At 33.5% G+C, this 54,896-nt stretch overlaps 3 protein-coding genes across 3 annotated transcripts; all 3 read right to left on the bottom strand.

Moving 5' to 3' along the window:
• Positions 1 to 18,229: 18,229 nt before the first annotated feature.
• LOC139522722 (E3 ubiquitin-protein ligase TRIM45-like) lies at positions 18,230 to 26,001 on the bottom strand. The gene is made up of 2 exons (XM_071316222.1): positions 25,917 to 26,001; positions 18,230 to 20,026 (listed from the first exon to the last, which is right to left on the bottom strand). Exon 2 carries the CDS (start codon positions 20,014 to 20,016, stop codon positions 18,340 to 18,342), a length of 1,677 nt encoding a protein of 558 aa, XP_071172323.1. The 5' UTR covers positions 20,017 to 20,026; positions 25,917 to 26,001; the 3' UTR covers positions 18,230 to 18,339.
• Positions 26,002 to 31,241: 5,240 nt separating this feature from the next.
• On the bottom strand, positions 31,242 to 32,516 carry LOC139522634 (uncharacterized). The gene has a single exon (XM_071316099.1). It carries the CDS (start codon positions 32,514 to 32,516, stop codon positions 31,242 to 31,244), a length of 1,275 nt encoding a protein of 424 aa, XP_071172200.1.
• Positions 32,517 to 37,960: 5,444 nt separating this feature from the next.
• Positions 37,961 to 39,640, bottom strand: LOC139522633 (E3 ubiquitin-protein ligase TRIM45-like). The gene has a single exon (XM_071316098.1). The coding sequence runs from the start codon at positions 39,638 to 39,640 to the stop codon at positions 37,961 to 37,963; it is 1,680 nt and encodes a 559-aa protein (XP_071172199.1).
• Between the last annotated feature and the right edge of the window lie 15,256 nt (positions 39,641 to 54,896).

Raw genomic sequence — 54,896 nt, 5'->3', positions numbered from 1 at the left:
TTTTCTTCTCTGGGGTTAGATTTTGTTTGTCATCTGTGGTAACTGTTATGTTCTGTTCCAAATTAGCACTTAATTGAATTGAAAGATCTGTACATCCATCTGTTTTGTCCACTTCTTGATTGTGTTGATGTGTAATATCTTCTATGTGTTCTTTTTGTGTTGTTTCTTGCATTATGTTGTCAGGTTCTGTTATTTGATTTTCCTTCTCTTGTTGGTCTTTTGTTTCTTTTTGTCTCATATTTTCAAAAAATGTTGGACAGTTTATTAATTTGTGACCTGACTTGTTGCAGCCTCTACACATCCATTCATTGGGACAGTCACTTGTAAAGTGGCCATGTTGGAGGCATTTACTGCAGATGAAATGAGTGTTTATGTCTATTTGACCAAAGTGTGAGACTCTAGCAAGATATTTTCCAAATTGCATAGTTTTTGGCAGTTGTTCCTCAAATTTCTCACAGAAAACCACTCTGTCTCCTGTTTCACAATCTGTCATTTGATTATCTACTCTTAATCTGTCTCTGTTTATGGATATAACTTTGATATTTCTCTTCTCTAATTCTCTTTGTATCTGTCCATCATCTGCAGATAATGGAACATTCTTTACTCTAACTTTTTTTAAATTGCTTTTATAGTTGGGGTTGTTTGGGTTATGTGGAAGGAGGGGGATGGTCTTTCCTCTGAGGACTACTCCTTCACTTAGGAGTTTAAGCCTGTCTTCTTCTGCGTCAAAGTATAACCTCCACATTCTTCCTATTCTCTGAATTCCTTTTATATGTTCTCTTTTTATTGACATTGACATTCCTCTGAATATTTCTAAGTGGGTGAGCCAAAGTTCTTTGGGTGGGTTTGAGGCTCCAAAAACGTCTGTTTCTTTGATAAATATAGGTTTGACACCGTTTGTATCATTTGTTTTTGTTCCGTTTGTATCTGTATTGATTGTAAGGTTACCAGCAGTTACTTTTGCATATGTTGGCGCCATATTGTTTACGTTTTCTGTCGAGTCAGATACATTTCGACTCGGTTTTAAGTGTTTATCATCGTAATATGGGTTGGTTTGCATTGATTGTCTGCTGCATATATCACTTTCCCATTCATTTTCCCAGTCTTTAGACATTTTGTTGGTTTTTTTTAGCATAAAAGTTCAATATTTATATGAGAGTTCTCACCACGAGAGACCTTGGTATCAGGGGCGATAATCTTTTTTCTCTTTTTGTGCACTTTAATCAATACTGTCATGTGATTTCAAATCTAAATCGTTCACGGTAGATAAAATTGTTATCAGTGAATATAAATCGTCTAAACATCAGTCCAACAATATCAGATCTGTAAATTTGCTTTGCAAATATTTTGTTCTTCCCTCGCCTGGTTTCGAACTCATACTACTGAGATATCTTGGCACCAAATCGACTTGCACTATACCCAACGCGCTAGACCACTCGACCAACTAGAGCCTAGAGCATATGTGGTCTACGTTTAATATAATTTTGCTGATAAAAGAGTAAAAATATAACTGTAACAGGTTGCTGAGGTTTACTTGTTGTACTTGTCGTAATGAAAAATTGACAAGTTGAATGGTGTTTTTTTTGTTGGTCGCATTGAAAAGAAATTTAACGTCTTTGAGTATATCTAATTAAGTTAACTCTACCAATGTTTGCTATTCACCATTACGAATTGGTTGATCTTTGTGATGTGTGAGGTGGCCTAATATCTATGTCATCGGTCCGCTAAGTACCGAATGTTCCTATTCCCAAACATGACTGGTATGTCGATTCTGAAATTGCGATGCTGTACGGCGAGTTTCGGTATTTATACATCCAATATTCATGTATTTAGTAGCGTTTCTTTAGAAGGGGTAGGTTGGATATTGTGATTTGTCTTATTGTTTGTGGTTTTAATTCTGCTTTTCTATCCCAAATTGATGTATTTAGTTTTGATGTTATATTTGTCATTCTCATCGGATTTTGTCTAATGCTTAGTCCGTTTCTGTGTGTGTTACATTTTATTCTCCGTTTATATGTAATGCGTTTCCCTCAGTTTTAGTTTGTAACCCATATTTGTTTTTTTCAACTGCTGCCTTTATTTTAAGAACATTTTACATATATAGATATAGGAAGACGTAGTATGAGTGCCAGTGAGACAACTCTCCATCCAAGTAAGCAGTTACTGTTTTAGAAACTGTCTATTTTATAACAACATATTCCTGACTAGGTACAGGACATTCTAAGTAAAAATGGTCGGTCGAACCGCTTTCGTTATCATCACAGACTGTGGTCTATTCATGCGTAAAACCAGGGATTCAGGGTTTGTTAAACAAATACATGTTATAGTTATTTCTATTTTAATGCATATCAAAATGAAAAATATGAATTAAAGCTTGGAAAGTGTACAGAACTACAATAAAATGCAATTTTACTACATTCGATGAATGATCTTACCGCATTAACGTTATGAAAAGTATAACGTCACACGAAAGAAAAGTTTTTAACTTAAGATTATTCCGTAAAAATCATGTTGTTACTTGTATGCTTTAGATTCGCATATTATCTAATCAAAATGAATTTTCGGAGGAAGATTCTATGTTATTATTGATTCTGATGTATTGATGAAAAATATGAATTTCAGAAGCTCATTGAGGAGACTAAGTCTTTGCAAAGGTTGATAATAAGGTTTAAACACATTTATTTCTAGAGGAATTTGATGTTTTGAAAGGGTCCCTGACTCACAAACTTTAGATCCTTCGGATTTTTGTTCAATTTGTTGATTTATTTTTGCAATACAACTAAATTAAACCTTTAAAAACAAACTCGACCTTATTTTAAACGGGATAGCACATCCTCATTTTTACGAAAATTTTGTTAATCATGCCCAGAAATTTAGAAATGATCCTTTTGAACTTATCGCCTCTTTAAATAAACTTATTCTAAAAGGTTTCCAGGTTTATCAGTAAATAAAAAGCAAACTAAATATTACTAGTATGTTATAAACATATACACATTCAAGGATCTACAATCTGTCGATACCTGTAACTGGCATTGCACAAGGTCATGTTTTTTTCTGACTGTTTATGACGTCTTTACACTAAATCAATTGGATGTTGGATGTGTACGGATTGATAGTTTAGTCTTAGATACATGATTTTTTAGTAGTTGTTAATGGCTTTGAACTAGCTGTCAGATAACTGCGAGTACTCTCAGATCTGTTCCTAGTGTCTTTTTGTTGTCGGGATGCACAAGTACCCGACCACGTCCACTTGTATGTTTGTCCATCTGATGAGTTAGGCCATTTTCAACTGATTTTTATAGTTCGTTCTTATGTTGTAATGTTATACCACTGTCCCTAGTAAGGGGAGGGTTGGGATCCCGCTAACATATATGAAGGTCGTACGGTGACCTATAGTTGTTATTGTCTGTGTCATTTGGGTCTCTTTTGGACAGTTGTCTCATTGGCAATCATACAACATCTTCTTTTTTATACAGACATTAGACGGTATTTGATGTTTTTGATTTACAGTCTTTCAGTTTCAATACTCCCAAACATTTATTGTTCCAGACAAGCTGGGTCTCTAGATTTTGAAATAGTCCAGATTTCTGAATTGAAAGATAATTGTTAGACCATATATTTGTAAGATTACGTGTTGTTCAATTGCATAGATATAAAGCAAAATTACAATATTTTATTACTAACTTTGACACGTAGTGTGTAGCTAGGATCTAATGCTTTAGTGAGTAAATGAATGAAATTTGATACAGCTGCGAATTTATATCACAACGGATCTTCACCAACGGTGTATCTGTTATATCCACCACATTCATCTTTACATAAATCTCCCAACTGCACTAAAGACACATTGGTGTCCTTGTGATGATTACTGCTCTTTAGTAGGGTTGTTGACACATTCGCTGTTTTCATAATATATATACTGAATCATAAGGTGTACAATTATACAAATGCTGAATTAATTGGCTGGAAAAAACCCGACCCATTCGACTCCGTTTTATGTTCTCATTTCGTATGAAAGCAGCCCGATATCGTACAATTGATAGCTGCGTCTACAATTTTCGTATACTTTGCACAAATGATGCTTTAAAAAATCATGAAATTAAATCATTTAAAAATGTAATTGACAGTTTATCTTAAAATACGAATAATTGATAATACATTATTTTTTCTTCGATAAACATGTACAACACTGAATTATTTTTTTATGTATATTTTATGCGTTTCCCTCAGTTTTAGTTTGTTACCCCGATTTTGTTTTTTGTCCATGGATTTATGAGTTTGATCAGCGGTATACTACTGTTGCCTTTATTTAGGAGCTATCTTCGTTTATATAGAAGAGGGACGAAAGATACCAAAGGGACAGTCAAACTCATAAATCTAAAACAAACTGACAACGCCATGGCTAAAAATGAAAAAGACAAACAGAAAAACAATAGTACACATGACACAACATAGAAAACTAAAGAATAAACAACCGGAACCCCACCAAAAACTAGGGGTGATCTCAGGTGCTCCGGAAGGGTAAGCAGATCCTGCTCCACATGTGGCACCCGTCGTGTTGCTTATGTGATTACCCATCCGGTAAATAGTCTAATTCGGTAGGTCACATTCATGAAAGGGAAGGGGATTGTAGTTACGACGTAAGGAACATATCCGATGTCATTTGTGAAACGGTTATTCCATAACGGTCAACCAACTCGTGATGGCGTCCGTAAAATTTACGAAGGGATGATTTCAACTTCACCATTTGGAACTCTTGGTTTAATAGCTTCCTTGTGAGCAGTAACCCTCTATCAAGAAAATCATGATAGGAAATGCAAGCACGGGAATATCGTATCAATTGGGAGATATATACCCCGTAAGCAGGTGCTGCTGGAATGTTGCTACTTAGAAATGGAAAGTTCACAATTGGAAAGGTGAAATCATCTCTTTTGTCGTAAAGTTTTGTTTTCAACCGACCCTCATTGTCAATTTCTAGATGTAAGTCAAGATATGAAGCCGACTTAACTGTATCTGTAGTATCCTTTATCTCCAATTCGATGGGATAGATGCGTTCCACATAGTCACCAAATTTTGAATTTTTTAGTGAAAGAACGTCATCTATATAGCGGAAAGTAGAGTTAAAGAATATTGCTAACTTCTTATCTTTCTTCCTAAGAAGTTGCATGAAGTCAGCCTCATAATAATAAAGAAACAAGTCGGCAAGTAGAGGGGCACAGTTTGTTCCCATTGGGATGCCGACAGTCTGTTGAAAAACACGTCCTCCGAACGTTACAAATATGTTGTCAATCAAGAAATCAAGCATCTTGATAATATCGGTTTCAGAGAATTTTTTGATTGAATCAGAGTGATTCTTTACAAAGTATGATTTATCCCTCCCTAAGACAAGATACTTGTATCTACGTTGACCATTCATTTTTATGAAGCAAAGTAATACCAACTTTTTCAATTTGTCTTTTAGTTTGGAATGTGGAATACTTGTGTAAAGAGTAGAAAAGTCAAATGTTTTAATACTGTTACAAGATGAAAGAGAGTTAGATTGTATGTACTCTAAAAGATCTTTGGAATTTTTAAGTATCCACATCTGATTCACGCCACCTCTAGAATAGGCAGTTTCACAATAACTTTGAAGCCCGTCTTTGATTGCTGATAAAATAGATGTTAATAATTTAGAAAGAGGTTTCGTGGAGCACTTGGAAGACCCAGCAATATACCGTTGTTTGTAAGGACACTTATGTAGTTTAGGTATCCAATACAGTGATAGAAGATCCAGTTCTTCATCTTTGGTTGAAATACCAAAGGAACAAAGAACAGACCTATGATTATCCAGGATTTCCTCTTTGGTAAGTGAAATCGACACTGTGTGATGTTTTGTTTATAAAATGTTGCTTTCAGTTTCAAAATGTGGATAGCATTAATTAAGTTTTTTCTTCTTCGAAAATCTGTTAATATAAGAATCGACCGCTGTGTTTTTGAGACTTATACATTAAAAAACTTTTTGAACTTCAGAATATGTTGAAATGAGCATCTACTGCAAAAAATTGTTAAGGGAATTTAAATTTTTTTCCTTGGCCAATTTAATTAGTTGCCAGACGCGCGTTTCGTCTACATAAGACTCATCAGTGACGCTCATATCAAAATAGTTATAAAGCAAGGGTCAAAGAGCATTGAGGATTCAAAATTCCAAAAAGGTGTGCCAAATACGGCTAAGGTAATATTTTCCTGGGACAAGAAAATCCTTAGTTTTTCAAGAAAGTTCAAAGTTTTTTAAACAGGACATTTATAAAAAAAAAAGACCACATAATTGATATTGATGTCAACACCGAAGTTTTAACTACTGGGCTGGCGATAACCTCGGGGACGAAACGTTCACCAGCAGTGGCATCGACCCAGTGGTGTAAATAGTTATCAAAAGAACCTGGATTATAATTTAGTACGCCATATGCGCGTTGTGTCTACATGAGACTCATCAGTGACGCTCATATCAAAAAAGTTATCAAGCCAAACAAATACAAAGTTGAAAAGCATTGAGGATCCAAAATTCCAAAAAGGTTGTGCCAAATACAGCTATGGTAATCTTTTCCTGGGACAAGAAAATCCTTAGTTATTCGAAAAATTCAATGTTTTGTAAACAGGAAATTTATAAAGTACCAGTATTATATTCAAGTTCGCCAGACGCGTATTTCGTCTACATAAGACTCATCAGTGACGCTCATATCAAAATAGTCAAAAAGCCAAACAAGTACAAAGTTGAATAGCATTGAGGATCTAGAATTCCAAAAAGTTGTGCCAAATACGGCTAAGGGAATCTACTCCTATGACAAAAAGTCCTTATTTTTATGAATGTTTGATCTGTTCATAGCATTACATTTAATTTCTTTTATGTGAAACATTATTTAATAAACTGCTATCACACACATATGTCTCGCTTCTTTGTAATTTCGATAAAGCAAGTGTTGAAATAAAAGTAGCAACACTTTAACAAGTTTTACAATTGCATAGCAAATATCATTGACCTACCACTTATGGTTCCAAATATAAACCAACCTGACTAATACAAGAAAACTTAAGCAAAAGTTTCAAAGTCAATAGACCATGACTGGGGGTGCAGGGCCAAATAATCCCAATGGAAATAAGATATGCTAATGCTTATACAACTGCATACCAACTATCATCAACTCACCATTAGTGGTTTTCCCTAAACTGACCTAATCACAAACCAATACATGAAAATTAAGCAAAATTTCAAAGTAAGTAGACCATAACTGAGGGGGCGGGGCCAAATAATCTCCATGGAAGTGAGATGTGTTAATACTAAAACAACTGAATACCAAATATATTTGACTTACTACTAGTGGTTCACCATAATTTGACTCCGTCAAGCGAGACAAAAAATGAAAAAAATCATACGATAAATCGGTAATCCACTTTTGCATGTATATGTTACAGTAAATAGGTGAAATTAGGAATTAAACGTAATTACTAAACATTTCAGTAAATACCTGTAATTACTAGCCAATTTAGTAAATACATGTATTTACTAGTTGTTTCAGTGATTACTGGTAATTACTGATTTTTTTTTGTCATTTTTACAGCTATTTACTAACTTGATGTTTTTGTTTTAAAATGAAAAACATAATTCAAGATACCAAATACGAAAGTAAAGGGTAGGGATTTTAAGGGAGCTTACTTAAGGATGTAGGAATATAAGGCACATCAAAAGTGCATACTCTTTAGTGTTTATGAATTGAATCTGGAAAATGGTTGTTTTCTAGGTCTTGTAACTCAGTCACGATATGCATTTATATATGCAAGACAATGATATCAATCCAAAATTGATTTTCATAATTTTGTTAACTAAAATCTCAATCATGCACTGTGGTTTAAAACTTTAAAACAACTTTCTCCAAATATCCTGGATTTCTACCAAACGTGGACAGAAGCTAAATGTTTATGATCATAAGATAATATCCGAAAGTAAAGTTTGGAAAAAAAATCCTTTTTTTCCCTATATTACTTATAAACATCATAAATGGCCTAGTTTTTTCCCAGTTAACATTACATACACTCCGCAGTTAAAGATTTTAAAACATTAGATTTTATAAACCATCTTGGATTTTTACCCAATTTTGACAGAAGCTTCTTATAGTACTTAAGTCAAAAGATACTATCTAGAGGAAAATTTTAATATTTTTTCCTCATTTTTGTTGAGCCTGCGATTAACAGCAAAAGTAGGCGAGACTATTTGTTCTGCAAAACTCTTACAATTGTAATAGCTTAATACATCGATAACCCATCTCCAGCTAGGGGTTGAATTGAAGGTCACATGAATACGTATTCAATGAGGTCCAAATATTCACTAACAAGTACACAACTCATCAACCTTGTTTCGCAGCTAATTTAACAAAATAGAACCAGATTGGCTGCTAACAGTGAATTATAATTTCACTATATCATTTTTATTAATGATTTAACAATAAAAAAATATATATATTTTTTTTTATATCTGGAAGCTAATGCACATAGCAGTTCATTCCAGTTCTTAACCTACATAACGTTATCTTATCTTTATAAGTTAATAAGTCTAAATATTCTTCAAACTCAAAGTTTTTTTTTAAAGTTAAAACATAATGCTTTGGGAGAATTTTCCATTTCTGATTTCCATGTCTGCTGAAATTGGTCAAAAATTCTCTGTTTAATGCTCATCTTTAACCATTTTGGATTAAAACTAAAGTTACTCTGATTTAACCAAATATTTGAAAGTCCATATTTATTCAAGATATTTTTAATACAAATCAACTATTCAATATTTTAAACGTACTAACTGATCTTAAAGTTAGTATTACCATATAACTTTTGATCGTCTGACCATAATACAACATTGTTTTAGCAGTCAGTAAATAGGTGTAATAATTCATTTTAAAATTAGTAATTACTGGTAATAACTGGGCCGTTTAAGGAATTACTTGTATTAACTAAGTGCATCGGGAATTACCTGTAATTCCTAAATTTTAGTAATTACATGTAATTCCTAATTTCACCTATCTACTGTAACATATACATGTGTTATTAAACAATTTTAAGCCTTAAATGTATGAAACGAATGCAAATAACATATTATCTCTCTTTATATTACTTTATGTGTTTACTTCGGGACTTTTTTTCGATTTCCAACATTAAAACTGCACATTACTTATGGGCCAAATGAATACCTTAAACTTGTAATTTTTCACCATAACATAGTAGGTGTGTTTGCATTACAAAGTAACAGATAAAGGCCGAAATAATTGTATATCTATTTTTTTTATATATATAAATGCCTCTATCCCTTGGGATATCTCGAGAGACACTTTATATTTTTTCGAACAATTAATCTAAAACCAATATATTAACCTATAAAATGCGGGCATTTGGTTGGATTCGATGATAGGAATTCATTTCTTTATAAACCAAACAGGAAAAATTGTCAAAAGTGTTTTTTTAAACTGAAACTTGCATATGAGGCCTTAAAATCTGCAACACGGAAAACTAAGCAAAGTGCTTGTTTGAAATATATGGTTTGGTTCTTTCAGTATATATAACTTGGTGCAAACAATTTCTCAAAATAAAATTCTGATTCTTGATATTATCTTATAGTCGTTTCTCTCTGCTTCAAAACCGCCACCGTGTCAAACATAACCAACACCAAGCATGTGGCGTTCTACACGGTGTAAAGTGAAAAGCATAACCAATTTTCTGTTAAAAAGATTTTTTTATGTGAGAGTGAATACCTTAGATTTCACTTGGCTGAATTACAGGTTTATGTTTTGAATATGCAATGTTTTTCGCACAGCGGTATACTAAGTTTTCACCTCGGCCAAAACATATACATAATGATATCATGTTTCAAATCAACCATGTTACCATTCCACTTAGACACACGATTCCTTGGTAACACTATATAGAAATATCTCTCCAGTATATTGATTACAAATCAAAAGTTACTTTTTATCTTTGTTGTAGTGCACATAAACTGGATCATCGAGACCTTCAGTAAGTAACGTCTTACTGACTTTCCCATCATGCTGAATCATAATCAGGCCATTGGTTTCTCTCCCCACAACAAACCCGTCCTCGTCAGTGTCAGCTGATATTCCCCTCGCATTAACAAGAGATTGGTCAGAGAATGTCCAGATATCTTCCCCCGTCATACTACAGCAGTATACTGCCTCTTTCCCGAAATCTGTACAATATATTCTGTCTTTTGTTGTAGTTATGTGGAAGATCCAGCCGGCGTCAGCAAACTTCCCTCCTATTGTACGTAATTTGTTCCCTGACACATCCAGCTCCACTATTCCTTCCTCGTCGACCTTGATATAAATTTTTCGATTTTGATATGAAATTCCCCAACATGGTGAATCAAAAGTAACCTTTGCGTGAACGTTGTTGTCTGTGTTGTTTATTATTTCCATAAAATCATCATATGAAACTGCAATTATATTACTGTCTATAACTGTCAAATCGTAAGGCTTGTCAGAGACTAATATGTCACGAATATGTCTTCCATCGTCGCTGTACTCCATTATGACTTTGTCTGCAGAGTATATGGCAATTAGTATATGGCTGTTTGGTAAAATCTGACATCCGTAGATTTTCATTTCATCTTCTGTCTCTTTTATTTTAAACTTCTTTCTGAGTCGTATCCCTGTACTATCAAACAATACACGGGCTAATATATGAGCTATTTGAGCTTGACCAACTTTTGCCTCTTTGAAAAGTAAACTGAAGTTTTTTTCCTCAACTTTATTTTTTCCAAAGTTATCAATACCCTCAAGCAAAAAAGTGATTCTTGGGTGGATTTCTATCTTTATCCTGCATTACACCCACCACAGATTTGACGGTGTGTATCTTAACATTGATTAATTCGGTGATCTGACGAGTTCCAAGAAATACTTGTACGTCGGATCCAAGACGTTTCATTTGTAAAGTTTGTTCTTGTAGCAACTTGATTTCATTATCTGTTTTATGAAAAGATCTCAGGACTTCCCTATACTTTGATTTACAGTTCGTGTAAAGTTCTGACAGCTCATCTAACAACTCTTTCTCAATTTTGTCCAAATTTTTGTTTAAACTTGTTCTCATTTCACTGATGGATTTTCGGATGCTCTGTTCTTGTACTTCAATCTTCTGCATGGCTTCATTTCGATTGTTGATGAAATTGGTCATGTTATCTTTGGCGACATTGACTGAATCAGTCATATCATCCAGGGCTGTCGATGTCTTTGCATATGTTGCTGCTTCATGAAGAGAAATAACGGCATCAGAACAATGTTTGTGTTTTGACGGAATGCATGCTAAGCAAATGGCTAAGTCATGTGTTATGCAGTATAGATCAAATATCTTGTCATGAATATCACAAATCATATTGACAGCAACATTTTCAGTTTTGTGTACCTCATTGGTTGATATCAATGTGTGGTCTGCAGTTACCATCATAGACCTGTGAGTCTGTTCGCAGTCAGCACATACACCGTCCCCAAATTGGTGCACCATTTCTGTCCAGAAGTACGTCTGTTGACACGATTACAGGGTCCACGAACCATACTGGATGACATTATGTAGTACCTTAAACAAATGTATTGGTATTAAAACAAGTCCAAGTGTAATGTTTTATAAAAGCTGCATGATTGATTTTTCATAAGGGATATTAAAATTCAATGTGAAATCACATCATTGAATATACATGAAGTTTTTACATTATTTCGTTTATTTAGACTTCTATGGACGGAGACAATTTATTAGAGAACCGACGACAATGACCAACCAGGTGGTGAAATTAGGTCATAGCTTGAAGTTTGAGATGTTTAGTATGCATGATGTTAAATATTTAATTGTATCGGTAAATCAGTGATGATGATCGAACAAATTATTTAGTATCGTTTTTCGTTTTTTTTCTGGCTACACTGTTGAAATAGATTTTTTTTATAAAAAGAACAACCTGCAAATGTAGTCCATATATAAAAGACTTGCGCAGGCGTAATCTATCAATCAAATTATGTAAATGCCATACGATGACATATTGTATCTTTACTTCCTTTAAAATAATGAAAGATACGTTGCATGTTCAGTAACACATGATAATATAATACTGCTATTTTGGGACAGCTTTTTGGAATTTTGGGTCCTCAATGATCTTCTATTTTATACTTGTTTGGCCTTTTAACTTTTTTAATCTGAACGTCACTGAGAATTATGTAGACGAAACACGCATTTTGCGTATCAAATTGTAAGCCTGGTACCTATTATGAATTATTAAGGTACAAAAAAATGTATTCTTGTTAATGCAATGAATGAGCAAAGATTTTTTATGACCCCCCCCCCCCCTCCCGATAACGACATACCAAACACGCAAAAAAACCAAAAGACCAACAAAGGTATTCAAAACACAAATAGAAAACTCAAAGACTTTGACAATACACCTCTGCCACAATCATGACAAAATAGTAGCAACCTTCATGATGTAGAACTATGTCATTACTAACGATTTAAAATAAAAGACCTATAGGACCATATATTTTAGAATGACACTTCAAAATATGATAATTAAAATTACGATATATTCCAATCAAGGGGAAGAAGTAAACAGTTGTTAATAGAAACAGTTGTTAGGTATCCATTTGTATATCTGTAATAAATGGTCATAAATAAGACAATAATGTGGGTAAACAAAAACCTTGAATTTCGTTCGACAATTTGAAACCAAAAATAAATACCTGCTATGTCATATATATATAAATATCTATACACGATACTCATGATATATACCCAAATAAGACATAAATTGTAAAGCGATAATTCAATAGAGATATTGTCAGGTGATTTAAAAATAGCGCAGTCGATACTTTTAAAAAAGAAAATGTTGAAATAGTAGTGATTTGTTTAACAATTTGTTGCTCCAAATACAAATAATTTTGAACATGAAACCTTAAATTCAGTTTGACAATATGAAACCACGATTAATGCTTGCTATTTGACGGATACTGTTATAGATAAATACGATACAGCACTTTGGAGAATAACCACTCACTTGGCATGCGTCAATTCAGTAGTCATTTCGTCATTTGTCATGTGATTAAAATTATTTTAAAGTATAACAAGGTGGCTACCTTAAAAAAATGTAAATACAGAACAAATAATGATATGTTGCTCGTTGTCGATACTTCTTCTTCTTCGTTTTCCAAATACTGCCTACATTCAACACTGATGAATATTCTGGCAAGTTGCGCATGAATAAAAACTGGCTAAAAAATAGGACAATATAATGGGGAAAAAAATCAAACAGATATTTGCTAACTCCGTGGACATCGATTCGTTGTTAACCTTTACAGGATCTGCTTACCTTTCCGGAACAGTGAATACCGAATAACTTGGGAAATGTCTATTCCATATACAGGTGAAGTTGCTGCTAAGTTGGGAGAAATTGATAATTTCAAAATTAAAATCGAATTTTGTCATAGATTCTAGTATTGAGATGACCGTGTTTGTCAATTTCGAGGTATAAGTCTGAAAATGAGGCGAAGGAAGCCATATCTATTGTTTTTATAATTTCAAGTTCTAGGAAAATATGTTAATAGAACCCAATCAGATAAGTTTGGATCGTTAACGGAAAGAACATCATCAATATATTTGAATGTGAAATTAAATTACCTGGCTTTTTTGATCTTCTTGTTTTGACAAGTGTCTGACTGCCGCTCATATGAAAATAAGAGGTCGTCAAGGAGAGATTCACAGTATGTTCCCATAGGAAGGCCGATAATTTGTTGAAATAGTCTACCTCCAAATTTAATAAAAGAGAGACGAAAGATACCAGAGGGACACTCAAACTCATAAATCAAAAATATCGGGGCCTTTTATAGCTGACTATGCGGTATGGGCTTTGCTCATTGTTGAAGGCCTTACAGTGACCAATAGTTGTTAATGTCTGTGTCATTTTGGTCTCTTGTGGACAGTTGTCTCATTGCAATTATACCACATCTTCTTTTTTTATATTGACAACGCCATGGCTAAAAGTGAAAAGACAAACAGACAAAAAATAGTACACATGACATAACATAAAAAACTAAAGAATAAACAACACGAACCCATCAAAAACTAGGGGTGAAACGGTTATCCCATAACAGTCAATCAACTCGATAAATTTGTTGTCAATACTAAACTGTAGCATGCTGATCACTTGTTCCTCTGTGTACCATGTTTTACCTTTTTGTTCACTAATATGAGGCAGGCATTACCTGTGAAAGGGGACGAAGTCTGATTTTTTTTTTTAATTCAAAAATATCTTAATTTTAAAACGGAAATTCCGTAACGTTTCCGATTTTGGTTCTGGTGTTAGGGATTTTAGTTGTGACGTTATTTAAGTTATGACGTTATATGCAATGTAAACAAAGAAACGCTATCATAAGGTAACGTTTTTTCATATCAAGGAATTATTAAAAATGAAATTGATATTGCGTTCCTTCCTATTTCATACTACACTGAAAAATATATATTTTACTCAAAATTTAATGCAAACGAGACCGGAAAAAGGAAGTACATTTTAGATTTCTGCGCAGATGCGGGAATTCAACACATGACATAAAAAAAATTGAACGATTTTGAGTTCATTAGTACAATGAAAATATCGGGAAAATTTTCCCGATTTTTTTTTTTTTTTTTTTTTATTGAATTTTCTACTGTTATTGGGGACTTCGTCCCCATATTAATAATATATGCCGTATGGTATATATATCCCAAAGTAATAAATTTATAGAGAATGTTACCATTTTCATGTTGAAAAACATTGTGGATTTAGAAAAAGATCAACATTTAAAATTATCTCGAAAATCTTCAAAGTTTTTTTAGAATCCACATAGGATTTTGTCTAATGCTTAGTCCGTTTCTGTGCGTGTTACATTTTAATGTTGTGTCCTTGTTCTCCTCTTATATTTAAAGCGTTTCCCTCAGTTTTAGTTTGTTACCCCGATTTTGTTTTTTGTCCATGGATTTATGAGGGGGAGGGGAGGGTTGAGATCTCACAAACATGTTTAACCCCGCCGCATTTTTGCGTCTGTCCCAAGTCAGGAGCCTCTGGCCTTTGTTAGTCTTGTATTATTTTAATTTTAGTTTCTTGTGTACAATTTGGAAATTAGTATGGCTTTCATTATCACTGGACTAGTATATATTTGTTTAGGGGCCAGCTGAAGGACGCCTCCGGGTGCGGGAATTTCTCGCTACATTGAAGACCTGTTGGTGACCCTCTACTGTTGTTTTTTATTTGGGCGGGTTGTTGTCTCTTTGACACATTCCCCATTTCCATTCTCCGTTTTATTTATGAGTTTTGAACAGCGGTATAACTACTGTTGCCTTTATTTAACATATGTTTTATACCATTACACGAGTAAAGAGGTTCACAGTCCCTCCGAAGACCCTCACTCACTGCAAATCTAATTGATAATTCTTTTTTTTTTTTGTTAACGCATTGGTGTAAATATAATGGAATTTGATTTTTTTTGTACTTGCGTGAATAATAATATAATATGAATCTAGAAATTCCTTGTGGCAAACGGGAGATAATGCAAATTAGAAACAAATTACAACAAATTTTACTTATGGGAACCAAGTAGTTTAACCACCGTTCATCTACATTTAAACAAGATGTTATAACTGCCAGTCCTCCTACATCAGTACGTATTTTCGATTTATAAGTTTGAATGTCCTCTGGTACCGTTTGCCCCTTTTTTACGTCTTTTGTGTTTAAATTCCTTGTTTTTGTTTAGAACTAATGTTTGCAGTTATTCTCATGTTTGTTTTTTTTTGTTTTTTTTTTAACTTTTTTAACTAGTTATTCTCATGTTGTGTTATATCACATGCATGGGGTGGGGGTTGAATGCTTACAAATAGGTTATTACGCTATTCTAAATATGCCTGTCCAAAGACCTTGTTCCTCATTGCTATCTGTCATAGTTGTTTTTCGTTTATTATTTTGTCATACATAATGTCAATGTAGGTTTTTTTACGTTTGAATTGTTTCATATTGATTTCATTTACACTGGACATCATTTCGATAAAGTTTGGTATGATTTGGTCAAAATGGTGAAAGCTTCTATATTGAAACGAATGATACTTTAAGTAGTGCCACATTCTGTTTCTTGACTATAAAGAGATAACAGCAATTGAAAAAAAGCAAAATACAACAGACGACACCAATCACCTACATTAAATTTTTCTGAAAAACGGACATACGAACAAAATCAAAACAAAAACTAGATACCCTATAGTATCTTCCCTGATGCTTTTAGTTTACAAGTACTAGCGATAATGATAGCAGACGCAAATAAAAGGCAATAGCTTTATGACTCAAATGGTTTGGCTTAGCTAAATAAGTAACCCCACGCCAAGCTTTTCTTTTACTGTCATTTAAAAAGCAAACAAATAATAATGGAATTATCATTTAATATTTCTTATTGCCTACATAGATTGACAGAACGACACTATTTCCGTATCAAAAAGCTAATTACTAGATTTTACTTTTACTCAACACCGTTCCTATCGCCTTCGATGATTTTTGCACAATTTTCTAAGACGTATCGGCTGATACACATTATGGTAAAGTTCGTATTTTAATTTAGTCTTCAAACTGATTTGATTCGAGCGACATTGATATGCCTTATTGTAGATGACACGCGCGTTTGGTTTATCAAATATCAGATTGGTATATTTAATGACGCTTTTCAGTAACGGATAACCTTTAGGCCAAATAAAAATATATGTGTGGTTCCAGTAACCCTACCGTCCCTACTTTTTCGGCTTAAAAATAGCCTACCCTAAAGATTTTATTGTCATTTTTCATTAAGCACTGTTAAAGTCAGAATGATGCTTCCATAGACTCAATGTAAAAAAAAAATCATAAAATAAAAAAAAAATCCCTACCTACCTACCCTAACTTTTTTTCAGATGTAACTGGAACCACACATACTTTTTTATTTGGCCTTAGGTTCACCATAATGCTGGTGTTGTACCCATTAGTTGTTTTCCAAAGAAGTGAATTTATCATTGTAACTTTTAAAATCACTATCAAAATTATAAGTATAGTGCATAGAACTCGTTGAGTTCCATCACATTTTAATGGGACTCTCCAAATTCAAGTTGTTGTATTTCATAATATCTTGCAGACATCTACTTAAAGAATGTCTTGATATTTTTTACACTGGTTAAATTCAAGAAGGTTAATTATCGATTAATGTTTTAAAACAAAATAGATTATAATTAAAGAAATTTTTGTTGATTATCTATTTTCTCTTCATCGTTTTACTTTTGACAAGGATCCTTTCTGATTTTTGATGGAATGATTTGTGTGTCAGTGCCACATATAACCTTAACATTTAATACTGAGACCACAACTAAATAAGAAAAAATGTCAAAGATTTTCCATGTGAGAAAGTCGTTAATAAATAAAGGCAACGGTAGTATACAGCTGTTCAAAATTCATAAATCGATAGAGAAAAAACAAATCCGGGTTACAAACTAAAACTGAGGGAAACATATCAAATATAAGAGAACTACGACACAACAGAGACACAACACCGAAATGTAAAACACTCAGAAACGAACTATAATGTTAAATTGGCTATTTTCCTGACTTGGTACAGGGCATTTTCTGAAAAAAATGGTTGGTTGAACCTGGTTTTATGGCATGCCAAACCTCCCGCTATAATGGCAGTGTAATTATAAAATTCATATTACAACATTACACGACAGGGCTACAATAAATAAATGGGCGTAAATATAGGACAGAGAAACAAACGAAAAATAGCCATCAAAAGGTAACAGGTTAAAAAATACTAGTATACGCCAGACGCTCGCTACGTCTCATATAAATATAATAGAGTATACCAAAACTACATTTGTACTTCTTTAACATTCCAAACTTCAGCATTTCACCTAAACAACTAAATCAAGACCTCTTATCATACAAAATACTTTTTCTAGTAGTGACGAACGATTCTGTGCTAGTCAATCCACTCACATAATGGCAGTCGTATATGCAGCCTCGTTATGTCAAAAATGTTATTTTTAAGTTTGAATGTACAGTGCTCTGATAAAAAACATAAATTGAAAACATATAATTATATTTGGATTTTTTTTCTCGAAATTGATCATATCGTACATTAGGTGAAATCCTATTGAGCGTAATTAAACTAATGTTAAATTTTGCAACAGCCATTCAACAAATCTAATATAAGTCTATATATATTTTCTTTAAAACGATATACAATTGTAAAGGGCGCAATTTCAGTCCTTGTATGATTATTATGTCTCTAACTATATAACACTATATAGGAAGGCATCTCCTTCTACATTACAAACCAACAGTAATTTCTTGTCTCTATTGTAATGTACGGAAACTGGCTTGTCAAGACCGTCGGATATAGAAAGTAGCATTTTACTGTGCTTCCCATCATGCTGTATCATCATGAGGTTGTTAGAAATTAACCCTACAACGAAGACGTTCTGATCGCCATCAGCTGATATTCCCATCGGATTAACAAGAGATTGGTCAGTGAATGTCCAGATATCTTCACCCGTCATACTACAGCAGTATACTACGGTTTGGTCAATGTTGGTACAATATATTCGGTCGTGAGTTGTAGTGATATGATAAATTCCACATCGAGCATATTTCCCGCCTATTGTACGTAATATTTTCCCTGACATATCCATCTCCACAATACCTTCATTAATTACTATAATATAAATGTTTCCATTCTGGTATGAAATTCCCAAACATTTCCATCTAAAAGTTACTTCCGCGAGAACCATTTTGTTGTTAATGTTCAGTATTTCCATATTATTTCCACTATATGAAACTGCCATGCGATCACTGTCTATAATCGCTAAATCAAACGGTTGGCCAGAGACTGGTATGTCACGGATGTATCTCCCATCGACACTATATTCAATTATCACTTTGTTTTCATTGTAATTGACAATCAATAAATGACTATTTGGTAAAATCCCACATCCCCGGACATTCGTGTCATTGTTTTTGTCTTTGATTTTGAACTTTTGTCGCAATTGCAGCCTTGTGCGATCAAACGATTGACCGGTTGGTGTATGTACTATTTGAGCTTGGTCGACCTTTGCATCTTTGAATGGTAATTTGGGAGTGGTTTCATCAATTTTGACCTTGCCGAAATTATCGACATTTTCTAGTAACGAAGTTATTCCTTGATGAATCTCAACCCCTATCTTGTAATCCTGTAATGTGCTCGTCATAGATTTGACGCTTTGTACCTCGTTATGGATTAATTTGTTCATCTGACGAGTTCCAAGAAATACTTGTAAGTCTGAACCGACACGCTTCAGTTGTAAGGTTTGTTCTTGTAGTGACTTGATTTCTTTTTCTGCTTTATTCAAATACTTCTGAACTTCTCCATATTTTGATTTACAGTTTTCATACCGTTGAGACAAATCTTCTAACAGTCTATTTTCAAGTTCATCCAAATGTTTGTTAACATTTGCTCTCAATTCACTGATTGATTTTCTGAAGCTTTGTTCTTCTATTTTAAGATTTTTTATAGCCTGGTTGCGGTTGTTGATGAAAGCTTTCAAGTTTTCTAAAACAACTTTGATTGAATCTTCTAAGTCGTCAAGGGCTGTCGATCTCTTTGCATTTTCTGCTGCTTCGTCGAGGGAAATGACATCAGAACAATGTTTGTGTAGTGAGGGAACGCAGACCACACAAATAGCTACGTCGTGGTTTTTACAGTATAGATCAAACTTCTTGCCATGAGCATCACATTTCAGGTTGACGGGGACATTTTCAATTTTACGATAATCGTCGGTTGATATCAGCTTGTGATCTCTAGTGACCTTCATTGATCTATGAACCTGTTCACAGTCAGCACAAAAACCTTCTTCGCAATTGATACACCATTTCTGTGCAATTTTTTGTGTGTTGACATGGCTGCAGGGTCCACAGAGAATGTTGGATGACATACTTTACAACCTAAAACAACGTATTTGTTATTATATTGATTCATGTTTTACATTCCATTAGGACGAAAATTAATTCAAGGATTTAATCAGAACCAAACTATAGAAACAATAAAAGTTGAATAGAAACCATTGTTAGAATAACATTAATAGGGAATAGTCATTATTTATCAGCTGAGTGGTCGGTGCATTTTTATTGCGGGGGGGGTCATTTTTTTGTCATAATAAAATTCTGGGTGGGGGTCATATAATGAAAGTTTTTATGTCTGTAAAGTACATACTGACAATACTGAAGAAAGCGTGCAATCTCTAAAGTAATTTCTGTCATTTTTAAATCTTCGATAGTGTACAGCACCAGCAGAATGCCCAATCTCTCAAGGGTAGTGTATCTGATCACTCATATGTTATGGTTCATTATCTATAGTATAGGATGTCAAAATTTAAAACCCGACTTAGCTTAAATTCTTAAGATTAACAACTGTATAAATCATGAAAAGTTTCTGAAAATGCAGTGGAGCATGTGTATTTCAACCTCCTAAAATGTTAAAATTATTTTGATGATATTTCTTGGGAAAGATGTAGGATTGTAACAGGTGTGTACATTCTAAAATCATTTATTAATGAGTACAATAAATTTATTAAAATATAACAAAGATATCGATGAAGAAAAATATTTAATGTTTCAATTAAGGGCCTTTAATTTTGTTGGACAGCACTTTATTCACACACGCAAAACAATACACTCGGGGATTTCGTAAAACATTTCCACATTTAAAAGAAATGTTCATGACTTATAACTATAAACCTATATACATATTTATATAAATAAAGGGTCAAACAAAACTACATATTTGATGCAGGAAGTACCAGAACCATAAAATCACTGATACAAATCAATGAATGTGTTTGTAATTAGATGTTTTTGTGTTCTGTTAAATTGTTCCTTTAAAAATTGTTACACCATTATAAGTGCTGTACCCATTTTTGACTATTTTTTATTGTTTCTGTTTAGTTAACGCATCATTGTAAATATAACGTAATTTGATGAGACTGTCATCAAAGTGAGAGAGTTAGCGCTATAAAACCAGGTTTAATCCACCATTTTCTACATTTGAAAATGCCTGTACCAAGTCAGGAATATGACAGTTCTTGTCCATTCGTTTTTGATGGGTTTTGTTATTTGATTTTGCCAAGTGATTATGGACTTTCCGAGTTGATTTTCCTCTAAGTTAAGTATTTTTGTGATTTTACTTTTTATATGTGTTATTTTCAGTTTCACTTCCTAGAACTGTATGATAAGAAAATGAAAATCCACGAAACATTTATAAAGCTTTAAAATTTTACTAAAGGTACAAATAAATTGAGACATTTCCCCACTTTATTATGGGTTTTTTCATAATTAAAATGCAATAAAGGGGGCTCCTGGGTATAAATCTTTTTTCTTTCTAATATAGGATTTCGCTATATTTTTTTAATAAATGAACTTTATCATATACTTAAAAGAAAAATGAAATAAAAAAATGGGGTTACCGTTCATTTAAGCTAACAATCTGCCGCCGGAAGAAGCATACATTTTTCTTCATGTCTTTTTTTTTCTGTTGAGCTAATAGGAGAAATAGAGGTAATATCGAAATAAAAAAATAACTTATTACAGAGATTGGTTAAATTTTACAATTATTTAGTTTATGTACAGCTTATATGAAAACAATAATAAAAAATATAGGTCACCGATGAGTTAAAAAAATTATTTTAAATTAAATGCCAAAAAAGGGCATTTTTGCACAGAAGGGAGATAATTTGGAGCTTTTTCAATGATATAAACATTTTAAAAGTCATCTGGGGCCAAACCGAATCGTTTTTTTTTTTTGGCTTGATTTTTGTACCATATCATAAAGTAATAACTAATAGTGTAATAAATAAAATTTGTAATAAAAAAATAAAGGTTAATTTTTTTGCTGAAATTTTTGTACCTACTAGCCACCTTAAAAATACAACATGTATTTATCAAAGTTGTACAAAATCGAACATGTAAAATGTTGTTTGTTTATAGTAAACACGTGTTTGGTTAATTATAGTAAGGTCGGTTCGATTGGGATATTGAGTTCATGCACGAGTGAACTCAGGTGGTTTAAAGTCATTCGAGCCATTGCAGTCAAAGTGTACAGTAGCATTTTGCAAAATAAATAACATTATTAATCATATTATTTATTTTCAGATTTGTGGACCACAAGTATGGAGAAACCAGTACAAGCTGCTTAATAGCTATATATTTATACGAACTTTCGACAATATTATTCTCATATTTATAATAAAATGTGCGCTTGTCTCTGCAAGTGGCGTCTCCCATGTAAGAGTTTGTGATTATTTGATAAATATTTTATGTTCGTTTGAGTTTACGAATTAGAATTGAAATTAATTTATAACATAGAGTAAAAATCGGCATTAAAATGTTTTACGATAAAATTTAAAATTTGAAGAATTATTTATGGGTCAAATGAAATGCAACATAAAGTTTACTTTTTTATACTTTTTACGTCATAAGGCTCATCATGTGCCTTTAAAAGCTTTTTTTTAAGGATTAGCAGCTTCAAGATCAAAGACAATTAGTAAAGGTATGACTTTATTCTGTACATGAAGGTTAAAGTTAAATTGCAATCTATGTTTTTTTTCCCATTTTTATGCTTATTTTGTTCATTTTTCTGTTTGCATGTCTCAGATTTTCATGTTTGAGAGAAAAAAGAAAAGGGAAAAAAAGAAGAAACCAGATGCTCCGCAGGGCGCAGCTTTATACGACCGCAGATGTCGACCCCTGAACAGTTGGGGCAAGTATATATACTACATTCAAGCTTGATATTTGATATAGCTCTGAATTTGGATTGTGATTAAATAGTTGACACAGCATAGGTTTCTGACACAGAATGAATGTGGTCTAATAAACTTAACATTTTTTTTTTGCTTTTGAGCAATACACTATGGTGTTGACTTTTAACCGTCCGAAAACAAATATTTAATGGAATTTACAGCTAATTAGTGATCTCAAGACAACAATAATGTTCTATAAACAGTTTTTAAAATCTCATACTAGAACTAGCAAAATAATAGCAAAGAGCACCAACATTAACCAGGAAACCCTTGTTTTCCCCCTTTTTTAACTTTTTTTTGGTGATACAATTTCAGGCCATTCTATACACTGTTCCAAACGTTATTGTCTGGAAAAATGCTTATTTGGGCCCCTTTTATAGCCTTATTCCTAAACCAAAGGGACCATAACTCCCAAATCAATCCAAACCTTCCTTTTTGTGGTTTCAAACTTTGTATTTTAATTTCAAAGATTTATATTTACTTAAAATTAAGTTCTAGGCAAATTTCAAATGAAATTTATAATACTGAAGTAATTGGCAAAATTCCAATGGAGTTTATTCATTCTGAAGTTATATATCTTGGCAAATTCCAAATACACATATTTAAAAGAAGGGGGAAGTAGTTCAAATATTACTTTTTTTGATTACCTCCCTTACATTGCTTTCAAATATTTTAACTGTCCCTATTAACAGAAAGAAACCTTGTTTTTCGCCTTTTTTTCCCCTAATTCATAAATGGTTTGGGCCATAAACCCCCCCCCCCCCCCCCCCCCCACCCCAAGTCAATCCTAACCATCCCTTAGTAGTATTGAATCTTGTGGTATAATTTCCGAAAGATTCATAAACTTTACACAAATTATTGTCTTGAAACTACAAAAATGCTTGTTTTGGTCCCTTTTTTACCCTTTTTTCCTTTACTTTTTGCCCCATAATCCTTGAAATAAATCCCATTCTTCTACTGATATCATTAAACATTGTGGTACAATTTCAGAGCAATTGAAATACATATACACAACTTATTGTCCTAAACTAGATAAATGCTAGTTTTGGGCCCCTATGGGCCCCGATATTTAAACCCGAGGGACCATAACCCCCAAAATTAATCCCAAGCTTTTTTTTGTGGTTATAAACATTGTGTTAAAATTCTATTTTTTGCGGTCGTATAAAAATCGATGTTACATTTTATTTATTCATGGTTTTCTCAAAGCAGAATAAAACTAAAACGTGTGAACTAAAATCAGTTCCATCAGCTTTAAAACAAAGAATATGAAGGTCATGATGAACACCAAGACAATATTAAATTCACCTTATAGTTCATGTGCTCTAATTATCCAATAAAATTATCTGAAAATATTTAGAGAATATCACTTATTAATGACTGCGAATCAGACAAACTAAACTATCTTTCTCAAATCAATTAGTCAGAGCTACATATATGAAATAATAGAACTATAATGTAGAATGTGTAATGCCCGTGTCACACTGTCCCGATTTTTATATACGATGCACACCCGAATGCGAAAATTGTAAGTTCGTACGAAGTTGGTCCCGATCTCGTTAAAATACCCAAAAGTGACTGAAGCAAGTACGACAAGTTTCTTGTTCTCATAGAATCTTTAAGCGCGAAAATTAACCTACATTTAGATGGATTTATTGCCGTCGTAGTTCCATCTTGTCACCTTTGTACTTTTATTCGATGGCATCACAACGGGATTACGAGGTCTTCACGAAGTCGTATTGCCATCGTAAGACCTTCGGTTAGCTTCGTGATTCATTCGTGTAGACATCGTAATGTCAAAACTGCCCGAAGGAAACGATGGGAACACGAATGCAATACGATGTTCAAAGATGCATTCCCGGTGACATTGCGATGGTGAGGATGGTGATACGAACTCAATACGAACCCTAAACATCGGACACACCTTCGGGGATTTTTTAACATGTTAAAAAATTTAGAACCCTTCCCGAAGTTGTCCCCAAAGGCTAGAAAAAGTAGCCGATGGTTCTACGATGGTTAAAGATGGCACTACGAATAGCCCGATCTGGATACGATCAGTCCCGATTTTGAAAATATCCATAATCGTGTTGCCATCGGCGTAAAAATCGGGACAGTGTGACACGGGCATTATAAAAAACAGTACAAAATCAAAGAAAATGACTGCAATCAAGGAAAATTTCTTTCTGCCATACTCTGTAATAGATAGTGTCAGTATAAAGAAGATGTGGTATGATTGCCAATGAGACAACTCTTCACAAGAGACCAAATGACACAGAAATTAACAACTATAGCATACTTCTCATAGTTATTTGCCTGTCACTATGTAGCCTGCAGTCGTCATCTTCTTCCCACTGTTAATCAATGTGGATTTTTTTGGGGGGTCATACGAACGAATTATCGTTCTAATGGGGGTCATAATGTGGTTCAAAAAAATTATTAAGGGGTGGGGGGTTGGGGGTTGGCAACAAAACCTTTTGATGTGAAATTTGAACCGATCCCTTTAACTGATAAATAATGAGTCGGCCATTTTCTTATTAGCACATTTGTTATCACACAATAATGTGTATATAATAATGGGCAACCTCCTAATTAATGGCTGATCCTCAATGCTCTTCAACTTTGTAAGTGTTTGGCTTTATAAATATTTTGATATGAGCGTCACTGATGAGTCTTATGTAGACGAAACGCGCGTCTGGCGTTCTAAATTATAATCCTGGTACCTTTGATAACTATGTGACAGAACTTTTGATTAAGAATAAAAGATCAAACTGGTGCAATATTTTTAATTAAGAGATTGCAGATACAAAATAGCGGAGAGAAAACTGCCTTACAATTTACTATTTACTAATATTTATTTTTATTTGTAGAAAATTTTATATGTACAAATAATGATCGTTCGTTTTAAGACAAGAAAGTACAATTGTAAATAGAAACCGTTGTTGTGGTAAAATTATTGTGTATGTGTTTTGAATAAGTACATTAATAATGTAAAATAAAACGAGACATTAAATTCAGATTGACCAATTAAAAAAATCAACAGATACCTGTAACTTGACAAATATTGTCACAGGTATATATACCATGTCATTCGGCTGAATAACTCCTTGTCATATGACAGGTCAATCACTCTACTGTCATGTGATTTCAAAGTCAAATCTTATCAATGTTGATAATTTTGTCAACAGTAAATATAAATCGTTTAAACATTAGCCCAACAATGTTAGATCTGTAAATTTGCTTTACAAATATTTTGTTCTACCCTCGCTGGGATTCGAACTCATGCAACTGAGATATCTTGGCACCAAATCGCCTTGCACTATACCCGACGCGCTAGACCACTCGTCCACCTAGAGCCTATAGAGCCTAGGTGTTCCACGTTTAATATTACTTTGCTAATAAAAGAGAAAACATATAACTGAAAGAGGTTGCCGAGGTTTACTTTTACTTGCCGTTATAAAAAATTTGAGAAGTTGAATGGTTTCTTATTTGGAAGGCATTGGACATGTTGAAGAGAAATGTAATCTAATAACGTTAACTCTACCTATGTTTGCTATTCACCATCACAAATTGGTTGATCTTGATGATGTGGTTGTGTATAATCTGACTACCAAAAATTTAACCACATCTTAGGTGGCCTAACATATATGTCGTCGTTCCGCTAAGAAACGAATGTTACCTATTCCCAAATATGACAGGTTTGTTGAGTGTAGAATTGCGTTGCTATACGGCGAATCTCTGTATTTCTACATCCAATAATCATGTATTTAGTAGCGTTTCTTTTGAAGGGGTAGGTTGGATATTATGGTGTCTTATTGTTTGTGGCTTTAATTCTGTATTTTCGGTGCATTATATATATATATATATAGATATAGATATAGATATAGGAAGATGTGGTATGAGTGCCAATGAGTCAACTCTCCATCAAAGTAAGCAGTTACGGCTATAGAAACTGACTATTTTATAACAAATGCCATATTCCTGACTAGGTACAGGACATTTTAAGTAAAAATGGTCGTTCGAACCATAAAGCAGTAACTGCCTTCGTTATCACCACTGTGATACGTTCGTGCGTGATACCATGATCTGCAAGGGATTCAGGGTTTCCAGGCATATTCTTAATCAAATACATGTTAATTTTATTTCTATTAATATGCACATCAAATGAAAACTATGCATTAAAGATTGTAAAATGTATAGAACTAAAATAAAAGGATATTCTCGACGATGAATGATCTAAGAGCTTCTACATTTTTCGTATACTTAGTACAAACGATAATGCTTAAAAAAAAAAAGCAAGAAATTAATTGTACATGTTTAACCCCGCCACATTATTTATGTATGTGCCTGTCCCAAGTCAGGAGCCTGTAATTCAGGGGTTGTCGTTTGTTTATGTCTTACATATTTGATTTTCGTTCATTTTTTTTTACATAAATAAGGCCGTTAGTTTTCTCGTTTGAATTGTTTTACATTGTCTTATCGGGGCCTTTTATAGCTGACTATGCTGTATGGGCTTTGCTCATTGTTGAAGGCCGTACGGTGACCTATAGTTGTTAATGTCTGTGTCATTTTTGTATTTTGTGGATAGTTGTCTCATTGGCAATCATACCACATCTTCTTTTTTATACAATATTGAATTAAATTTTATGTATGTTTTTTAGCTATCTTCATTTACACGGAAATCGACACTTCGTGATGTGTTGTTTATAAAATGTTGCTTTCAGTTTCAAAATGTGGATAGCATTTTTTTTCTTCAAAAATCTAAGAATTGAATGCTGTGTTTTTGAGACTTATATATTTATAAAGTTTTGGACTTCAGAATATTTCGGACTCGTGTATCACTGAAGACTTATTCATTGTCGAAATGTGCATCTGCTGCAAAAAAAATGTACAGTTAATGTGAATATTTCCATGGTCGATTTAAGTTTGATCTGTTCATAGCATTAACTTAAATTTCTTTCATGTGAAACATTATTAAAAAAACTGTTATCACATATATATGTCTGGCAAAAGTTTCAAAGATAAAAACCATGACTGAGGAGCGTGGCTAAATACTCCCTACGGAAATGATATATGCTAATGCTTATACAACTGCATACCAATTATCATTAACTTACCAATAGTGGCTCCCCATAAACTGACTTAATCACAAACTAATACATGAAAAATAAGCAAAATTTCAAAGTCAATGGACCATAACTGAGGAGACGGGGCCAAATAATCTCCATGGAAATGAGATGTGCCAATACTAATACAACTGCATACCAAATATATTTGACTTACTACTAGTGGTTCACCATAAACTAGACATAATCACAAACTAATACATTGTTGACGCAGCCGACGCCGGAAACATCATATATATAAATAAAGGCAACAGTAGTATACCGATGTTCAAAACTCACAAATCGATAGAAAAAAAAAATCCGGGTCATAAACCAAAACCGAGAGAATCGCATTAAATACAAGAGAATGACGACACAACATTAACATGTAACACACACAGAAACGAAATAAGCATTAGACAAAATCCGATGAGAATTACAAATATAACATCAAAACTAAATACATGAATTTGGGATAGAAAAGTACCGTGACACGTTTTATAATAATGTGAATACACACTCAAATATAAGAGGAAACAAACGACACAAAAGAAACACAACGTTAAAATGTAACACACACAAAGCAAGACAAAAAATGGAAAAATCATACGATAAATCTGTAATACCCTTTTGCATGTATACGTATGTTATTCATCAATTTTGCGCCTTAAATGTATGAAACTAATACAAGTAACATATCATCTCTGTTCATATTACTTTATTTGTTTACTTTGAGACTTTTTTTTCGATTTCCAATATTAAAAATGCACAATACTTAACAGACTGAAATATGTGCCAAATAAATACCTTTAGGGACTTATCATTTTTTATCTGGGAGGGGGGGGCTGGTCAAAATGCAGGGGGCTTATTTTTATTGTATGTGGAAAAGGGGGGTTCGATTTTATTATAATTTCAAAGTGGGGGGATCAATATTTTTTTAACATGGAAATAAATAGTTTACATACTTTAAGAGACGAAAACAGTAAAATGGAAATACATTTTTACGACCATTCATATACAATTAAGTAAGACATCACATGGCTTTGGTGATGTAGGAGGAATCTTCATAACTCGAATGATCCAGTATTTATATTTCACTCACTTAGATCACTACATTAAGAAGCATTACTGCTAAATTTTATAATAATCAGCTTAATAGTTTGTGAGAAATAAAGTTTACATTAAAATGAAATGTATTACAGCGATTTGTGCAAGATTTGGTAAAAAAAAATCAAAATACGCCACATCATCATGAAAGTGTAAAGCAACAAATTTTAATGTTGAATGTCTGGAAGTACCTATCAGCCACGTTTACCTATTCTCCAGGACCCAACACAACGTGTTTCTGCAGTACAGAATAGGACAAACTCTATAATACTACGTGGCTCATATGTAGGGTGGGTGCTTCATCAGGGGTCCTGACCCAATCCTTCATATTGTACTAAGCTTTGACTACCGATCAAGTCAGCATTTCTTTTTAGTTCTCGATGTCTACTATACGCCACCATTGCTGGTTTTGGAAAAAGCTCCCTACATTTCGCATTGCAAACTAGTTTTTATAATGCTTTCGTAAAGCTTTATTTATATATTTCCTAACGAGAAGTGATATTTAGTTACAAATACCAGTGGTATCTGCTTGTCAGATTCTTGTTTAAAGCGGAGTAACTCTGGTCGTTCGATATTGAGAGCCGATTCACAGTTACGGAGTATTTCATGGTCCTTATATCCTCTTTGCTTAAGATGGCCTTTGAATTTACAAAGTGTATCTTTTAAATTTTGCGTGTTGCTGTTGTTTCGGTGGTGGCGAATAGCTTCCCCTTTTATAAATCCGGAGAAAACTGTTGGGTTATGCATAGACGTCCTATCTTAATATTGAAACGTATTAGTAGGTTTGGTGTAGCTCTTTATATCAAGGATACCGGTGTTTTTGAACCTCAACCCTTTATGTACGACTGTATAGAGAAAAATAATTTCTTCGTTTGAAATTTCATAAGTAAATTTTAATAAAGGGTGATGATCATTTGCTATTTTAAAAAACTCCTCAACCTCTACTCGTGATGAATGAGCTATTATAAACGCATCATCTCTATACCTTCCGTGAAATAAGATCTTATTTTTATACTTATATTTTTCAATAATTTCATTGATGACTTCGAATGCTCTAATATCACAAATTTCTGGGCTGCATTTACTTCCCATATAGCGCCTATTTTCTGTACAAAGAATCGGTCATTAAATTCAAAATACTTGTTTTTCAACACTGTGGCTACTAACGATTTAATGTAGGGGGCTATTTCCAAAACCACCAATGGTGGCGTATAGTAGACATCGGAAATAAAAAGAAATACTGATTAGATCGGTAGTCAAAGCTTTGTACAATATGAGGGATCGGGTCAGGACCCGTGAGGAAGCACCCACCCTTCATATGAGCCACGGAATATTATAGAGTTTGTCCTATTCTGTACTGCAGAAACACGATGTGTTGGGTCCTGGGGAATAGGTAAACGTGCTTGATAGGTACTTCCAGACATTCAACAAATACAATTTGTAATTTGTCCCCATAACAAAGTAGGTGTGTTTGCATTACAAAGTATCAGATAAAGGCCAAATTATTTGTATATCTATTCTTTTATATATAAATGCCTCTACCCCTTGGGACACCTCGAGCGACACATTATATTTTTCGAAAAATTAATCTAAAACCAATAAATTATACTATAAAAAGCTGGCATTTGGTTTGATTTGATGAACGGAATTAATTTCTTTATAAACCATACAGGAAAATTTGTCAAAAGTGTTTTTTATACTGAGAGAGTGACGATATACCAATAAACTTGCATATGAGGCCTTAAAATCTGCAACACGGAAAACTAAGAAAAGGTGTTTGAGAAAACAGAGCCCTGAAAACGTCTGCCTCTGTTTGTTTGAAATAGATTATGGTTTGATTCCTTCAGTGCAATATATAACTTGGTGCCAACAATTTCTTAAAATAAAATTTTCATTTTTGATATTATCTTATAGTCGTTTATCTCTGCTTCAAAACCGCAACCCATGTCAAACATAGCCAACACCAAGCATGTGGGAATCATAATCAGGCTATTAGTTTCTCTCCCCACAACAAACACGTTCTCGTCGCCATCAGCTGATATTCCCCTCGCATTAACAAGAGACTGGTCAGTGAATGTCCAGATATCTTCCCCATCATACTACAGCAGTATACTGCATCTTTCTCGAAGTCGGTACAATATATTCTGGTTTTTGTTGTAGTTATGTGAGAAATCCAGCCGCCTCAGCAAACTTACCTCCTATTGTACGTAATCTGTTCCCTGACACATCCAGCTCCACTATTCCTTCATCGTCGATGAAAATATAAATTTTTCGATTTTGATATGAAATTCCCCAACATGGTAAATCAAAAGTAACCTTAGCGTGAACGTTGTTGTCTGTTATACTCATTATTTCCATAAAATCATCGTATGAAACTGCAATTAGATTACTGTCTATAACTGCCACATCGTACGGCTTGGCAGAGACTAATATGTCACGAATATGTCTTCCATCGTCGCTATACTCCATTATAACTTTGTCATCAGAGTATATGGCAATTAGTATATGGCTGTTCGGTAAAATCTGACATCCGTAGATTTTCATTTCATCCACTGTCTCTTTTATTTTAATCTTCTTTCGCAATCGTATCCCTGTACTATCAAACAATAGACGGACAGATGTATGAGCTATTTGAGCTTGACCAAGTTTTGCCTCTTTGAAACGTAAACTGTAGTTTTTTTCCTCAACTTTAATTTTTCCAAAGTTATCGATACCCTCAATCAATGAAGTGATTCCTGGGTGCATTACTATCTCTATCGTGTAATCCTGCATTGCACTCACCACAGATTTGACTGTGTGTACCTTAACATTGATAAATTCGGTGATCTGACGAGTTCCAAGAAATACCTGTACGTCGGAGCCAAGATGTGTCAGTTGTGAAGTTTGTTCTTGTAGCAACTTGATTTCATTCTCTGTTTTATGAAAAGTTTTCAGGATGTTTTCATACTTTGATTTACAGTTCGTGTACAGTTCTGACAGCTCATCCAATAAACTTTTCTGAATTTTGTCCAAATGTCTGTTTAAATTTGTTCTCATTTCTCCGATTGATTTTCGAATGCTCTGTTCTTGTACTTCAATATTCTGCATAGCTACATTTCGATTGTTGATGAAATTATTCATGTTATCTAGAGCGACATTGACTGAATCAGTCATATCATCCAGGGCTGGCGATGACTTTGTATACTTTGCTGCTTCATAAAGAGAAAAAACGGCATCATAACAATGTTTGTGTTTTGACGGAAGGCATGCTACGCAAATGGCTAAGTCATGTGTTTTGCAGTATAGATCAAATGTCTTGCCATGAATATCACAAATCATATCGACAGCAACATTTTCAGTTTCGTGTACCTCATTGGTTGATATCAATGTGTGGTATGAAGTTACTGACGTTGACATGTGAGTCTGTTCGCAGTCAGCACAGAACCTTCCTCGCATTTGGTGCACCATGTCTGTGCAGGGTTACGTCTGTTGACACGATTACAGGGGTCGCAGTTCATACTGGAAGACATGCTGCAGTACCTTAAACAAATGTATTGGTATTAAAACAAGTCAAAGTTTATTGTTTTATGGTAGCTGCATAAATATAAAACAACACGTTATTAATTTTAAAAGGGATGTGAAAATTCAATATTGAAATTACATCATTGAATATATTATGAAGTTTATACACTATTTTTGTGAGAAATATTGTGGTTTATTAGGAACAAATTCAAGGTTTCTTAAGATGAACGTATAAAATTTATCAACTGCCAGGGTATCCTGCTATGCTTGCATCACTAGCCAAGCGAATATACAATACGTATTCATACTACAACCGGGAATAGGACACATTCTGAAAAAATCCGAACACATTCTGGAAAAAATCCGAGTTAAACGATTATTCTGTTATCTAATGATCTAAGACTGAGGAACCATACACCGCTATTGAGTTTTGGGCAAAGACTGTTACATATAGTATCGTTAAATGTTTACGTGGTTGTGCTCAATAAACTTTTGTAGTGTCGATTTAGTTTTTCGTCCTTATTACCCTGTTGAACAGAATTTTGGTATATGGAGCACACCCTGCAAATGTAGTACATATATAGTAGACATGCGCAGACGTAATCTATAAACATAATTGTGTAAACGCCATAAAATGGTTAAATACAACAAGGTATGACATATTTTATCTTTACTTCCTTTAATATAATGAAAAATACGTTACATTTTCAGTAACACTGTTAAAATACAAAACAAACAGTGGACTCTTGTTCAGGGACGATTAAAGTGTTGTTTTTACTGAAATTCGTCTTTTCATTATTCTTTTATCTTTTTATTTTATTTTTGTCCTTTTTTGCTGAATTTTTATTCTTTTAGTTATTTGTTAATCCAAAATTCCAAAACAATAGACTTCTGTCACATAGCCAAGAATGAAAATGTCTGCTATTTGGAGGGGTTGTTGTCTCTTTGGCACATTTCCCATTTCCATTCTCAATTGTGTTACTATTGTTTTATCCAGTACAAAAGCAACATATTTAAAAGTCAGGGGCGGCTTCAGGCTGGGGAGCTGCGGGCATGCCATCCTCCTAGAATTTGCAAAGCATGGGTTGTCCAGAAGAATATTTCGATAACTTTACCTAAAAAAAATTGAGCTCCCATAACCGAAAATCCTGAATCTACCACTGGAAGTTTCCATGTTAGCATTTAATATTTGTAATGGATCAAAAAGATAAAATAAAGTTTATAATAGGTTGTCTGTCACAGTATTTTATTTGAATATATCTTTTTTCATTTTGATAATCCTGTTGGGTTCTATTATTCTGACTGTTTATATGTAAAAATTTTGATACTTAATAGGTTGTTTTCGATTATTAGTATTAGGTAGTATTATTTAGCATAAGGTTTATTCGGGGATGTTTTATTCTGTTTGAATCAATTTCGAAACTCGAATACAAGCCGTTAACGACATAGCAAAACACGACAAAAAGACCAACAAACAATTAAGGTTTTCATAACACAACACAGAAAAGACCAAAAGACAAACAAAGGAATTCAAAACACAACATAAAAACTAAAGACTTTAACAAACACACCTCTGACACAATCATTACAAAATAGTCCACATAACGCAACCTTCATGCTCGATAACTATGTCATTACTAACGATTTAAAAAAAAAGACCTAAAGGACTTTATTTTTCAGAATGACACTACAAAAAATTGTTAATTAAAGTTATAATATATTTCAATCAAGGGGAAGAAGTAGACAGTTGTTAGGTACACATTTGTATATCTGTAATAAATAAGACAATAATATTCGGTAAATTAAAACAAATCTTGAATTTCGTTTTGTCAATATGAAAATAAAAATATATACCTGCTATGTCATATATATATATATAGGATACCAAACAAGATATATACACAAATTACACCTCAATTGAAAAGCGATAATTCAATAGAGATATAGTCAGGTGATTTAAAAAACCGTATAGCTAGTATAGGTCGATACATTTAAAAAAGAAAACGTTGAAATAGTAGTGATTTGTTTGACAATTTGTTGCTACAGATACATTGACTTTTGTACATGAAACCTTATATTTAGTTGAACAATTTGAAACCACGAAAAATACGTGATATTCGATGAATACTATGATAGATAAATACGATACAGCACATGGGAGAATAACCTCTCACTTGGTACGCGTCAATTCAGTAGTAGTTTCGTCATTTGTCATGTGATTTAAAGTATAACAAGGTGGCTACCATTAAAAAATGTAAATAATGAGAAAATAATGATATGTGGCTCGTTGTCGATACTTCTTCTTCTTTTGCTGCTTAAAATTCAAATCGTCTAGATTGTAATAGATTCTAGTATTGATATGACCGTATTTGTCAATTTCGAGGAATATGTCTAAAAATCAGGCGAAGGAAGCCATATCTGTTGTTGCTATAATTTCTAGTGTTGGGGAAATATATTAATGGATCGATCACAGAAAGAAAATCATCACTATATCTGAATGTGAAATTAAATTACCTGGCTTCTTTGATCTTCTAGTTTTTGACAGGTGTCTGAAAGAACTCCCATTCATAGGAAATAAGAAGAGGTCTTCAGAAGAGGTATACAGTATTACTGACGAACCTCATTCACTGCGCACCGGTTATTCACAATCAATTCCTTTGTTTTGTTCACGAATCGGTGAAAATATAATGGGATTTGATTTTTTTGTACTTGCTTAGATAATAATATAATATAGATATATAGATCTAGAAATTCCTTTTGGCAAACGAGAAGTAACGCAAATTAGAATTTTACTTGTGATAACCAAGTAGTTCAATCACCGTTCATTTACATTACCTTTGAACAAGGTGTTATAACTGCGACTAATCTCAGATCAGTACATATTTTCCATTTCTAAGTTTAAATGTCCCTCTGGTATCGTTCGCCCCTTTTTAACGTCTTTGATGTTCCTTGTTTTTGTTCACTACGATCTGATATGTGTCAAGTATTTCGATGTTTGCAGTTGTTCTCATCTTGTGTTACATCACATTCACGGGATGGCGGTTGAACCACACAATTGTTTTATTTATTATTATTGCTTCTACTGTTAAGTCTGTTTTTTGTTATGTCTACTTTGCGTGACTCTGTATTTCTATATGCCGTCAATCGAACGACAAAATTATTTTTATGTCTACCTGTGCGAATTTCAAACGCGCAATTTTACACCAGTACTGAAAACCTTCTATCTTTTACGGGTAGACTTTACATAGATAATTTAAAGTCGTATAAGAAAAGCAATATGAGTATGTTAAATTTGATTTATGCCTTTTTGTGCTTCTTCGTTACATTTGTTGTTTTTATAGTGTTATTAAGATGATAACACAATATTGACTGATGTACCCCTATTTTTGACATTTTTACTCTTTGAGTATGTTTGTTTTGTTCATGCATCGTTGACAATGTAATGGAATTTGATGCGACTGTCATACAAGTGAGAGGTTTAGCTAGCTATAAAACCAGCTTCAATCCACCATTTTCTACATTAGAAAATACCTGTACCAAGTCAGGAATATGACAGTTGTTATCCATTCGTTTGATATGTTTGGACTTTTGATTTTGCCTTTTGATTTTTGATTTTCCTTTTTGAATTTTCCTCGGAGTTCAGTATTTTTGTGTTTTTACCTTTGAATGCTTACAAATAGATTTATTACATTATTCTAAATATGCCTGTCCAAAGACATTATCTTGTTCCTCATTGCTATCTGTCATAGTTGTTTTTCGTTTGTTGTTTTGTCATACATCATGTCAATGTGTTTTTTTTTAGTTTGAATTGTTTCATATTTATTTCATTTACTATGGACATCATTTCAATAAGGTTTGGTATGATTTATAAGGAAACAAATGATACTTTCAGTAATGCCACAGTCTGAAGATAAGAATATCAGCATTTTTCTTGTTTTGGCTATAAAAAGATGACAGCAAATGACCAAAAAAAATCATAATACAACAGACTACACCAACCACCTACATTATATTTTTCTTAAAAACGTACATACAAACAAATTTAAAACAAAGACCAGATACCCTATAATATCTCGCCAGATGATTTAAGTTTAAAAGGACAAGCGACGACGACTAGCAGACGCAAAGATAAGGCAGCTTTATGACTCAAATGGGTCGGTTTAGCTAAATAAGAAACCCCATGCTGAGCTTTTCTTTTACTGTTATTCATAAAGCAAATATATTTCTTATTGCCGAAATAGATGGATAGAACGACACGATTTCCGTATCAAAAAGCCAAGAACTACATTTGACTTTTTATCAGCCATACATAGATCGCCTTCAACAATTTTTACACAACTTTGTAAGACTTATCGGGTGATACACATTATAGTAAAGTTCATATTTAATTTGGTCTTCAAACTGGTTTGATTCAAACGACATTGGTATGCCTTACGTAAATGACACACGCGTTTGATTTATCAAATGAGCAGATTGGTTTATTTAATGACACTTTTCAATAACGGATAATCTTTAGGTTGGCCATAATGCTGATGCTGTACACGAAAGCTGTTTTCATAGAAGTAAATTGATCATTGTAGCTTTTAAAATCACTATCAAAATTATAAGTATAGTGCATAGAACTTGTTTAGTCCCATCACATTTTAATGGGACACTCCGAATTCAAGTTGTTGTATTTCATAATATCTTTCAGACATCTACTTGCAGAGTGTCTCACTATTTTTTACACTGGTGACGTTCAAGAATGTTAATTTTCCCTCAATGTTTTATAACAAAATAGATAATCATTAATGAAGTTTTTGTTGATTATCTATTTTCTCTTCGTCGTTTTACTTTTGACAAGGATCCTTTCTGATTTTCGATGAAATGATTTGTGTGTCAGTGCCACATATAACCTTTACATTTAATACTGAGAACACAACTTAATAAGAAAAAATGTCAAAGATTTTCCATGTGAGAAAGTCTTTTATAAAGTATATCAAACTCGACATTTTTGTTTTTGTTTCATATGCCAAACTTCAGCATTTTACCATTAACAAATAAATCAAGACCACTTCAAGAACGATTCTGTGCTGGTCATTCCCCCATCACACGAAGGCTGTCGTTTGTGCAGCATCATGATATTAAAAATGTTTGAGTTTTACACAGTGCTCTGATAAAAAGATTAATTTAAAACATATAATTATGTTTGGATTTTTTTATTTCGATATTGATTATATCTTACATTAGGTTAATTCCTATCGAGCGTAAACTAATGTTACAAAATTGCAACATCCATTCAATAAATCCAGTATAAGTCAATATAGATTTTTTTATAAAACGAGATACAATTTGTAAAGGGCGCAATTTCAGTCCATGTATGATTATTCTGTATCAGACTATATAACACTATATAGAAAGGCATCTCCATTTCCATTACAAACAAACAGTAATTTCTTGTCTCTATTGTATTGTACTGGGGCTGGAACGTTCAGACCGTCGGATTTAGTAAGTAGCGTCTTACTGACTTTCCCATCATGTTGTATCATCATCAGGTTGTTAGAATAACTCCCTACAACAAACACGTTCTGATCACCGTCAACTGATATTCCCATCGGACGAACAAGGGATTGGTCACTGAATGTCCAGATATCTTCACCCATCATACTACAGCAGTATACTAATTTTTTGGCAATGTTGGTACAATATATTCGGTCGTGAGTTGTAGTGATATAAAAAATACCACCTCCAGCATATTTCCCACCTATTTTACGTAGTCGTTTCCCTGACATGTCCATCACCACAATACCCTCAATAACTACTAATATATAAATGATTTCATTCTGGTATGAAATTCCCCGACAACTGCATTCAAAATTTACTTTCGCGAGAACCATTTTGTTGTTAATGTTCAATATTTCCATATTATGATTTTCACCATATGAAACCGCTATACGATCACTGTCTATAATCGCCAAATCGTACGGTTTGTCAGAGACTGGTATGTCACGGATGTGTCTTCCATCGTCACTATACTCCATTATCACTTTATCTCCACTGCAATCGGCAATCAATAAATGACTGTTTGGTAAAATCCCACATCCGCGGACTTTCGTGTTATTTTTTTTGTCTTTGATTTGGAACTTTTTTCGCAATTGCAGCATTGTTCGATCAAACGATTGACCGGTTGGTTTATGTACTATTTGAGCTTGGTCGACCTTTGCATCTTTGAATGGTAATTTGATAATGTTTTCTTCAACTTTGACCTTTCCGAAATTATCGACATTTTCTAGTAACGAAGTTATTTCTTGGTGAATCTCAAACCCTATCTTGTAATCCTGTAATGTGCTCGTCATAGATTTGACGCTTTGTACCTCGTTATGGATTAATTTGTTCATCTGACGAGTTCCAAGAAATACCTGTAAGTCGGAACCGACACGCTTCAGTTGGGATGTTTGTTCTTGTAGTAACTTGACTTCTTTTTCTGTGTTATTCAAATACTTCTGGACTTCTCCATATTTTGATTTACAGTTTTCATACCGTTGGGACAAATCATCTAACATTTTATTTTCAAGTTCATCCAAATGTTTGTTAACATTTGTTCTCATTTCACTGATTGATTTTCTGACGCTTTGCTCTTCTATTTTAAGATTTTTCATAGCATTGTTGCGATTGTTAATGAAATCTTTCAAGTTTTCTAAAACAACTTTGATTGAATCTTCTAAGTCGTCAAGGGCTGTTGATCTCTTTGCATTTTCTGCTGCTTCGTCGAGGGAAATGACATCAGAACAATGTTTGTGTAGTGAGGGAACGCAGACCACACAAATAGCTACGTCGTGGTTTTTACAGTATAGATCAAACTTCTTGCCATGAGCATCACATTTCAGGTTGACGGGGACATTTTCAATTTTACGATAATCGTCGGTTGATATCAGTGTGTGATCTCTAGTGACCTTCATTAATCTATGAACCTGTTCACAGTCAGCACAAAAACCTTCTTCGCAATTGGTACACCATTTCTGTGCAATTTTTTGTGTGTTGACATGGCTGCAGGGTCCACAGAGAATGTTTGATGACATTCTTTACAACCTAAAACAACGTATTTGTTATTATATTGATTCATGTTTTAAATTCCATTAGGACGAAAATTAATTCAAGGATTTAATCAGAACCAAACTATAGAAACAATGAAAGTTGAATAGAAACCATTGTTAGAATAATATTAATAGGGAATAGTCATTATTTATCAGCTGAGTGGTCGGTGCATTTTTATTGCGGGGGGGGGGAGGGGTATTTTTTTGCCATAATAAAATTCTGGGTGGGGTCATATAATGAAAGTACATACTGACAATACTGAAGTAAGCGTGCAATCTCTAAGGTAATTTCTGTCATTTTTAAATCTTCGATAGTGTACAGCACCAGCAGAATGCCCAATCTCTCAAGGGTAGTGTATCTGATCACTCATATGTTATGGTTCATTATCTATAGGATGTCAAAATTTAAAACCCGACTTAGCTTAAATTCTTAAGATTAACAACTGTATAAATCATGAAAAGTTTCTGAAAATGCAGTGGAACATGTGTATTTCAACTTTCTAAAATGTTAAAATTATTTTGATGATATTTCTTGGGAAAGATGTAGGATTGTAACAGGTGTGTACATTCTAAAATCATTTATTAATGAGTACAATAAATTTATTAAAATATAACAAAGATATCGATGAAGAAAAATACTTAATGTTTCAATTAAGAGCCTTTAATTTTGTTGGGCAGCACTTTATTCACACACGCAAAACAATACACTCGGGGATTTCGTAAAACATTTCCATATTTAAAAGAAATGTTCATGACTTATAACTATAAACCTATATACATATTTATATAAATAAAGGGTCAAACAAAACTACATATTTGATGCAGGAAGTACAAGAACCATAAAATCAAAATTGCAATCTATGTTTTTTTTTCTCATTTAAATGCTTATTTTGTTCATTTTTCTGTTTGCATGTCTCAGATTTTCATGTTTGAGAGAAAAAAGAAAAGGGAAAAAAAAGAAACCAGATGCTCCACAGGGCGTAGCTTTGTACGACCGCAGATGTCGACCCCTGAACAGTTGGGGCAAGTATATATACTACATTCAAGCTTGATATTTGATATAGCTCTGAATTTGGATTGTGATTAAATAGTTGACACAGCATAGGTTTCTGACACAGAATAAATGTGGTCGAATAAACTTAACCTTTTTTTTTTGCGTTTGAGCAATACACTATGGTGTTGACTTTTAACCGCCCGAAAACAAATATTTAATGGAATTTACAGCTAATTAGTGATCTCAAGACAACAATAATGTTCTATAAACAGTTTTAAAGTTTTAAAATCTCATACTAGAACTAGCAAAATAATAGCAAAGAGCACCAACATTAACCAGGAAACCCTTGTTTCCCCTTTTTTAGTCCCTAATTCATAAACAGATTGAGTCATAACTCCACGACTCCAATCCTAACCATCCTTTTGTGGTATGGAAATTTGTGATACAATTTCAGGCAATTCTATACACTGTTCCATACGTTATTGTCTGCACACTAGAACAATGCTTATTTGAGCCCCTTTTATAGCCTTATTCCTAAACCAAAGGAACCATAACTCCCAAATCAATCCAAAGCTTCCTTTTTGTGGTTTCAAACTTTGTATTTTAATTGCAAAGATTTATATTTACTTTAACTTAAGTTCTAGGCAAATTTCAAATGAAATTTATAATATTGAAGTAATTGGCAAAATTCCGATGGAGTTTATTCATTCTGAAGTTATTTATCTTGGCAAATTTCAAATACACATATTTAAAAGAAGGGGGAAGTAGTTCAAATATTACTTTTTGATTACCTCCCTTACACTGCTTTCAAATTTTTAACTGTCCTTATTAACAGAAAGAAACCTTGTTTTTCGCCTTTTTTGCCCCTAATTCATAAATGGTTTGGGCCATAATCCCCACTCCCCCCCCAAACCAAATTCAATCCTAACCATCCCTTAGTAGTAATGAATCTTGTGGTATAATTTCCGAAAGATTCATAAATTTTTACACAAATTATTGTCTTGAAACTACAAAAATGCTTGTTTTGGTCCCTTTTTTACCCTTTTTTCCTTTACTCTTTGCCCCATAATCCTTAAAATAAATCACATCCTTCTACTAATATCATTAAACATTGTGGTACAATTTCAGAGCAATTGAAATACATATACACAACTTATTGTCCTAAACTAGATAAATGCTTGTTTTGGGCCCGTTTGGGCCCCTAATTTAAACCCGAGGGACCATAACCCCAAAAATAATCCCAAGCTTCCTTTTGTGGTTAGAAATATTGTGTTAAAATTCTATTTTTTGCGGTCGTATAAAAATCGATGTTACATTTTATATATTCATGGTTTTCTCAAAGCAGAATAAAACTAAAACGTATTAACCAAAATCAGTTCCATCAGCTTCAAAACAAAGAATATGGAAGGTCATGATGAACACAAAGGCAATATTATTTTTAACTTATAGTTCATGTGCTGTAATTATCCAATAAAAATAATTGAAAATATTTAGAGAATATCACTTATTAATGACTGCGAATCAGACAAACTAAACTATCTTTCTCAAATTAATTAGTCAGAGCTACATATATGATATAATAGAACTATAATGTAGAATGTGTTATAAAAAACAGTACAAAATCAAAGAAATGACTGCAATCAAGGAAATTTTCTTTCTGCAATACTATGTAACAGATAGTGTCAATATAAAGAAGATGTGGTATGATTGTCAATGAGACAACTCTTCACAAGAGACCAAATGACACAGAAATTTTTTTTATTTGCCTGTCACTATGTAGCCTGCAGTCGTCATCTTCTTCCCACTGTTAATCAACGGGGATTTGTTTTGGGGGGTCATACGAATGAATTATCGTTTTAAGGGGGCTCATAATGTGGTTCACAAAAATTATTAAGGGGGGGATTGCAACAAAACCTTTTGATGTGAAATTTGAACCGATCCCTTGAACTGATAAATAATGAGTCGGCCATTTTCTCATTAGCACATTTGTTATCACACAATAATGTGTATATAATAATGGGCATCCTTCTAATTAATGGCTGTGACAGAACTTTCGATTGAGAATAAAAGATCAAACTGGTGCAATATTTTTAATTAAGAGATTGCAGATACAAAATAGCGGAAAGAAAACTGCCTTACAATTTACTATTTACTAATAATTTTTTTTTATTTGTAGAAAATTTTATATGTACAGATAATGATCGTTCGTTTTAAGACAAGAAAGTACAATTGTAAATAGAAACCGTTGTTGTGGTAAAATTATTGTGTATGTGTTTTGAATAAGTACATTAATAATGTAAAATAAAACGAGACATCAAATTCAAAAAATCAACAGATACCTGTAACTTGACAAATATTGTCACAGGTACATAAACCAAGTCATTCGGCTGAATAACTCCTTGTCATATGACAGGTCAATCACTCTACTGTCATGTGATTTCAAAGTCAAATTTTATCAAGGTAGATAATTTTGTCAACAGTAAATATAAATCGTTTAAACATTAGCCCAACAATGTTAGATCTGTAAATTTGCTTTGCAAATATTTTGTTCTACCCTCGCTGGGATTCGAACTCATGCTACTGAGATATCTTGGCACCAAATCGCCTTGCACTATACCCGACGCGCTAGACCACTTGCCCCCCTAGAGGCTATAGAGCCTGGGTGGTCCACGTTTAATATTACTTTGCTAATAAGAGCAAACATATAACTGAAAGAGGTTGCCGAGGTTTACTTGTACTTGCCGGTAATTATGAAAATTTGACAAGTTGAATTGTTTCTTTTTTGGAAGGCATTGGACATGTTGAAGAGAAATGTAATCTAATAACGTTAACTCTACCTATGTTTGCTATTCACCATCACAAATTGGTTGACCTTGATGTTGTGTTTGTGTTTAATCTGACTACCAACAATTTAACCACATCTTAGGTGGCCTAACATTTATGTCGTCGTTCCGCTAAGAAACGAATGTTACCTATTCCCAAATATGACAGGTTTGTTGAGTGTAAAATTGCGTTGCTATACGGCGAATCTCTGTATTTCGACATCCAATAATCATGTATTTAGTAGCGTTTCTTTTGAAGAGGTATGTTGGATATTATTGTGTCTTATTCTTTGTGGCTTTAATTCTGTATTTTCGGTGCATTATATATATTAATTTGTAGGATCCTTTACTATAGATAATTTAGCTGATCTGGAACAATAACATCTTCATGCCTTATATATCATGTACTGTAGTACGCCGCTAGATTAAAACTGACGTGGAAAGGTAACACATGCCCACCGAAAGCTCTTTTTTTGAGAGCCCAGGTGGTCGTGTGGTCTAGCGGGACGGCTGCAGTGCAGGCGATTTGGTGTCACGATATCACAGTAGCATGGGTTCGAATCCCGGCGAGGGAAGAACCAAAAATTTGCGAAAGCAAATTTACAGATCTAACATTGTTGGGTTGATGTTTAGACGAGTTGTATATACATTATGTACACAGCCATGTATCACCATCATTGATGGCGATCCGATGGATACATCTGTTGTAGGGTTGTCACTGACTCAGACGTACTTATATATATATAAATAAATATATATATATATATATATATATATATATATATATATAGATATAGATATAGATATAGATATAGGAAGATGTGGTATGAGTGCCTATGAGCCAACTCTCCATCAAAGTAAGCAGTTACGGCTATAGAAACTGACTATTTTATAATAAATGCCATATTCCTGACTAGGTACAGGACATTTTAAGTAAAAATGGTCGTTCGAACCATAAAGCAGTAACTGTCTTCGTTATCACCACTGTGATACGTTCATGCGTGATACCATGATCTGCATGGGATTCAGGGTTTTCAGGCATATATTAATCAAATACATGTTAATTTTATTTCTATTATAATGCACATCAAATGAAAACTATGCATTAAAGATTGTAAAATGTATAGAACTAAAATAAAAGGATATTTCTCGACGATGTTTTAAAAGGGTTCCTTCGGATTTTTATTCACTTTGTTCATTTATTAATTTTGCAATGATATTAAATTAAACCTTCTGACACAAAGTAGACCTTAGACGGTAATAGATTTTTTATTTACAGCCTTTCGGTATCCATACTCTAAAACATTCATTGATCCAGACGAGCTGGGTTTCTGTTACCACTCTTGATTTTGAAATAGTCCAGAATTTTCAATTGAAAGCATATAGTTAAACCCTATATTTGCAAGATGACGTGTAGTTCAATTGCATAGATATAAAGCACAATTACACGTAGTGTGTAGCTAGTATCCAATGCTTGTGTGAGTATATAAATGAACTTTGATACAGCTGCGTATTATATCACATCGGTTCCCTATACTTTAAAAAAGACTATTGTTGAATTTCCTTTCACAGGCATCTGCCTCTCCAACCACCACATCTTAACATACATCTCCCCAATGCACTGAAGACCCATCGGTGTCCTTGTGTTGATACTGGTCTTTGGTCGGATTGTTGACACATTCGCTGTTTTCATAATTTATGGTGTTCAATTATACAAATCCTCAATTAATTGGTTCAGAGAAAACCCGAACCATTAGACTCCGTTATATGCTCTTCTTTCGTATGAAAGCAGACCGATATTCTATAATTAATAACTGCTTCTACATTTTTCGTATACTTAGTACAAACGATAATGCTTAAAAAAAGCAAGAAATTAATTGATTTAAAAATGTAATTTACAGTTTATCTTGAAATACGAGGAATTGACTATAAATTATTTTTCTTCGATAAACATGTACAGATTTAACCCCGCCACATTATTTATGTATGTGCCTGTCCCAAGTCAGGAGCCTGTAATTCAGTGGTTGTCGTTTATTTATGTGTTACATATTTGATTTTCGTTCATTTTTTTTTTACATAAATAAGGCCGTTAGTTTTCTCGTTTGAATTGTTTTACATTGTCTTATCGGGGCCTTTTATAGCTGACTATGCGGTATGGGCTTTGCTCATTGTTGAAGGCAGTACGGTGATCTATAGTTGTTAATGTCTGTGTCATTTTGGTCTTTTGTGGATAGTTGTCTCATTGGCAATTATACCACATCTTCTTTTTTATACAATATTGAATTAAATTTTATGCATGTTTTTTTTAGCTATCTACATTTACACGGAAATCGACACTTCGTGAGATGTTGTTTATAAAATGTTGCTTTCAGTTTCAAAATGTGGATAGCATTTTTTTTTTCTTCAAAAATCTGTTAATATAAGAATTGAATGTTGTGTTTTTGAGACTTATACATTTATAAAGTTTAACTTTAGAATATTTCAGACTCGTGTATCACTGAAGAGACATTCATTGTCGAAATGTGCATCTGCTGCAAAAAATTTTACAGTTAATGTGAATAATGTTCCATGGTCGATTAAAGTTTGATCTGTTCATAGCATTAACTTAAATTTCTTTTATGTGAAACATTATTGAATAAACTGTTATCACATACATATGTCTCGCAAAAGTTTCAAAGTCAAAAACCATGACTGAGGGGCGTGGCAAAATACTCCCTACGGAAATGATATATGCTAATGCTTATACAACTGCATACCAATTATCATTAACTTACCACTAGTGGTTCCCCATAAACTGATCTAATCACAAACTAATACATGAAATATAAGCAAAATTTCCAAGTCAATGGACCATAACTGAGGGGACGGGGCCAAATAATCTCCATGGAAATGAGATGTGCCAATACTAATACAACTGCATACCAAATATATTTGACTTACTACTAGTGGTTCACCATAATAGTTATCAAAGGTACCAGGATTATAAACTAGACATAATCACAAACTAATACATTGTTGACGCCGCCGACGCGGGAAACATCATATATATAAATAAAGGCAACAGTAGTATACCGATGTTCAAAACTCACAAATCGATAGAAAAAAAACAAATCCGGGTCATAAACCAAAACCGAGGGAAACGCATTAAATACAAGAGAATGACGACACAACAGTAACATGTAACACACACAGAAACTAACTAAGCATTAGACAAAATCCGATGAGAATTACAAATATAATATCAAAACTAAATACATGTATTTGGGATAGAAAAGTACCGTGACACGTTTTATAATAATGTGAATACAAACTCAAATATAAGAGGAAACAAACGACACAAAAGAAACACAACGTTAAAATGTAACACACATAGAGCAAGACAAAAAATGGAAAAATCATACGATAAATCGGTAATACTCTTTTGCATGTATACGTGTGTTATTCATCAATTTTGAGCCTTAAATGTATGAAACTAATACAAGTAACATATCATCTCTCTTCATATTACTTTATTTGTTTACTTTGAGACTTTTTTTTTCGATTTCCAACATTAAAAATGCACAATACTTAACAGACTGAAATATGGGCCAAATGAATACCTTAAGGGACTTATCATTTTTTATCTGGGAGGGCGGGGGGGGGGGGGGCTGGTCAAAATGCAGGGGGGTCATTATTTTTGTATGTGGAAAAGGGGGGTTCGATTATTATATTATAATTTCAAAGTGGGGGGATCGATATTTTTTTAACATGGAAATAAATAGTTTACATACTTTAAAAGACGAAAACAGTAAAATGGAAATATATTTTTACCACCATTCATATACAATTAAGTAAGGCATCACATGGCTTTGGTGATGTAGGAGGAATCTTCATAACTCGAATGATCCAGTATTTATATTTCACTCACTTAGATCACTACATTAAGAAGCATTACTGCCATATTTTATAATAATCAGCTTAATAGTTTGTGAGAAATAAAGTTTACATTAAAATAAAATGTATTACAGCGATTTGTGCAAGATTTGGTAAAAAAAAAATCAAAACACGCCATATCATCATGAAAGTGTAGAGCAACAAATTTTAATGTTGAATGTCTGGAAGTACCTATCAGCCACGTTTACCTATTCTCCAGGACCCAACACAACGTGTTTCTGCAGTACAGAATAGGACAAACTCTATAATACTACGTGGCTCATATGTAGGGTGGGTGCTTCATCAGGGGTCCTGACCCAATCCTTCATATTGTACTAAGCTTTGACTACCGATCAAGTCAGCATTTCTTTTTATTTCCGATGTCTACTATACGTCACCATTGGTGGTTTTGGAAATAGCTCCCTACATTTCGCATTGCAAACTAGTTTTTATAATGCTTTCGTAAAGCTTTATTTATATTTCCTAACGAGAAGTGATATTTAGTTACAAATACTAGTGGTATCTGCTTGTCAGATTCTTGTTTAAAGCGAAGTAACTCTGGTCGTTTGATATTGAGAGCCGATTCACAGTTACGAAGTATTTCATGGTCATTATATCCTCTTTGCTTAAGATGGCCTTTGCATTTACAAAGTGTATCTTTTAAATTTTGCTTGTTGCTGTTGTTTCGGTGGTGGCGAATAGCTTCCCCTTTTATAAATCCGGAGAAGACTGTTGGGTTATGCATATACGTCCTATCTAAATATTGAAACGTATTAGTAGGTTTGGTGTAGCTCTTCATATCAAGGATACCGGTGTTTCTGAACCTCAACCCTTTATGTACGACTGTATTGAGAAAAAAAATTTCTTCGTTCGAAATTTCATAAGTAAACTTTAATAAAGGGTGATGATCATTTGCTATTTAAAAAACTCCTCAACCTCTTCTCGTGATGAATGAGCTATTATAAACGCATCATCTCTATACCTTCCGTAAAATAAGATCTTATTTTTATACTTATATTTTTCAAAAAATTCATTGATGACTTCGAATGTTCAATTATATGGTCATTTTTATAAATTTTCTGTTTACAAAACTTTGAATTTTTCGAAAAACTAAGGATTTTCTTACCCCAGGAGTAGATTACCTTAGCCATATCTGGCACAACTTTTAGGAATTTTTTATCCTCAATGCTCTTCAACTTTGTATTTATTTGGCTTTTTAACTATTTTGATCTGAGCGTCACTGATGAGTCTTATGTAGACGAAACGCGCGTCTGGCGTATACAATTATAATCCTGGTACTTTTGATAACTATTCTAATATCACAAATTTCTGGACTGCATTTACTTCCCATATAGCGCCTATTTTCTGTACAAAGAATCGGTCATTAAATTCAAAATAATTGTTTTTCAACACTGTGGCTACTAACGATTTAATGTAGGGACTATTTCCAAAACCACCAATGGTGGCGTATAGTAGACATCGGAAATAAAAAGAAATACTGATTAGATCGGTAGTCAAAGCTTAGTACAATATGAAGGATTGGGTCAGGACCCCTGATGAAGCACCCACCCTACATATGAGCCACGTAGTATTATAGAGTTTGTCCTATTCTGTACTGCAGAAACACGTTGTGTTGGGTCCTGGAGAATAGGTAAACGTGGCTGATAGTTACTTCCAGACATTCAACAAATACAATTTGTAATTTGTCACCATAACAAAGTAGGTGTGTTTGCATTACAAAGTATCAGATAAAGGCCAAATTATTTGTATATCTATTCTTTTATATATAAATGCCTCTACCCCTTGGGACACCTCGAGCGACACATTATATTTTTCGAAAAATTAATCTAAAACCAATAAATTATACTATAAAAAGCTGGGATTTGGTTTGATTTGATGATAGGAATTCATTTCTTTATAAACCATACAGGAAAATTTGTCAAAAGTGTTTTTTATACTGAAAGAGTGACGAAATACCAAAAAACTTGAATATGAGGCCTTAAAATCTGCAACACGGAAAACTAAGAAAAGGTGTTTGAGAAAACAGAGCCCTGAAAACGTCTGCTTCTGCTTGTTTGAAATATATTATGGTTTGGTTCCTTCAGTGCAATATATAACTTGGTGCCAACAATTTCTTAAAATAAAATTTTCATTTTTGGTATTATCTTATAGTCGTTTCTCTCTGCTTCAAAACCGCAACCCATGTCAAACATAGCCAACACCAAGCATGTGGTATTCTTCACGGTGTAAAGTGAAAATCATAACCAATTTTCTGTTATAAAGATATTTTTTTACGTCAGAGTGAATACATTAGATGTCCCTTGGCTGAATTACAGGTTTATCCTTTGAATATACAATGTACTTCGAACAGCGGTATACTACTGTTGTCTTAAATTTGACAAGTTTTCAGCTCGGCCAAGACAGAGATGCATAATAGAATCATGTTTAAAATTGGCCATGTTACCATTCCACTTAGATACACGATTCCTTGGTAACACTATATAGAAATACCTCTCCGGTATATAGATTACAAATCAACAGTTACTTTATATCTTTGTTGTAGTGAAAAGAAACAGGATCATCGAGACCATCAGTAAGTAATGACTTACTGACTTTCCCATCATGCTGAATCATAATCAGGCTATTAGTTTCTCTACCCACAACAAACACGTTCTCGTCGCCATCAGCTGATATTCCCCTCGCATTAATAAGAGACTGGTCAGTGAATGTCCAGATATCTTCACCAATCATACTACAGCAGTATACTGCATCTTTCTCGAAGTCGGTACAATATATTCTGTCTTTTGTTGTAGTTATATGGAAAATCAAGCCGGCGCCAGCAAACTTCCCTCCTTTTGTGCGTAATCTGATCCCCAACACATCCATCTCCACTATTCCTTCCTCGTCGACCTTGATATAAATTTTTCGATTTTGATATGAAATTCCCCAACATGGTGAATCAAAAGTAACCTTAGCGTGAACGTTGTTGTCTTTTATGTTTAATATTTCCATAAAATCATCATATGAAACTGCAATTGTATTACTGTCTATAACTGCTAAATCGTACGGCTTGTCAGAGACTGTTAGATCACGAATATGTCTTCCATCGTCGCTATACTCCATTATAACTTTGTCTTCAGAGTACATGGCAACCAGTATATGGCTGTTCGGTAAAATCTCACATCCGTAGATTCTCATTTTATCTTCTGTCTCTTTTATTTTAAACTTCTTTTGCAGTCGTATCGCTGTACTATCAAACAATAGACGGGCAGGTATATGAGCTATTTGAGCTTGTCCAACTTTTGCCTCTTTGAAAAGTAAACTGGAGTTTTTTTCCTCAACTTTATTTTTTTTTTTAAATTATCGATACTCTCAAGTAATAGAGTGATTCCTGGGTGCATTACTAGCTCTATCGTGTAATCTTGTATTGCACTCACCACAGATTTGACGGTGTGTACCTTAGCATTGATTAATTCGGTGATCTGACGAGTTCCAAGAAATACCTGTACGTCGGAGCCAAGATGTGTCAGTTGTGAAGTTTGCTCTTGTAGCAACTTCATTTCATTCTCTGTTTTATGAAATGTTTTCAGGACTTTTCCATACTTTGATTTACAGTTCGTGTAAAGTTCTGATAGCTCATCTAACAACTTTTTCTCAATTTTGTCCAAATGTTTATTTAAATTTGTTCTTATTTCACTGATGGATTTTCGGATGCTCTGTTCTTGTACTTCAATATTCTGCATAGCTACATTCCGATTGTTGATGAAATATTTCATGTTATCTAGAGCGACATTGACCGAATCAGTCATATCCTCCAGGACGGTCGATGTCTTTGCATATTTTGCTGCTTCATGAAGAGAAACAACGGCATCAGAACAATGTTTGTGTTTCGACGGAATGCATGCTAAGCAAATGGCAAAAAGTCATGTGTTATGCAGTAAAGATCAAATTTCTTACCATGAATATCACAAATCATAATGACAGCAACATTTTCAGTGTCGTGTACTACATTAGTTAATATCAATGTGTGGGCTGCAGTTACCATCATAGACCTGTGGGTCTGTTCGCAGTCAGCACAGAAACCTTCTCTGCAATTGGTGCACCATTTCTGTGGAGGATTACGTCTGTTGACACGAGTACAGGGTCCACAAATCATACTGAATGACATGATGTAGTACCTTAAACACATGTGTTGGTATTAAAATCAGTCAAAATTAAATGTTTTATAAAGGCTGCATGATTGATTTTTCATAAGGGATATTAAAATTGAATGTAAAATTACATCATTGAATACAAATGAAGTTTTCACTATTTTTGTGAAGTATGGTGGTTTATAAGGAACAAAGTCACGGTTTATTTAGACTTCTATGGACGACGACAATGACAAACAAGATGGTAACATTAGGTCATAGCTAGAACTGTGACATGTTTAGAATGCATGATGTTAAATAGTTAATCGTATTGGTAAATTAGAGATGTGATCGAACAACTTATTTAGTGTCGTTTTTCGTTTTTCTTCCTAGCTACTCTGTTGAAATATTTTTTTTGTATAAGGAGCACAACCTGCAAATGTAGTCCATAATAATAGACATGTGCAGTTGTGATCTATCAATTAAATTATGTAAATGTCATACAATGAAATATTGTATCTTTACTCCCTATAAAATAATGAAAAAATCGTTGCATGTTTAGTAACACATGATAAAATAAAACTGTGGGACAGCTTTTTTTGGAATTTTGGGTCCTCAATGATCTTCTATTTTATACTTGTTTGGCATTTGAACTTTTTTGATCTGAGCGTCACTGAGTATTATGTAGACGAAACACGCATTTGGAGTATCAAATTGTAAGCCTGGTACCTATTATAAATTATTAAGGTACAAATAAAAATGAACTCTTGTTAATATACCGAATCAGCAAAGATTTTTTTATGACCAACCCCTCCCCAGCCCAATTCATAAAAAGATCTCTGTGCTTTAGATTTTTTATATATCTCGTAGCTAGTGCCCCTTTAACTTAATTTACTTCACTATACATCATTCTGCAAATTTTCGAAAAATTTTAAAAATTTTTAAAATTTTGATATTTGTACTGTTTCCATGGCAACAGTCGCCATTTTAAAAATTCCAAAGTTGGATGGCAAATCTTTGCATGCCAAGTAACATTTCCACAAAGTCTCATTCATTTTGGAAGACTTTCCGATTTTTCGCATTATTTCTGTTTTCATGACAACGGGAGCCATCTTGGAAATGCCAACCCCCGATTGCACATCTGCACATGGGGGTTAACATTATGGTAAAGTTCCATCATCATTGGTCCATTCAATTCCGAGAAATAGTCTGGACAAAAAAGTGTGGAATAATAAGAAAGATTATAAAAAAAAGAATGGAACACTAACAATGTGTCACTCGACCTCCGTCAGGGTGACATAAAGACAATAATACAAAAAATAGAACAATAACACAATGACTGGATGTAAGTACCGATCAACATTAAATGAATAACACCAATTATAGACTAAGCAGTAAAAGAAAAATTCAAAAAGATATATAAAAGCTATGATACGTTTTTAAGATGATAAACAGCGTCAGTACCCATAATCTATACTTCAAGACCATTGTGTATCATTTGTGAAGTTGATACGGATTATTTATCAACAAGGTTTTGGTATCTTCCGATGAACTTCTTTAGAAAAGGTAAGAGACGTTTTATGGCATACCCCTGGTTCATCAACTTTCTACTCAGACACTGTTGACGTTTTTTAAAGTCTGAATAGCAGCTGCAAGCTTTTAAATACCGAATAACTTGGGAAATGTTTTTCTTATATACAGCTAAAGTTGCTGCTAAGGTGGGGGAAATTGATAATTTCAAAATTAAATCGTCTCGTTTGTCATATATTCTGGTATTGAAATGACCGTGTTTATCAATTTCGAGGTATAAGTCTAAAAATGAGACAAAGAACCCATTTCTATTGTTTCTATAATTTCTAGTTCTTGGAATATATATTAATGGAACCCAATCAGATAAGTTTGGATCGTTAACAGAAAGAACATCATCACCATATCTGAATGTGAAATTAAATTACCTGGCTTCTTTGATATTCGTGTTTTTGACAAGTGTCGGAATATGAAAATAGGAAGAGGTCGTCAAGGAGAGTTGAACAGTTTTCTGACGAACCTCATTCACTGCGGACCTACTTTTTGTCAATCAATTCCTTTGTTTTGTTAACGAATCGGTGTAAACATAATGTCAATGTGTTGGGTTTTTTTTTTCGTTTGAACTGTTTCATATTTGTTTCATTTACACTGGACATCATTTCGATAAAGTTTGGTATGATTTAGTTAAAATGATGAAAGCTTTTATAAGGGAACGAATGATACTTCCAGTAATGTCCCAGTCTGTTGATAAGAATATCAAAGGTACAAGGATTATAATGTAAAATGCCAGACGCGTGCTTCCTCTACATAAAACTCATCATTGACGCTCATATCAAAATATTTATAAAGCCAAACATTCCTATAGGTCCGTGTTGTATACACTGGTGTGGAAACCCAAGTCTGATAAACAATTCCAAAAAAAGTTGTGTGTAAAATTTGATATGTGTTAATTAATTTCGAACTTATGTTTGCAGTTGTTTTCATGTTGTGTTACATCACATGCTCGAGGTTGGGGTTGAATGCTTCTAAATATGCTTATTTCTGTTTTCATGACAACGGCAGCCATCTTGGAAATGCCAACCCCCGATTGCACATCTGCACATGGGGGTTAACATTATGGTAAAGTTCCATTGGTCCATTCAATTCCGAGAAATAGTCTGGACAAAAAAGTGTGGAATAATAAGAAAGATTATAAAAAAAAGAATGGAACACTAACAATGTGTCACTCGACCTCCGTCAGGGTGACATAAAGACAATAATACAAAAAATAGAACAATAACACAATGACTGGATGTAAGTACCGATCAACATTAAATGAATAACACCAATTATAGACTAAGCAGTAAAAGAAAAATTCAAAAAGATATATAAAAGCTATGATACGTTTTTTAGATGATAAACAGCGTCAGTACCCATAATCTATACTTCAAGACCATTGTGTATCATTTGTGAAGTTGATACGGATTATTTATCAACAAGGTTTTGGTATCTTCCGATGAACTTCTTTAGAAAAGGTAAGAGACGTTTTATGGCATACCCCTGGTTCATCAACTTTCTACTCAGACACTGTTGACGTTTTTTAAAGTCTGAATAGCAGCTGCAAGCTTTTAAATACCGAATAACTTGGGAAATGTTTTTCTTATATACAGCTAAAGTTGCTGCTAAGGTGGGGGAAATTGATAATTTCAAAATTAAATCGTCTCGTTTGTCATAGATTCTGGTATTGAAATGACCGTGTTTATCAATTTCGAGGTATAAGTCTAAAAATGAGACAAAGAACCCATTTCTATTGTTTCTATAATTTCTAGTTCTTGGAATATATATTAATGGAACCCAATCAGATAAGTTTGGATCGT

Source organism: Mytilus edulis, chromosome 5 (assembly GCF_963676685.1).
Source record: "Mytilus edulis chromosome 5, xbMytEdul2.2, whole genome shotgun sequence".
Taxonomy (NCBI): domain Eukaryota; kingdom Metazoa; phylum Mollusca; class Bivalvia; order Mytilida; family Mytilidae; genus Mytilus; species Mytilus edulis.
This window is presented reverse-complemented; position numbering and strand designations above follow the sequence as displayed.

Excerpts from the sequence above, each read along its gene's own strand:
- LOC139522633 (XM_071316098.1), bottom strand. The coding sequence starts at position 39,640 with ATGTCATCAAACATTCTCTGTGGACCCTGCAGCCATGTCAACACACAA.
- LOC139522634 (XM_071316099.1), bottom strand. The coding sequence starts at position 32,516 with ATGCGAGGAAGGTTCTGTGCTGACTGCGAACAGACTCACATGTCAACG.
- LOC139522722 (XM_071316222.1), bottom strand. The coding sequence starts at position 20,016 with ATGTCATCCAACATTCTCTGTGGACCCTGCAGCCATGTCAACACACAA.